Below are 72,089 nucleotides of genomic sequence, written 5' to 3' on the forward strand. Positions count from 1 at the left end.
CGGGGAAATAGGTGTGTAACTTAATTTCAATATAAATTTTCCTGAAATGGGCCAAGATTATTAAGCTGAAAGAGTTCACAGGCTATAAAAATGTTATGGCTTTTTCATATAGAATGAAAAGATGGCTAATAAAAGACATGCTTTGAGTACCTGACCATATATCATTGAAGAAGGTTTTACTCTACCAGTTAATATCTTTCTCAAAACAAAACCAAGATTGTTTATCTGCATCAACAGCATTAGCAATCTTTGCCTGACTAATCTTTACTTGACTTGCAATCGAAAGCTTCACAAAATTATAATAAAAGACTTGCAGTTTTGAGCACTACTTTGTGCTGGTCTTCAGCATAAGATCCCAGCAACACACACTCATGATAATGGTTGTACTGGGACAATCTGTGAAATGGTCCCACAGCAGGCAGATAAAAAGAGTTCAATCAAAAGCAGATTGGTTTCGTTTCCTTTCTCATAACCTCATAAACTAATGCTATAAAGATCTAAAATTGTACTTGTTAATATTTCATGTGCTTTGTTAGTTTTTTTTTTCTTTTTCTTTTTTTTTTGTTTTTTCCTCAAATGTTAGCACTATGGAGGAAGAATAACATCATAGTATAGCATAGTCTCTAAAGAGACTCTTCCACTTTCAGCAGCAGATCCGGGAGGTTCTGTAACTAGGAAATTAACTCGTATTTATCATTTTAAGACATGACTGGCAGCATTCTCCTTCCATCATCTTCTCCCTTCCTCTTCTACCAACTCCACACTTTGGAATCTTTAGTTTCCTTCCTTAGTAAAGATTCTACATGATGATGAAGGGAGGGGCTACCTGCCCCTCTCTCCAAGTTATTAAGTAATTTAATTCAGATCATTTGTAACAAATGAACATTTAATTTCAACATATTTTTCAACATATTTTTAATTTTTAACTTAATAAGCAATTAAATTAGGAAATCTAAAATTATGTCCTAAAATTATATTTTGCCTTTTATGCTGAATTGGATCACAAAACATTTTTACTGCTGCTTTATTTTACTTAATAAAGTCTAACATCTGGTTGGTTAACCTGCCAGTTATATATGATAAAGATAGATTCACTGACTTGATGCGCATAGCTCAATTTATACATGTATCTGTAATCATACATTTCTAAATGCACATTTATAAATGTATATTTCTAAATGTTTTACATTTATAAATAGACTTCTTGGGCCTTTTTAATATACTGAATTGTGGCACATTTGGCCACAATTCTAGTGGTTTAAAATCTTTCTTATTTATTCTACTGTTTGTCTTCTCTATTTAGATGTTTAGATTTTAGCTCCAGATATCATAGCTGAACTTTCCTTAAGCAGAGTGGCTCCACCGCAGGGTCTTCATTCTGAACACAGCCACTCAGATCCCGATTCTTGCTATGAGGACATGCCTGGTAAAAAATGTCAAACTAGAGAAATTTATGAAGCAGGACGGCCATTACCATTCACCACTCTCCAAATGTTTAAAACCAGAACTGTTCTAATTACAACTTCCATCTTATGGACATGTGCTGTCTGACAGAAACTGTTGAATCTGTCAGAGCAGAGGACACCGAGCTGAGATGTCCACAGTGGACTGACCCTAAAGTTGACTGAACTTGACATGGTTCTGTTTGTTCACAGTGATGAAGCAGCTGGCTGACCCAAGAGCGGAGGCACAATAAAATATAGGATCAGAAATAAATTAAAGGAGGCATGTTTTCTTCTGTGTGCTGCACACCAAGGATTTTATACTGTACTGGAGCAGCTTAATAGATTCCAAGTCAGAAGTTGTATCAGCTGACAGACCATTTTAAAAATGTTGCTGTAAATTCATCCTTATTCTTAGACTTTTATTCACATACAGGCCTATTTTGAAAAAAATATTAATAAATAAATACATAAAATCTAGATCATAATTTGTGGGCGACCTCTCTGCCCTGGGCCTTGAACAATTGTCCTGTTGATCCCGCTCTATTGGCCCTGACTTTACTGCCTTAAATGACCTCCTTTAATTTATTTCTGCTCTTATATTTTATTGTCTATTCATTTTCTAGTCTCTTAAATGAATAAAAATGGCCTTCTGGGGCTGGTATCTCGAGCAGAAAAAATGTTCTTACTCAGTTTTCATTCAAGACATTCCCTGCTGGATAGAATCTTTCAGAACATCTTTGCAATCATACGTTGCAGGATTCCGACTGCATGCTGAAGCAGCGTGGTCTGCGGGCCAATCCCTGCCGGTTTGTTATCAGATGCTCACAATCAATAATCCTGACAGGAAACCTGAATCACATTTGGATGTCAGTCATACACGGCCCGGATCAATCTTATCAGGAAGTGGAGGCACAAGAAAAAGCCTTGCACAACGGCAGAGCAGGTCAATAGATTCATCTGATCTCACAGTTTGGACTCTGCTTTAACCACCAGGGAATGAATCTACTCTTTGTGTTTTCTCCTAACTTTTCTCTGATTTCCACTCATACATGTGGATTTGTTGTCCTCAATCAGGTAAATCTGGAGCCTTTTAAGCTGATACTTTCTTTAAAAAGACATAATAATAACATATTCCCTTCAAAGTTTTCTTTTGTATTTCCCTCTGGATGGCTCTGCGTTGGACACATTTCAGCTCATAGACTGTGCAAATAATTTTGCAACAGCACGGGGATTCTCTGAGAGCTGTGAGGCGAGACTTGGCATATCTCGGCAAAGTGTGCCATGTAGCCTTAAAATAACTCAAGGGAGCTGGACACATGTAGGACAGAGGATCAAATGTCAGGAGAAAAACATAAATATCTACAGTTGATGAACTGTATAGAAATGCATGTGCTTAGGAAATAATGAGAAAATTCTGGCAAAGACCTGCCACAGGACCTGAACTGCATCATCCTTCAGGTGATTGCCAACCTTCTAGTTTTAGAATCCTTTTCTTAGAAATAAAATACTCCAAAATTTCTATGTCAAACACACATTATTTTCAAGTGACTATTTTCTACATTTCCTCCATCAGCCTCTCTCAGGGTAGACATTTGATTCACATAATTGTGTGTATTGTGTTTTTTTTGTGTGTAAAAATTCTGAAATGACACAGGGCTGCATGAGTGAATGATTGAAGCCGTAATGCTTTATGGTCCAGGGTTTACTGTAAATCTCAGTTTTCTGGGTTTATTAGTTCCAACTGTGGACAAGTTGCTTCTTTATTGTAGTTTCTTTCCACAGTTCAATCATTTGCATTAACTGGTCACTCTGGAGGTTCTTTTCCACAAACTGATTCTAGAGCTGGCCTGTTTGCACCACTGGGAACTGTGGTTTTGACAGTGGTGGGCACTGCTAACTAAAAAGTTTGTTGAGCTAACCCTAAAGCGCTAATCATAAACAGTTTCAAATTAGCACTTTAGTGCTTTTGAATTTAATCTATGAAAATTAAGGAAACTAAGTGCACTAAACATTTTCAAAGTTCAAAAACACTAAAGAAAACATTAGCTCTGCTATAGATCATAAAAAGTGTGCCTACCAATTGTTTTTAATTTGATTAGTTTAAAACAAAAACAGTCAGAATTTCAACATTTGAAATTTCCAGATTAGTGTCACTTAACATGAGCTCACCATCTCTTATCCTCCTGCAGGTTGTTGCCATGCTCTTTAAATGGTATTCATCTTCTTCAACTGTGTGAAAATGTATGAGCATAATTTATTACCTATTGAAAAAAAGTTGAGGCTAATGTTTAAAACTCCTAGTTTATACCCACTTCTAATCTGTCCAATTTAGGACAAAAACAATAAATGAATTTTTAATGCTAGAATTCACTGTCTCTCTGCTGTTTGTTCTAATATTGCTTTCTATGTAGAAAACGTAGGTCAGTGTACAGCCCAGAGCCGTGCTTCCATTTTCAGATGAATATATAAACTCAATTTATCACTGTGTTCATCAACTCTTCTTTGAATATCACAAGACAGTGTTTCTTTATTCTGCTTTAAACTTTCTCTTTCCCACTACTTCAAATAAATTCTGTTGGGTAAATTGTGTTACTAGTATTATCAAATATTCGTTGTATCATGTAGCCTTGTAGTTACATTTAGATGATGTTTACTTATATGCTTTTACTCTTTATTTTTAGTATAAGTAATGCTTCTGTGTGTTAAATAACTTTGATTCCTTCCTAAGGCTTCCCTGGGAAATAGAGGTGACAGCTACTCTCAGCAGCTGTTGCCCTGCAGGACTTCCTACAAGACAGAGGTGCTAGTTGCTCCCAGCAGAGTTTTACAAAGCCGTTGCTTTGAAGCTATACAACGTGTCCGATTCGACGCCGTGCCTGGAGCAAAAGGGATCTAGAGTGTAGATAACATGTGTCTAGATAGTATGTCATTTAGCGCTGCAACTATGTGATGAATTGTTTTCCCCGCCCTTTGAGAGTTGCAGCGCTCAGTGTGAGAGGGTTCCTAAGAGCAATAAAAGAGAGGAGCAGACAGATGTGTTTCAGAGCAGTTTGGAGATTTGTAACTGAAAGCACATCTCTGTCTGCTCTCCTCGCGAGAAACAAAGAATCTAACTCTCTTGTCTTTCCTGTGTTTGTTTAATAGGTATTTAGACCTGACAAATTCTAATTATAAATAGCAGTTGGAAGTGTAAAGAGTTATTACATTCAAAAAACAACAGCTTTCTAAAATGTCTGGTTAACGTGAACAAGGTTTCAGTGGTGATGTGTTTATTGTGTCCTTGTTGCTGCTGTGTTCTCAACATGCTGGTTTTGGCTGGTTAATTAGCTGAGTCAACCACCTTGTCCATGACTATGCAGCATGCTGCTAATTTCACCAACAGGGATACAAGTTAATTTGACTGTGGATAATGGCACCCTCTGACCGTCTTCAGTCAGCAATATCACAAACTCTTTGGTTTCGTTCCACTCATTTAGCTCCATCACATGTTGATGTGATGGAGCTTTCTGGTTTTGAAGCCTTTTTGATCTCTGTTTCCAGATAATCAGTCTCTGTTTTAACAATACATTATTTAAGATACATGCAGAAAACCTGTCCAGTTTCTAATCCCAGTAATGAAATTTTCTGTGGTGCCTGTTCTTTTTGAATCTATAAAAACGATTGCTCATGATGAAGAAAGACAAATTTATCTTTTTTTTCCCCTGAAAATGGGGCTGCTGTCACATCTCTGTCAGTCCCCGTTGTTAACATGACTTTTGTGGCCTAATCATTTAATCTCCCCCTCTCTTCCCTTCCCCGCCTCAGTCTCTTGTGTCTCTTTTTGCTGCACTCCTCTATAGATCAACCTTGTGGAGCCCTCAAGCCTTCCATACATATCAGTTTTGACTAGGGAATCAATAACTGAATTACTTTTATGAAACCACACTAGTAGAAGTGATGAGGGCTCTGCGTCAGCCTCAAGCCAACCACTTAACATTTTTAACTTTGAAGGTGGTTCTGTATGGATCAGCTGCTTTGGGAAGAACTGGAGGAAATGAGAAACCCGGATGTTTTTTAATTAGAAGCAGGAATCAAACAAGCAAAGTCAACTGGGCTACTTATCAACATTAGTCAGCAATAGTAGACAGGCATTAAGGTCAGTGCAGAATTGGAGATTTTGCGAGTCATTTGTAAAGACCAAAAAAAGGAAACATTTATCAATTAAGGACCAGGCTGACAAACACAAAATTGTTTGGCTGAAACAACCAACACTGATTTATGTTTCTATACAAACCATCATTGTTAATTTAAAAGATGTAACTTAGTTAAAATTAAAAAATACTTTATTAATCCCAAAGGGAAAAAAATGTTGAAACTCATTATCTATGTATCTTCAGAGTTGTTGTAAATGCTGATGGCCTTGGGCAGGAAGGACGTCCTGTAGCAGTCTGTATTACGGATAATCTAAAGAAACCTCTTACTGAAGGCACCATGTTCTATGACAGTGCCATGAAGAGGATGTCCAGGGTTGTACATTTCTTTTTATGAAGAATCCATCTTTGTTGTTTGACAGTCATCCCCAGCACAGAAAATGTGAATATTTGTAGATCAGTTCTCAGAGATTTGCTAATGACCTAATTATTCTATTTAGGTGTGGTGCAGCAGAGGCACATCTAAAAGTTGCAGGACTGGAGTTTGAGATCCCTGGTCTATCTGTTGCTTTGAAAATGCAGTTTAAGTCATCAAGAAAACAGTATTAGTTTTAATTCAAAAATTAAAGTGTAGAAGCTGATTTAACAAGAAGAGACAAGTGGTCTAAACATCATTTTTTAAGTTCATTAATTCACAGCATACAAGAGTCAAATTAATGTAACACATGTCCATCTCACTCACGGTGCAGCACAGGATTCAAAAACATGTCGCTAAGCACTCTGGGAAATAGTTCCCACTCCTATCTTTTTTGTCTTTCAGATTTTTTAAGTGCTAACCTAAAAACTCTGCTTTATTCAACTCTTGTAGGTTTGACAAAATTAATAAAAAGTTAACACAACTTACTCCTGTAAGTTTATCTTTCTCAAACTCACAGATTTATGTTCAAAATCTAAAACTCGTGTAGCGTAGCTGATCCTGCGTTGTGTCTTGTAGAAGAGTGACCACAGCCAGACCACAGCTGATTGGAAAGCACTTTTAATGATCCTGCATTCAAATGGCAGAAAATAGTAATCAAGAACAGGCTTTTCTTTTCACAGTGTTCCACAGCGCCTGTTTAATCATGAACAATACTATTTTCAGCACATGGATGAAGCAATGTTTCATGTATCAGAAGAGCAGCTAGATAACTGCTAACTGCAGGTTAAGTGCTTCAACACCCATTGTTTTACAAAAACAGTAATAAAACTAACACTTATTACACTTAAAATACACTTATTAAACACAGAAAGCAAAACTTCATACCTTCTCCCACGGAATCCAAACAGAAAGAGCGCGACGGAGAGCGTGGGAAAACCTTTCACAGATTATAATGGTATGACCCGATAACTGTTCTTTTTAAATTTCGAACTGATACTTTAAACAACAATCTATGAACTCAATATGTTAAACATTAAAGGTAATAATTCACAGTTTTATTCACAACATATTAAATTTGAATAAAGATAATAATTTTGGGACAGGAAGTTACCCACTGTTTTGAAATGGATTGGTCGTCTTTTCAAAATAAAATCTGTCAGTGCTCCTATAATTTCCTACCGGAATAGCTTCTCACTTTACAATCTAGTGTAATAACATCACACTGCTACACTCGCTAAATTTATTTGACTTAAAGAGTAGAAGCTACATGCAAATAATTGCAGCTCAAATGTTTAACAGTATATATGTAACAGTCACACTGGAACCAGGAGCTGCACCAGTTTCTTCCTATGTAAGACAAAGTGTGGGACACACTCAACCAGCGGGCACAACATGCATGGTCAGATCCCTGCAGCCAGCAGTGCAGTTAGGCAGCTCACTCAGATCTCTGTGAAAGCAAAAAAAAAAAAAAAAAAAAAACAAGAGTTGTTTTTTTGTATTTCCTGTGGGGAATTTATTATACTGTTCAACATTAAAAAAAAACAAACATTTAAAAACATATTTAGTTGTGATTAAAATGTCATCTATAATCAACCACTGAAAAGTATGTGGACTTTCTCCATTTCTTTCAAATATTGCTTTCCAAGTCTAGATGATTTCATCATAATGCTGCAGAATTAAACTAGGCCATGCAATGACAGTGCAATGAGATCAGTAGTTCTGTATGCTATTTCATGTAAGAAGTGGGAGAGCCAAAATGTTTATGTTTATGTTTATAGCTAAGTAGTTTCCTCACATGTGCATTTGGCTCAGAGGGGAGGAAGAGTTGGCTTCTATTGAAATGAAGGCAGCGTGTCTGGGGATTCACTGAATGCTTCACTGTTAGAACAAGAAAGAACAGCTACACTGACAGCTTCACACTTCAGTCATCACGCTTATGTAGAGCATTTTTCTCCCTATAAGAAAATGTTATGTATAAACATAATCACATTATGTTTATACATAATGTGTATAAACATAGTGTTTATACACATTATATACATAATGTGATTGAATTCAGGCCAGAGTTTGTATGTTCTCTCCAGGTACTCCAGCTTCCTCTCACAGTCCAAAAACATAACTAACTACGTTTTCATGATGCATTTTCTCAAATATTTCTGTAAATTCTGTTAATGTAAAAAAAACAAAAAAAACCCCACATAATTTTGCAATTGCACTGTTTCCATAAAATCAGAAATGAACCAAAAATCACACATGAATCAACTTGCTAAGTCATTAAAATCATGGTGGAGACATGAAAACATTCACATGCAATATATTCATATTTCAGCCATGTGGCTAGAGCTCATCATCTATTAGCAAATCAGAGAATACATCGGCATCTTATTCAGGCGTTGGAGTGACAAGCCCCGTCTATATGCGAGTGGCTATGTATGTAGAGCTTTGGGGAAATTGCAGTTAATGATTTTACAGAAGAACTATGGATTCATGACGTTGGAATGACACAGAACTTTGTATTAGCTGTGTGACACTGTGAGAGCTCTGCTTGGGCCAGAAAACGACAAATACAAAGCATCATCCTCCTACTGCTTCCTGTTATTTTCCTTGTTGTTTTTGCCAGTAGTAACATCATGTTGAGACGTGTGATGCTTAAAAAGTGTTTGATGTTTTTTCAGCCATATCAAAATAGATGTATTTTGCAAAACTGCATAGTGTGAAAACTTTTCATTGAAAAACATTGTTTTTTTTAAATTGGCTTTTTTAACTGCTTTCAAATTGATTATTGTCATTTCTATTTGTGCGGTTTTATGGTTAATGGAAACGGAGCAAATGCTCCACAAAAGACTGTCTCTATTACACTGAAAAAACTAACCTATAGAATTTACCTAATAAATCTGAGGTAACAATTTGTATCGACTCTTTTGGGGTAGATTCAATTCCATATATTGAGTATAAAATAACTGAACAAAAATATATAAAATACTTAAAGAAATTGGGTAAAATTTACCTCATACTTATGTACATATTCAACAGCTACTTACTCAGTTAAATTAGGTAAAACTATGTCTTGTTTGCTAGTAGGTAATACCTGATAATTACAAATCAAAGTTAATTAAAATCAGTTAATAACCATTACTTATTCAGAGAAGGTAAGATGTACCCCCAAAAAAGACATTCAGATCGTACACCTTCTCAATGTTTTTAATCCATAAAGTCATCAAAAACAAAAACACAAAATAAACTGCAGCACAACAGTGTCACACAACATTTCAAATAATGAACCTGCGTTATAACCTAACAACTTCAAATGTTGTTTCAGTAACGTTGGACAATAAAACATATCCCTGTTTTAGGACATCTAGACTGCTCAATAAGAAAGGAGTAGATCAGAGAAAAGGAGAAGTGAGGTGATCAGAGCAGGGGTGCAAGGGATGTCCAATCATATAAAGATTTTCTTGTATCTAAACTCTTACTTGTGTTTCTTCGGCCTCACACAACAGTGACTGAGCAAATCTGCAGGTGTATTTATACACAACAAATAACTGAAATGCCTTGTTTATATGCAGCAATAATACACTAAATTATCCAAAAAATGAATAAAGTGCAGTACACAGCTTCACACAACATTTCAATGAATAGACCCGTTTTATAACTCACTAAGCTAACGGCTTCAAATGTTCTCTTTATAATTAGTCAATGCAAACAACAGTTTCAGAGGCCCCTTATTCTATTTTAAAAGCCACAAAACCCACACACAAACTCTACAAGATAGCTTCTGTGTGTGTACAATATCAAACATCTGGATAAAGACAGTTCAGAAAATCAACATTCTTTAGTTTCTGTGCTTGCTCTCACTCTCAGAGATAGGATGAGAATAAAAGAAACAAACAAATGAGGAGGGAAAGAGGATGAGTTCAAAATTCTTCAGGATTCACTCAGTGGTATTGACCAGACTGGCCAGTTTCTATTGCTTTTCCATTTCTGTCAATGTGGAGAAATCAGAGAACAATGGAGTGGGCTGAGACAGGCTGCAACATACTTATGTATCCATCTGTACATATATTTCTGTGTCTGTGTGTGGAGCAGAGGAGGAAAGAGAACAAAAATATAAAACTATACTCCATTAAAACTCTCTGTCCAGACAAAAGATCCTCTTGGAACAAGAGAGGAAATGTATGTCTATTGCATGAGCTTGTTTTTGAGGCTGTGGATCTTCTTCAGTAGTTTTGCACCATCAAGTTCCAAAAAAAGTTTTTGAAAAGCTTCAAATGTGTTCTTGAGCTGCTTTGGATAGTCAAGGTTGAGGGCATATATCAATCCCATCAGCAGTACACATGCCTTTGTTCGGCTTCCACATCCTTCCATCACTTGGTTTCCCTCAATCACAATCGACACATCTGATGGATCCTCCTCAGCCATGATGTTGTGCATCATGATCACCTTCAATGTTTTGTGTCTGTAGTCCTCACATTCCTACATGTTAAAAAGAAAGAAACAAAAAAGATACACATTTTTAATTTTATTGAAGATGCTGTTTCAATACATTTCAACTTATCTAAAGGAGAGCAGATGTTCAGCAGGACCTGTGTTTCAGCAGGTCTAATCTTTTTGATGTTGTGAAGTTGCACAACTTGCATTTCCAGTTCATTTTCCCATAACTGAGGTGTTTGGTTAAGGTAACTACACCTTTAAGGTCAATGTTATTTATTTTATTTAGCAAACTTGCATACCTGTACAGAATACACTGGGTGTGGGGACGTGGGAGAGTGTGTCAGCCCCAGAAGCAGAGTGGTCTATCAGTGAGTCCCTGCTTGTGGAGGACAGACAAGAGGAACTGAAGAGAGGGCAAATACTGAGTGTCCACATACAAAGACTCTGGCTGCAACAGAAATAAGAGAAAAAGAAATAATCAGACATGTACCTGGGAGAAGAAATATATAAGGGCTAATGTATAGTTCAGAGGTTATTATCTTCATGTTAACCTCATGAACAACCTCATAAACAAGAGATTATGGGGCCCAGAATTGTGATGCCGCAGAGACGAGAGCTGTGACACCGAGTCCAAGGTTCTGATTATGCAGGTTTGGTTTTAAACCATGATGTGGAATTGAGCCTCCACTCTCCCTTTAACAACCAACAAGTTACAAGTCATTTATCTAACATCACAATTAGTCTGAGGCTCTTTAATGAAGGTAGAAACTAAACATAAGGTAAATATTTTGCATAGTTTCTCTGTGCTCCTCTGATCAGAGCGGTCTGTCTGTCTGACAAGGGTCTGTTGTGCAGAAATAACTGTACTTACCTCACTAAAATAAAGGCAATGCAATTGCATAGATTAATATTCATTCCTCATAGAATTAGCTTCATAAATCATATTCATAGATGTAATATGCTTCATAAACAATATTACAAGATTCTGAAAACATTTATTAAGCACTGATGTTTTAACAATACCCAATATAATATAAAATCAATTCTAAAATGTTTTACTTGAACACACAATTCCTTTAAAAAATTAGGTGCAGCAACAGTGGGTGTTTACACACATAAAGCTTGGATACAGTGGTACTTTGTTTTCATTTTACAACATGTTTACTTCCACTCTGGTCCACATCCAGCATGCTGGATGAGCGTCCTGTTTCCATGACGACTGACCGGAAAAGACGTGCGACACGTCATCTTTACATGAGTCTTCAGAGTCCCGATTGTAAAAATAAAACATTGAGAAGTAACGCTAAACTTTAACAACAGAGACACACGTACGCAGGCATGCAGGTAATCTGGAGATCGGATCATTTTGTTTTTAAACAGACCGCGGCGGAGACCGACTCTAGCAGCCATGTTAAGGGAGCTAACGGAGCTAACAGGCAAACAACAGAAAACACGTCAGTCATTTCATATATTGGCGACATGTTAGTATCAGTGTTGTATAGTAACGAAGTAAAAATACTTCACTACTTTACTTAAGTATATTTTGGAGTACTTCATACTTTCCTCGAGTATGAAAATTTTTGATGACTTTCACTTTTACTTCACTATATTTCCGAACTTAATTGCGTACTTTTACTCCGATACATTTTCAATGTGTGGTTTAGTTACTCGTTACAAAAAAGCGAGAGAGAGAAACGCAAGTGTTTTGACCCCACCTACTGATTAGCAAGTAGCAAGTAGGCTACCGAACAAAGTCCGTAGCCTACTTGCCTGGGCTTGTTCATCACCTCCAATAGGATACACCTGTTTCGCTTCTCCCATTAAACACAAAGCAAGTCTCGCAATCAGCAGCAGTCACATGGAGGAGGAGACGGAGACCACAACGACTGCAACTATGTCGGACACGGCTCCAGGGGAACCACCAGCTGGTGATGAGAGCCCATGGCCTTATTTAAACACAATATACTCTTTTGTGGGTGTTAAAGATTCATCGTACCGCATGCAGTGTATGTTATTCCTGCCCGAAAATGTGGAAATTCTATCTTACAAAAACTTCCCGTCCAACTTGAAGAAACACATCAAGGTAACGTCTTATGAAATGGTTATAATCCTCCTGTTTCAGTAACTATAGCTTGGTCACTAGACACTACTGTATTGTGAAACGTTGACCATAAATGAACTTTGTTTGGCATTGTTTCAGTTCCACACGTGGTGTATTTAGCTTAGGCTTAATGTTGACTGTAGCAGGCTACCTAGACTCCTCTGTTCAAGGGGGGACAGAAGCCATAGCGATAGCAATTTAGACTAAATTTAACGAATATAGGAAAGGCATGCAAGTTCATAACCAGGTTTACAGATGCCAATAAGCTGCATTTCCCTCCCAATTCTTTTTTTCTTTTGCATAATGACCAGTTGTGTGCACCACCTACTGACTGTAGCATTGACTGATTCACTGATTTGTGAAGTAGAGTAATCGTAACAGCTCTTTTTCTTCATGTTGGCCGCATTTTCTGTACTATTTATTTTTCTCATTTTCAGCACTGACCTTACTTGAAGGGAAAACTTAAGGCTTACAAAAACTTTGTATTTTCTGTCCTGGAGGGTATACTAAGAAGCTGGTTCAGTTGTAAAGCAGGTTAAGTTAACCTTGTGCTATAGGTAAAGCACCTAATTTTCTTAACTAAATGATGCCTGCAGGTATATCTATTAGCAGGTTTAATCTTGCCTGCACTTGGTTGGGTACATTATTTTAAGTGTATTTGACAAGTTTACCAAAATATAAAAAATGTCATTCAAACTGCATTTGCTTTGTTTTACTTTTTACTTGTACTTTTCATTATATTACTTGAGTACATCCATTTTTACAGTAATTTCCACACTTAAGTACAAGAAGTTTCAGATACTTTAAGACTTTAACTCAAGTAACATTTCAGTCAGTGACTTGGACTTTTACCAAAGTCATATTTTGGAGAGGTACCTATACTTTTACTTGACTCTGAGATTTCAGTACTTTATACAACACTGGTTAGTATAGTAGTATTTTAAGACGGGACTTCTCATGTGCGGCGAAAATACACAAATGAATTGTTCCTCATTGACAGCAGTGTATTTACTGCCTGTGTCTTGGTGCAGCGTGATGTGGGAGCAGAGACCTGCAGATATTTAATGACCATTATACCTTAACCACTCGGCAAAAGCTGAACTATCCCCTTTACAGTATATGTGTTGCCTAAACATCCGCCCATTCAATATATTAGAAAAAGCTGGCGTTGATTAGTTTCTAACCTTAAAACCAGCGGTCAGACACAGTCATGCATGCTGGCTAATCTTGTAAAAAGCACACCGCGAACACATTTCATTGCAACTTACCTGCAGTTGCCATGGTGGCGCCAGGGACAGATTCAAACTTTGATTTCAAGTAATGGCATGTTACACAGATGAACATCGAGATTACACTTCACTTATGTGAAGTGTAATATCTCATCATTTCAAATATTACAATTTGCCTTCGCGCTATTATTCACAGCACCCCTATGTAAATAGCTTACCTTCAGCTCACGGTTCGATGGCAGAGAGGATGCAGACATCCCAGTCCCGCTCATTCAAAAACGCGGTCTGACTCATGCACAACTTTGGAGCACGGACTTAAGATTTAGGGGTATATTTTACTGTATTTTCCTATGTAATGGTTTTTAATGTTAACGAGTGGGTAGCATGTGTATAATTTACCCATTATTTTATAATTCCTTGGCTGACTGAAAAAAATAAAAAAATTTTATATAATTTGTATAGATCATATTTACCACTCTCCAAAATCACCTTTTTTCAGTGTAGTTGTGCTTTCTTTGTTTCAGCTTATTTGTCTGTAGGCTGCACTGAAAAATAATTCTAAAACTGACCAATAAATGGCAGCCTTAATCATTCCATGAACAGCAGCGCAGGTGTAGGATGTCTACGTTCTTGTTCTTGTTCTGCACCATTCATAATTTTATTAGCAGTATAAGCAACCAAAAAATATTAGATTTCAGAAAAAAAAAAAAAAAAATGGAACTGAGCATCAAGACTTGATTTGTTAACATAGTAAGCTAAAATAGAAATGGTGAGCTATCTTTTAGCACAGTAAGCTGAGGGGAAAAAATAAAATAAATCCAAAATACAGAGAATGTTGCACTTTATAGTTCATTTCATTTGTTGTTTCTGTTGTTTTGTTTATTCATTTTGGATCTTTAAAATGTTTTCTAGTTGCAGAGTTAAATATTCATTAGAATTATTTGAGAATCTACTCTTGTGTTATCAAGCCATTACCATAACAATACTTGACAATGGTCTCAAAATAACTATATTATTTATTGTCGCAATAACTTTGTTGATCATTTATCATTATATATCATTATCTGGTAGTAGCAGCTTAGAGAAAAATTGTTCTTTTCTTTGCAACAATTTCTGCCTCTGGCATTGATACACTGATTCTTCCTCAGCACCACAGTGTTCTGGGCAAAAGGAAAGCTAATAAAAACACCATACTGTATGTTTACCACTTGTGTGAAAAACAGTCTGACTGGTGGGTGCTTTGTTCACACTGAGGACTCCAATTTATGCTACTGTGACGTTTGCGTATAACATTAATTGTAGAACAACCTTCATCAGTAGTGAAGCCTCTTCCTCCAAAATCTGTGTGGAGGAAGGGGCCAAAATCTCTCTGAAAACATCTTACAGGAAATGTGTAACGGCCAACTTATTTTTTTTTTACATTTTCTAAGGTTCCATCCACACAGGAGCATTTCTTATTCTGAAACCTGTAATCTGTTTCAAAAACTCTTCCAGACATGAAACACAGACAACATCCCCAAATGCTGCTTTTAACCCCAGACCTGAGTGGCGCTAAGCATGGAGTATGGGACAGGCACACCTGCAGTTAGCGGTAAACACAAAAAGAAAACAACAATGGTGACTAACAAAGCTCGAGTGGAGTTTCTTTGCCCATTGTTTTGTCTTAATGAGCTTCTGCAGCAGTTGTAGCTGTGCCACAAACATGTAATCTACCATTGTTGTTGTTTGGGGTTGGGTCACTGTCACAATCATATACGAGGGCTGCACTTTCCAAAAAAGCTAAAAGAAAACTGATCAAGATGTCTAAAAATGCAATTTCTAATTAAACATTAAAAACGTTGCCCCTTTTTAGAAAAAAAACCTTCCTATGTGGCCCAACTTCTGCTGAAAGATCAAATGCTTCTTTGAAAGACAAAGAAACTACATTTATTAACACAAATTACTACTTTTTGAACAGAAGCTCATGCCCTGGTTGTGTATAAACTCTGGTTTTAAATTTCAAACCGTTAACACTTTACCTCTCATGCAAACTACTTTCACACCTTTCCTGTGACATTCATTTGATGTTGGTGGCATTATTTTTCCCTGGTTCAAAACTGGTTCCATTATTTTCACTCAGGCACACAACTGAGAGAAAATAGTCCCGTTTCCAGTGCCAGCTCATTGCAGATAGTTCACAGCAGGGTTGTTCGCTACACCGTCAGGGTCTTTATATTTAGTGCTCTGGCTCTTCTTGTTGGATTGTTTTGTGGAGTAGTTATTTGGGGACAAGAATTCATAAAAGAACATTTACTCCCTTCTAGCTTAATAAACCATTTTTGTGGTATTGTTCATCTAATACCCCAATCTAATCAGATGTAGTAACATACATGATGAGATGCTGAGGTATGCAGCAACCTTAGTGGTACAGTGATAGTTGATTTATAAGATACACTTTGTTCGTTGCAGGTTGGACTGTATTGTAACTGCGTTAAATATTTATGACGTGACAGACAAATTATCATATCAGAAATAATAATTTCTGCATGTAATACTTTACTATTACCCTTTTATTTAGGCATTGTTTTCCAGACAGTTACTTTTACCCGTTTGTCTCAAAGACCAGGTACTGGAGAGTGTCCACAACAAAATAGGACATCAAGGGATTGAGAGTACTGTGAACCGGGAAGTGTTTTTGAGTAGGTTTATAGGCAGATACATTGACATTTATCAAGGTATCTGTGTTTTTTCTTTTAGCTACCCTTAACCTTGAACATGTTTTTGCAGCTGATTCCTTATGTACTGGAATGTCCTGTTACTTGTGAAACTGTGTGTGTGTGCAGAAGTTAGTTTCTGTTTTCCCCTCCCTGCTTTCAAGATAAAAACTTGCTTTTCCTTTTCTCCCACTCCCTTCCCTGCTAATAAAAGAAAAGCCCTAACTGAAGGTTTTCAGAACGCAAGGTGAGCAGCTCGTAGAAGCTGTTTGCTGTGTCTTCTCCTTTTGTAAAAGCTTGGTTGAAAACTAATAAACATTGTCTGTGGGTTACTTAGTAACGAGTTACTGAAGTCGGACCACTTTTTTCAGTAACACGTAATCTAACACGTTGCTTTTTCAAATCCAGTAGTCAGACTACAGTTACTTATTGAAATGACTTTGTTTTACTATTTTCTTTTGTAATATAATTTTATTTCCTCTTGGGGACTGGCCACCGTTTCTATGCCGTCCTTTCATCTTAAATCTGGTTGTTTCTCTGCTCTGACTCCCCGTGTCCTCCATGGTTTTTGTTGTAAGATTTTGTTATTCATTTTTTTCATTAAATCGACAAAAACTACTCAACACCCCACTGCATTTGGGTCTTTTGTCATTTAACATCATGACAGGCATCTTGTTTTGGTCATCTAATTGACAATTTAGAGTTTTGGAACTTCTTTCATGTACCTTTTACTCTGCTTTCAGAGTGAGCTTAATTGACAGACTTAGGCTGTCACCTGGGCAGTTTACGGAATGTTCTCTACTTCTACATAATTTTTCATAGTGGAATGCTTATGAGGAATTATGTCGAGACCTCTTTAAATCCTTATGAGATTCTTAAGCTGCTGCAGTTTTCTTTTTGATGGCCTCACACAGCTATTTGGATTTCACCATGGGGTTCACCCTTGTCTCAACTGTTGGAAAGCATACCTGAGAATGTCCATCAGGTGACATATATATACGGTAAGCAGATCAACATATGCACCATCCAGCATGTAGAATGATTCAGAAGTTTCTTGGCCAGTTTTACTTAACATTTCTTAAAACAAATTGATCGCATTTTTTTCAGCTCATCAGCTGAAGAAATTCCTCACGTTTAAGAAGGATATGAAGCAAAAATAAATAAACAACCCACTGTTATTAACATTAGGTCAATACATTTTGCTCAAGCGGAACTAAAAATTTGTCATTCAAAGAATTACTGTAGTAGCCAGGTTTCCCCCAGAAAACTTGCCAAGTCTGATGGTCGGGGCGTGGGGGCAGTCAACCGGCAGCCCCCTTTCTTTTTGAATTAAAAAATGTAAGTTGTCAGGAAATTAAAATATATAACTAGGTAATTGTGTTATTGGAAGACAATGTTGACAATACGGCTTAAGGCACCCTAGATCTTCAGCGGCCCCCAAAATGCTTAGAGAGTAAAGAAACCACTTTTTAGTTAGATTTGGGGGATTTATCCTAATTTATTCCTCACTAGAAATTCGATATTAATTGAATTTCATTAATATTTTCAAATCTTTAGTTTTGTTTACTCACAGTGTTTCAATTTCACAAAATTGTTCAAAATGATATTGAATATTCCTTTTATCAAATATGTTAGAAGAACCTGAAGGCTGTATTCACACCCGGCACATGTTCATGTTCCCCATTGGTCCAGACCTTTTCTGCAGGTGTGAACATTGCAGTTAAAGTGTGGACAAAACATCTGGACATCTTTTTTTTCTTTCAACAGCTCCTTCTTTCCTCTCCATCAGCATTTTCTTAAAAATGTGTTACAATTGCACACTTTCACATAGTTTTGACTGACTTGAGCTTTCCTTATAGTCCGAAGCTATCAAGGTTAAGTTAGTCTGAGTTTGTGGGTTTCTTTAGCCATTCTGGAGCTACAACGCTGCTGCAGGGCAGCAATTTGTTTCCTCAGCTCTACTAGTCTGGAGGAATCCTTAACCCCTTGGAGTCTGACAGGACGGCTGGACCTTCTTGCTGCAAGGCAACAGTGTTACCATTTGCAGCCCCTAAGCTACACATAATGGGCAACAAAAGAAGACAAAAATGGATGAAACGTGATCTAGGAGCAGGTAATAAAATATGGAGGACATTTACTTCTGAGTCTAACTTGGCTTCATACAAGGAGCAGAACCTCAAAATTAAGCACAAAAGGGGTAAGAGAAATGAAACAAAGCTTGAGAAAGCAGCTGTAAATCAATCTGAAGCAGTTCCCATGACATGTCTATAAAGCACATCCATTCTCCCTTCAGTATGCACTTCGGCAACAAACTGTGGAACATTAATGCCCCTGTTCAACTCTTCATTTTTTATTCTGTTTTATTTTGGCAAGTTCTGAAATGTAGACATGTTTATTCTCTGAGCAATTCCCTAAAAATATATTTTGTAGTGGATGGCATAGTGTTACGACTGGTTCAAGGTCATAAGAAAAACAGGAGACCACGCAGTGGTTAAAGTGCATAAAAAGGAATATTTATTAACTCAAACAATGGATTGTGGATGTCAGTATCAGTGGTGTAATGCAAATGCTTGGATGTGGTATATGAGTGCATATGGAAGTGTTGAAGTGCAAAAACAAAGCCAAACTCAAATGTGCAAAAGGAGGGGTGCTGAAGCCTGGCAACACACCACAAGCATCAAGCGGCAGAGTGGACGCTGAAGGCGACCCAGAAGGTGGAGACGGCCAGGTTTAAATGCTCTGTGCTCCAAATTAACAAATCAGCAGCACCTGTAAAGGGGAGGAGCACAAAGACAGACAACAAGACACCTACAAACCAGCCCATAAGGCCCAGGGCCGTAACACATAGTAAGGATCTTTATCAAAGCTGAGCCCACATTCTGATCAACATTAACTTGGATATCGAAAGTAGAAAAGAAGCTGGTATGCCTTAGCAAACTGAACTCTCTTTTTTGTTATTTGTGGAAAAGATTAAAAAAGATGTCAGAAACATTACTTAACGTTTCAACATAGTGTTCCAAACATTCCTCACAGGCTTTGTACCATGTTGACATCTTATCATTCAGTCAGTGCAGAATTGTAATCTGCACATCCATGAAGTGAATCTCCAATTGAATCACATTTCAAAGGAGTGCTCGTGGAAATCTAGTGACTGTGGAGGCCATTGAACTATAAAGTTGAGTGTCGTAGAGTTTGCAACATATGGTGCATCAGAGAAGCAGTCATTTAAACATTCATCCCTTTATTTAGTCATAAATGGATGGACATGGTCATTGATACTCAGTTTTTAAGGTTCTTAAAATTTGCAAATGAAGTAGTTACATTTTTATTTTAAATTTACAGCAAACGTGATCTTAAGGCACCTTACAAGAAAAAGTGGTTCAGTTTACTTCCAGTTGTACAGAAAATCAAATTAATACCAATACATATAAGTACTTGGTTAGGTGACAAATAATAATCTTTGATAATCATGAAATAATATATTGAGAATATCTCCTTTATTTCCCTTCTGAGTCTAAAATAGCTAAAATCATTCTTTTTTTCTTTGTGTTTGTACTATATATATATACTGTGTTCCAAATTATTATGCAAATTGGATTAAAGTGTCATAAAGATTTATTTTTTTGTTGTGCTATTAAATTTATAGATGGTATTGTGTGTCAGAGCTCTTTGAATCACTATAATTAATTTCAGAGAGCTGGGTTGATTAGTGAGGTCAATTAAAGGAAATCTACTTAAGAAGGATGTTCCACATTATTAAGCAGGCCACATGTTTCAAGCAATATGGGAAAGAGAAAGGATCTCTGCTGACAAAAATCATCAGATAGTGTAGTGCCGTATGACAAGGTATGAAAATATTAGATATTTAACAAAAACTGGAGCGTTATCATCGTACTGTGAAGAGATTTGTGGTTGATTTTGAGCAAAGATGGGTTTGTGCAGATACAGGAATAATGAGGAAGGTTTCTGTTAGACAAATTCATCAGATTAAGAGAGCAACTGTTAAATGCCCTTACAAAGCAGTAAACAGTTATTTGAAGCTGCTGGTGCTTCTGGAAGCTCAAGATGGAGGGTCATCTAGAGCAGTGGTCCCCAACCTTTTTCGCGCGGACCGGTCAGCCCTTTGCAATTTTGCTGCGGACGGGGGTGGGGGTGGGGGGAGGGGTGCGCGTCGTAAGTATCGAGCCGGGTGGGGGGTGCAGTACAGTGAACCCTCGTTTTTCGCGGGGATTACGTTCCAAGGCGATGTCCGTGAAGTAGGAACTTTTATTTTTTCCATAATACATTGAAACCAAAGAACAAAACCTTTTTACAGGCCCAAACATTTGTTTAACAAATAAAAAGTACTGTATAAACATTTTTTTTTTTTTTACAAATAACTACTGTACTGTAAACTAATAGTTTTAATATGAACTGAAGGCGGATTCCCGTGCCCGAATTGCGGAGATCAGCGCCGCCCCACCGCGACCTGAGTTATTGGACTAGAACGGGAGAAAATAAAAAATGATTATGAAAAAAAACAAAAAACAAAGTACAGTAGGACAAATAGTGACTGAGGTGTATTTCACTGCTCTTCTGACTGAGCCGCTGAATCCTGACTCCGCTCTGTAGCGGGTTTTTTTTCTTCTAATGCCCACGGTGCAGGTGTGTTTTTTTGAGAGAAGAACATAGTTATTGGTAGTTGTTGTCGCTTTTTTTTCTTCAAAAAAAGATTCCCTTCTCACCCACCGCGACATTCACAGTTGTGTCCAAACCTTTGGTCTGTACTGTATATATATATATATATATATCCGTGGCTTTTATCTACAGATACCTACGGAGGAAGTTTGAGGTGCCAGAGATACCATCATGGGAGGACAAGCCCCTACATGGGATGTACCACCAGCAAATAACCCAAGTGGCTGATATCAGTAAATCCTACCAATGGCTGGAAAAAGCTGGACTCAAGGACAGCACAGAGGCCCTCATCCTGGCCGCCCAGGAACAGGCCCTAAACACCAGAGCAATAGAGGCCCAGATATACCACACCAGACAAGACCCAAGGTGTAGGTTGTGCAAGGAGGCCCCTGAGACAGTCCAGCACATAACAGCAGGGTGCAAGATACTGGCAGGGAAAGCGTACATGGAACGACATAACCAAGTTGCAGGCATAGTATACAGAAACATCTGTGCAGAATATGGACTGGAAACCCCGAGATCAAAGTGGGAAACACCCCCAAAGGTGGCGGAGAACGCTAGAGCTAAGATCCTGTGGGACTTCCAGATCCAGACAGACAAAATGGTAATGGCGAACTAACCAGACATTGTCGTAGTGGATAAACAACAGAGGAAAGCCGTTGTGGTAGATGTAGCAATACCAAGCGACTGCAACATCAGGAAAAAGGAGCACGAGAAACTAGAGAAATACCAGGGCCTCAGGGAGGAACTGGAGAGGGCCTGGAAGGTGAAGACCACAGTGGTGCCTGTGGTCATCGGGGCCCTCGGGGCAGTCACCCCCAAACTGGACCAATGATTACAACAGATCCCAGGAACAACATCAGACATCTCAGTCCAAAAATGTGCAGTCCTTGGCACAGCCAAGATACTGCGCAGAACCCTCAAGCTCCCAGGCCTCTGGTAGAGGACCCGAGCTCAGAGGATAAGAACCACCTGCGGTGGGTGAGAAGGGAATTTTATATATATATACTCAACTCAATCTCAACTCAAACTCAGCAGAGATTGAGTTGAGCTGAAAGCCTATTGGAACCTGAGAAGAAAGGTTGTGTGCCCCCTTAAGTGACTGATAAATAAGACTTCTCAGGATTCATGGGCGCCTAAAGCCATCTATGTTAAGACAGCCCAGTCAGCAGCCATTTAGTCTACTGATGGTCAAAAATGTTGTCTCCTTCACAATGCTAAATTTCAATAATAGTAGTAACAGCTAAGTGTTTCACAACCCCTTTTTTTTCTTTTTACTGCCGTTGATGTCGGAGCTAGTAAATGTTAGCATTAAGTGATTAAATATATAAGTGAGCATGGAGAAATTATTCACAGAGAGGAAGGTAGGGAGATATTAACTTGAGCGATATAGGTCAAACTGAAACAGAAGGGCATTTTAAGAAACGGATGGACTGAGCAAGTGGCTGTTCAAGGGCTGAAATTAGTGGCCTTTTGTACCCTGCAATTACACACTCCATCACACACACTTAGTTCCCCTTGATTCATCACCCAAACGCATGGAGCTGCACATGAACATGAACTCTGTGCTGTCACAGGTGAAGGAAGAATTGGAAATCATGTGGCATGTGAGGGTGTGATGCATCTTTCAGCCAATCTGAGATCCTCAGGTGGCTTCTCCTTCAATCCAGAGCCCAGAAGGGAGCTTGACAAGCCAGATTGACCTTGTCTGTTGAAACAGGTAGAGTAGAAAAAACGACAGAACGGTGAACATTGCTCTTTAAGGCAGTGGCAGATTAGGAGTGATGATTTCCCCACTCCCCACCCAGGAAAAGAACCCCACACAGAAGAAAGTCTTCCTGCTTGCTTTTCTCTGTTTTAAAGCTTAGAATCTGTTAAATTCTTATTTAGGCAAGTCAGACTTCTCTTGGTTGTGCTTTCACCTGCAGGATCATACATCAAAAACTCAGCTCATCTGTCTTGCTAAGGCATGAGGCCAACGGCAATGCAGTAGATGTACCACAGGGATGGGAGAATTGGATATGTAAGGAGAAGTGGAAAATTGGACAAAAGGAAACTGAAAGTAAGTTGTTTTTTCTTTATTTTTAACATTCTAAAACAAGGAACTCAGCAGAAACTGAATTCTTTCTGACAGCTCTAGTTTTTTTACTTATGTTCTAAAGCTTTCACCAGTAGGGACAAGTGAATGTGCAAGAGTCAGACTTTTCAGTATATGGAGCTCGACCAGAGATCTACAGAAAGTTTCCTTTGACGAATCTAAATTTCTTGGACCAAAATCGTTCATTGTGAAGGAAAGTCTTTTGTCTTGAGGTTGAATTACTGTTCTGTTACTGTACTGGTCTTTTCATTCAGTCCAGCTAATGCACCACCAACCGACTCATGGGTCCTTAGGTAAAAGATAGCCCAGGTTAAATCTTTAATTGCTTTACATAAATTACTTTCACACCACACTTGTACAGTGTCACATTCAAATTCTGTGCAATGTACGGCATTTTTGCTCCTGCACAGCTTATTGAAATGGTCCAACTACTTCTTCAGCATGTCAATGTTCTGCAGAGGCCTGCTAACCCTCATTTGATTCAGGTGTGCTACACAAAGGAAGGATCTGTTACATGGAGAATACTGGCTCTTAAGGACTGACTTTGAACACCACTGATCACACCATTACCCAAAATCAAGTACCCTTCTCATTGCAAACAACACAGAGATGGACAAACAGGACACAGTTGTAACCACAGACTATTGAAGCTCTAATGATCTTAACTTTAGTTAACTATTTAGATTGTAGCAGATAAACCAACAGTACAAGTTCATAAGCAGACATTTGTATTAACTTCAGTGCTATTTCATAATATTCTCTACCCGACCAATGGATGGCTTAAGACTTGGCATATAAGGTACACAAACATGATTGACAGCACTAGGACCCTCCTCCTGGCTCGCTGATTGGTTGTTTCTTACTGGCAGTAGCTAATTTCTACAGATGGCAATAGGACCATAGCGAAAAAGAGCTTGTTTTTTTTTTTAAACCAATTATCTGTCTCATACTGTGTGACAGTTTTAGCAAATATGTGAAAAACATATATAAGTTACATACTGCAGCTTTAAGTTAAGTCTAAAACCCATACTAGTTTAGAGCTGGACTGGAGCAGTGAATAATATATTGGATGATTATTATTCTTGATTATTTATATTATATTTGGCAAAATGCAAGGTGTGTTGTTTGTTTCATTATGTTTTTTATCGTGTGAAACTGAACTTATCTGAAATGTGCTATGTAATAAAATATACAAATACAGTTGATTAAAGTAACAGAAGAAAATCATAATACACAAAGTAAATGTATGTAATTACTTTTAAAAAATCATATCTCCCATTACTCTGGAAATTAATCTGAAAATGTCTTATAATCCTAAATGAGCTAAAACAGCAAAGGTTTAGTCTGATTTACTGTAAGACAGAACAAAAAAAATCCTTTTAGATAGGGTATGTAATTATCTGGCTTCAACTGCATGTTTTGCTCAGAGGCTGGCAGAAACATTAATTAGCAAATCATTGTCTTTTCAATTCAATCAATATGAGCTAAATATCTGCTTTTGCTCTTCTTTTTGTTCTTCAGAGCTTCCTGTGAAGAATGCTGAGTGAATTGTGTCAAATGAGCTTACCACAGCCCTTTTATAGGCAAAGAAAAAACAAAAAGAACTGTCATCTGCATTACTTCTGTCAGACTCAAATGAAGAGCAACAGCCTCACAAGTTGCTAATGTACTTTAACTCATACTCCAAACAATCATAAAACTGACAGGCAGCATGGAGGCCAGCCTTTATCACTCTCTGGGAACTCAGCCTCTAATAAACTGAGCGAATTTAAATTAGAGAGATACAATTAGACCAAGCGCAAGAGTGGATAAAGATGTATTATCCTCCGGTCGGTGGGGGAGCTGCTCGGGATAATGATGTAAAAATATAATAGTAATTACAAATTAAGGAATCAGGATGAAAATGAATCAATCAAGCTGTCCTTGTTGTACACACTGGTGTGTATTGGGGTGTGTTTAGGACCAGACTCCTGTAGGACACATCCATCAATCCAGACACCATCTAACCTGCAATGATGGTAAACAAAGCACCGCATAGCACTCAGAGACATCATGAAAAACAAACTGATCAGCAGAGGAAGCAGAAGAGAAGGTTTATGCAGACGATACACAGCATCAGACAGTTAGATAACTCCTGAAATGTTTCAGCAAAGTTTCTTTAAAGTCATTATAGACCTCAAGCGAATTATAGAGTGTGAAACCAACTGAATTCAAAACATAGTAAGCACATAAAATAGCATAAGCTATAAAAAGTATTCCACCCTTTGATGTTTTATCCTTTTTATTGCTTTTATAAATCAATCATGACAACAAAATTTGACTTCTCTGACAAAAACAAATATACAATAGAATCCATTAACATAAAACTAAAGCTACACAGAGATGATTTGAAGACAACAAGGTGGATGTCCTTAAGTGTCCCAGTCAAAGCCCAGACCTGTTTACAGCTTATCCCCCAGCAACCTGACAGAGCTGGAAGAGCTTAGCAGGAAAACTGTGCAAAACACGACATTAACTAAGCACGCCTACAAATGAAGAAAACAATAACTTTAACAAAATGGAAGACATAGATCCGAGTGGGAAACCTGAGACATTGCTGGATGATTGGATGATTCAACTTTTGGCTATAGAACTGGAAAATATTTTATGTTTAGTGCTGTTGTTGAAAATTTTAAACAACTTCTAAACTTATATACTTTTGGTAGCTGCAAACATTGCTACCAAAAGTATTACTTATTTATGTTTGTGATACAAAATTAAAAAACATAATTTAATGGATATGAGTTAATGCTTTTACACATTTATGTACAGTAAGTGACAGCACCTTAAAATTGTTTGCAATCTGCCATAATAGAAAAGAAGAAGAACATAGCCATTGTTAAGGAAATATGGATATTGCTGAATGTTTAATATGGCTAATCTCATGCCATGTGCGTATAAGAGATAAACATTCCTATTTGGACAAATGTTAAGCAGAGATAAACATTCTCCTGGCAGGGCTGTAACTTAGAGCAGCCACAAAACACTATTCTCTTGAAAGGCGTTAAATTAGTAGGCCATAAATAATATCTTCCCCTGCCTAGAGGTCGGAGGTTGGGGGTTTCCCAGGGGCTCTGAGCTGCGTCTGGAGTTGATCACAGACTTCGAATCTTGGAAACATTTATGTTTAATTTCTGATACACCTTTTAAATATTGTTCGTGATAAGGCAAAGATTCAAATCTTGGGAGATGCTGAGTCCAAAGGAGTAAAATAGGTTTTGTGAAATTAACTTATAACTTTAACAACTAAAATGACTCTTGAGTTTTGTCATTAAAACTTAGGGGAAGGTTTACGTTTTTCCAAGGTGGCTCTCGGTTGGTCAACAGGAGGAACGCCTTCTTTGCATATATTAAAGTGAGGAAACGCCTACTCAGTATAAAACTACATGTAGCGCTAATATAGAGAGAGTTTTTTTCCATTTTTCTCCACGTGGGCGCCTTTGTCTGTCTCTGTGTTTGTGTGTGTCTGTCTCTCCTTGTGTGTTTGTTATTTTGTGATAAAATGCATATCTCTGTACCTCTGCAGCTTTGTTAACTGATTCATGCGTTGCTTTGTATGAATTAAACTCTGTGAGCTGTGACGTCAACACGCCTTGTTGTTTAGTTTCGTTTTACAGCTGTGCCCGCTGCTTGCCGAGAGGATCCGGCTGTTAAAGGAAGATACGAGCCAAACGTTTTGTTCAAAGTTTTAATAAATAATTCTTCCTTTACACCATCCAAGAATATTTTGAGTTGAAGCTCAGCTTTGATCTTTTTCACAGACTGGGTAAAATAGCACTGTGACCGTCTGCTTGTCTCAACATGTTAATCATTTTTCAGGACCCAGACATTATCTCCAGCCTGAGTGAGCCGATCATCTCCCACGTAGGAAATACAGCATCAATTAAGGACCAAATAGGTAAATAAGATGACTTAGTCATTTTTGTTTTATATGTTTAAGGCTGCACTTTGCACATTGTGCAAAGACCCCAATGATGAAGGAAAACCTTGGACTTGGTGTTCCCTCGCCCGGACGCGGGTCACCGGGGCCCCACTCTGGAGCCAGGCCTGGAGTGGGGGCACGATGGCGAGCGTCTGGTGGCCGGGCTTTTACCCATGGAGCCCGGCCGGGCTCAGCCCGAAGAGGAAACATGGGCCCCCCCTCCCATGGGCCCACCACCCGTGGGAAGGGCCAAAGGGGTCGGGTGCACTGTGTGATGGGTGGCGGCCAAGGGAGGGGACCCTGGCGGTCCGATCCTCGGTTGCAGAAACTGGCTCTTGGGACGTGGAATGTCACCTCTCTGGTGGGGAAGGAGCCGGAGCTAGTGCGTGAGGTCGAGAGGTTCCGGCTAGAAATAGTCGGTCTCACCTCGACGCATGGCTCTGGTTCTGGAACCAGTCTCCTTGAGAGGGGCTGGACATACTTCCACTCTGGAGTTGCCCAGGGAGAGAGACGTCGGGCAGGAGTGGGCATACTTGTTGCTCCCCATCTCGGCGCCTGTACGTTGGGGTTTACCCCGGTGAACGAGAGGGTAGCATCCCTCCGCCTACGGGTGGGGGGACGGGTTCTGACTGTCGTTTGTGCTTACGGGCCGAACGACAGTTCAGATTACCCACCCTTTTTGGAGTCCTTAGAGGGGGTACTGGAGAGTGCTCCTCCTGGGGACTCCCTTGTTCTGCTGGGGGACTTCAACGCTCACGTGGGCAACGACAGTGAGACCTGGAGAGGCGTGGTTGGGAGGAACGGCCCACCCGACCTGAACTCGAGCGGTGTTCTGTTGCTGGACTTCTGTGCTCGCCATGGATTGTCCATAACGAACACCATGTTCAAGCATAAGGGTGTCCATATGTGCACTTGGCACCAGGACACCCTAGGCCGCAGTTCGATGATCGACTTTGTCATCGTTTCATCGGATCCGCGGCCGTATGTCTTGGACACTCGGGTGAAGAGAGGTGCGGAGCTGTCCACTGACCACTACCTGGTGGTGAGTTGGCTCCGGTGGTGGGGGCGAAAGCCGGTCAGACCTGGCAGGCCCAAACGTGTTGTGAGGGTCTGCTGGGAACGTCTGGCGGAATCCCCTGTGAGACGGAGCTTTAACTCCCATCTCCGGCAAAGCTTCGAACACGTCCCGGGGGAGGTGGGGGACATGGAGTCTGAGTGGACCGTGTTCCGTGCCTCCATTGTCGAGGCGGCCGATCGGAGCTGTGGCCGCAAGGTTGTCGGTGCCTGTCGCGGCGGCAACCCTCGAACCCGTTGGTGGACACCTTCGGTGAGGGATGCTGTCAGGCTGAAGAAGGAGTCCTATTGGGCCTTTTTGGCCTGTGGGACTCCGGAAGCAGCTGATGGGTACCGGCGGGCGAAGCGGCATGCGGCTCGGGCGGTTGCTGAGGCAAAAACTCGGGCGTGGGAGGAGTTTGGAGAGGCCATGGAGAAAGACTTCCGCACGGCTTCGAGGCGATTCTGGTCCACCATCCTGCAGCCCTTGATATTGCTCTTTTTGCTGCTGCCATCCGGATCACAGCCACGGGGGGCATCTGCCTGCGCCTGCTCACCAGCAAGTTTCTGGAGGTCCAAATGGCGTCTTTTATGGTGGCTAGGGTGAGCCACATCTCAGCAAAGTCCTTTTTCTTTATTTTCTGCTGGCTCACCCCGTACAGCACTAACTGCCCATGGAGGACCTCCCTTGCTGGCAAGTGTGGGAATTGCAAGGAGCCGGCCTTCGCCCACAGGTCCACAGCAGCGCTGCACTCCCACAGCAGGTGCCTCACCGACTCCGGCGCGCCACAACCGGGTCGGGGGCAGGTGGACGTTGCAGCCATGCCGCGGGAGTGCATAACGGCTCTGACCGGCAGGATCCCATGAGCCACCACCTATGACAGGTCCTGGAGTCTGTTTGGAAGGACGGGATGGCTCACGTTGCACCAAACGGTGGAGGCGTCTCCATACAGGAGATCGCGCACTGGAGTCACTGGTTCCCGGTCCTGCACAACAGAAATAATAAAACGATGATTTGTTAAAATCTTGCTCTCCTCTCCTTCCAGTTTAAAATGTTCTAAAAATTTCCGTATAAAAACATATGCAGGTGGGAGGTTAAAAGCTACTGGAGTTCTAAAATCACTTTTTATCATTTTTAATTTTCTAAGATAGGACCCGCACCAGAATCTGGTTATCTTGTTTGTTTTGTTATTGCTGGAAAGATTCATTGCTTGTTTCAGGTGGGTGCTCGTATAGTGGCTACCTAAAAACAAGTGAAGGTCTGGGACTCCTTTTCCTCCTTTTTCTTTGGGTTTGTACATGATTTCTCTTTTTATCCTTTCCCATTTGGAGTTCCATATGAAATGAAAAATGGCTCGTTGTAATTCTAAAAACACTCTCCTAGGAGGGATAAAAACAGCACTGGTGAGTAAAAACACTGGTAAAATCACAGCTTTAACTATTAAAATCTTTCCTTCTATTGTGAGGTTCCTCATCCCCCAGAATCCCAGTCGCTGTTTTACTCTTCTTGTTATTTCTATCCAGTTTGTCTTTCCTTCTCCATGTTTGTCAAATTTTACTCCCAGTATTTTTTGTTCTTCTTCCGTTACTTGAAACTGACATCCTAATTTTTCATTCTCTTTCCATGGTCCATAAAATTGTGCTTTTGTTTTATCTTTGTTTAATTTTGACCCTGATGCTTTCCCAAACCAATCGGTTAATTGAAAAATCCTATCTATTGATAAAAGATCTGTACATAAAATGTTAAAATTATCCATGTATAAAAGACATTTGGCTACCTGCCCTCCACTTCCCGGTATCGTTACACCTAAAATCTGTGGGTCCCTTCTCAAGATCTGCGCCAGCGGCTCGACGCAGGCCACATAGAGAAGGGCGGATAACGGACAACCCTGACGGACACGGCAGTTCACTTTCACTGCTTTTGTCAGAAACCCGTTAACCATAAATCTGCTGGAGATGTCTCGGTACAGCAGTCCCACCCACGCTACGAACCTCCCAGGAAAACCCATTTTTTGCAGTACCTGGAAGAGGTACTGGTGCAGGTACCGATCAAACGCTTTCTCGAAATCTAGATTTAGGACTATCAGCCGAATGTTTCTGTCTCTCGCAAAACAGATGGTGTCTCGGATCAGTACCAGGCTGTCCGTGATCCTCCTTCCCGGGACGGCGCAGGCTTGGTCCGGGTGGATTAGATCCCCCAACACTGTGCGCATCCTGGCTGCTAAAAGTCTACTAAAAATCTTACAATCAACGTTTAAAAGAGTGATGGGTCTCCAGTTTTTAAGGTCTGTCTTGTCTTTGTCTTTATATAAAAGTGTAACAATTCCTGTTCTAAAACTATCAGGGAGTGTGCCTTGCTTGCTAAAATCAGTAAAAACAGTAAGTAAGTCCGGTGCTAAAATATCGTAAAAGGTTAAATAAAATTCTACAGGGAGACCGTCTGAGCCTGGAGATTTTCCTCTTTTAAAACTCCTCAAAGACTGTAAAAGCTCTAAAAGAGTAAAATCCTGCTCTAAAAAACTACTGTCTTCTATACTTTTCTCAAGGAAATTCAAAGTTTCTTTTATATTTTCTTCTTTTACCATTTTTTCTGAGTATAAGTCACTATAGTACTTTTCAATTGCTTTTTTCTTTTCTTCTATGTTAGAAACAATGTTTCCATTTTCTGACTTTAAATCAGAAATAAAACTTGGATTGTTTATAATTTTCTTAAAAAAGTATCTGTTACATTTTTCTCCTTCTTCTATTTCTTTTTCTCTGCTTCTTAAAATCACTCCCTTACTCTTTATTTCTGCTAAAATGCTCATTTCTTTTTTTATTTCTCTTATTTCTTTATTAAAATCCATTCCCTTTTGGTTTAAAAAGTAATATCTTTGTAATCTTTTTTGCAGCCCCATCATGCATCTCTGTTCTTTCTCCTTTTTCTGTTTCCCTGCTTGTCGAAAGAAAGTCTGGGTCCTACCTTTCACCATCTCCCACCACTGTGCTCGTGTTTCGTACAGGTCTTGGAGGGTCTGCCACTCACGGTACCGCTCCCGATACTGGCCGACCAGAACCTGGTCTTCCAGCAGGGAGCGGTTGAGTTTCCACAGACCTCTCCCGGTCGTCGCACCTGAAGGAAGTGAAAGCGTACAGGACAGAAGGAGGTGATCAGAAAAGAAAACCGGTGACAATCTAGCATCAGTTAGGGCGCAATCCCTGATGAAGAAATAATCAATACGAGAGGCCATAGAGCCATCACCACTGAACCAGGTGTGGCCCTCCTCTCCAGGATGCATAGTTCTAAAACAGTCCACTAGTTTAAAATCCCTAGCGATTCTCTGTAATAAAAGTGATGTTTTGTCTACCTTAAAATCCTGTCTTTTTCTTTTCCTATCTTTTCTAGATAAAATACAATTAAAATCCCCCCCAATTATTAAAGGTTTTGTTCCCAGCATGTGGGGCTGCAGTTCCTCTAAAAAGTCATACCTGTCGTGTTTGTCATTAAAGCCATAAATATTTAGGAGGTTAAAATCCTGTCCGTTAAAAGTCAGATTTGCTAAAAGTACTCGTCCCTCTCTCACCACGGTGCTCCCCTTCACCAAGATGTGCGGGTTGTTTATTAAAATGGCCACGCCGTCATTTTTATTTTTGTTGGAGCCGCTCCATATAGACGGCCGTGGCCACAAGTCCTGCCACCGGGTGTAATTCTTTAAAAACGGGAGTGAACATTCTTGTAATAGAAACACATCCGACTGTACGGAGCTTAAAAAGGATAAAACACTCTGGGCTCTAACTCGTGACTTCACACTTCTAACATTGATGGTTGAGAAGGTGAGAGTCATGAGTATGATGGCTAAAATCAAGTACGACATTTTAAAAGTTTAAAACAAGATAATACTAAGTTAAAACCATGTTAAAAAAACGGGCGGTCGTTAAAACAAAGCGGGTTCAGAGACTGTCCTGTGAATAGAGCTCCTCCTTCCCACATGGTGGTGCAGGTCGGGTTGGAGCTCCATTCCCCCTTCGGACTCTCGGTGTCGGCCGTCTTTCTAAAGCCGTTACCTTATTTGGGTCCTTCGGGGTTGATTGGTGAGCAAAGTCTAGGAACGAGGCCTCATTGGATGAGCCAGCGAGGAAGGCTCTGGATTCCTCTCCGAAGGAACCGAAGAGTTCCTCGAGCCTTCCTCTCTTCCCTACCTTGGGAGTAAGGTCGGGAGGTGACTCAGATGCCAGCCTCTTAGCCAGCTGGGCGTCGGGGAGGGGGGCATCATCGCTGCTGTCCGTCTGTTCTTCCTCAGATGCCGAACTAGCTCCGCCTTCGGTTAGCATCTCCCCCCCCTCACTGGATGTTTCGGTCTGGGGGGGGGGCTTCCTTCCCCTCCCCGCTTCCCGCCATCTCCTCTCCTCCAATCAGAGGACCTGGCGGGAGATTTGAATTTTCCGGCCCAGCTGCGTCCACTTGCTCATTAGCCGTTTCCGTTAGCGTTGCTTTTCCTTTTTTCAGTTTATTAGCAAACGATTTTGGACAGTCTCTGAACAAATGATCCTGTCCTCCACACAAATTACATTTCCGCCCGTTCGTACACTCATCAAACGTGTGTCCCACTTCTCTACATTTACCACAGAAAACTTTCTCACAAGTTTCGGCCAGATGACCATGCTCGCCGCACTTCCGGCACAGTTTGGGTTGGCCTTGATAGTGAATGTAGCCTCTGTTCTCCCCCAGGACTATCATTGAGGGGAGATGCTTCAGGCCCTGGAAGCCTTGGGGGTCTTCCCATTGTTTAATGGGGACCCGCCAAGCACAGTTCCAGATGCCGTCCACATCCCGCACCTTCATAGCCTGGCCTCTCACAGTGCAGTATCTACCCAGCCACATACAGATATCCTCAGCACTGACAGTCTCATTGAACATCCTGACAATCACCGTTTTCAGGGAGTTGTCAGTCAGTTTCTCGACGTCAAATGCTGAAAACTGGGTCTTAGCATTTTCAAACCGTGTCCAAAATTCTTTGAGAAGTGCGGCAGAGCAAAAACTTACGTCATATCCCTTACTGAAAGGCAGGGTAAGAATACAATTCAGGTCATCTGGCCGAAACTTCAGCACCTGTTGAATCAGCTTTCTGGAAAAGTCCAATCTCGTTATTCTATTTTCTTCTTCTTTTTCCTTAAATAAAAATCGAACACTGTGGTGCCTCCGCATGCCGGCATGGCTAGCCGCCATGGTGGAGGCACCACCAGTTAAAGGTTTAAAACCTTTACTAAAACCAATAAATAGTTAAAAACCACCAATAAATATAACATAAAAGGTAAAAAGATATTTTCCACTACTTAGTGGTCAATATCTCAACCGGGGACAAGATTTACTGAACCTCTAAATCAGTGGTAACAGCCAAGTCACAAAGACTACCGCTATCACCACCCAAAGGAGGGGACCGCTGTCTTAGCCAAAAGGCCGAGAAGCGATCTGTAAATTTGGACTATTTTATTTAATTTCTCAGACTTAATAAGCTTGCCAGAATTTCTTCTCACTTGTAGTTTCAAATTCATTCCTTCACCAGGTTTGACTCATGGTTATTGATGAAAATCTTGAAGTTTTTGTAACATTTTGAAGCGTTTATAATTGACGTAGGAATGTACATGAGAAGAAATTTAAGCCAAATTATTGATGGCACAGAAACAGAAGTTTATTCACCAGTCCATTGGTCCAATGTTTGCTTCTTGCTGAGAATGTGCTTACCAAACTATCCTTTACTTTGACACATATTCAACAATTTCCTCAGTTTGCATTCTCTTTAAGCCAGGGGTCTCAAACTCGTTATGTTATGTTTAAGGGAGGAGAGGAGGCGGCAGATTCGTCAGGACGGTCAAAAACTCACAACCACACTGGTACTGGGAATTCCACAGTGTTGTCCTTTAATAAATACGGTCTTCACCAACCTTACAAAGCCTGGTTGAACGGCTGCTATATTATCAGATATGAAAATTGAGCAGCGTCCAAACAACCCGTAACATTACTAAAAAGTTAGGGAGCTAACATGTCCGTCTAGCACGTTTCTCCCACGCTCTCTACAGAGAAGCCGTGGCGCATACTTCTGACATCATTAGCAATACTAGAGTATCTTAAAGAGACACTACACAATTACGGCTGTTACAGGCTGTGACTACGGCCAAATATGGTAATAGGCAATCAGAAAGGTTCGGCTGAGGAGACCGTGTGTGTGAATGAGGCCCAGCCTCACCCAGACTCTACCTCCAGCAGCCCCTGGGTAAATTGAGTTTGAAACCCCTGCTGTAAGCCCTACAATAAGCCAGCACTTGGATAGAGTCATACAATGCTTTCATGCTTTAGTTCCTGGGGAAAAAGGGAGGGAATATAAAAGTCATTTCATGAGGGCACTTATAATAGCAATATGTGACTCACTGTGCCTCACTGTGCCTCATGATGCCATTAGTAAATTCAAAATCTGTGTGGCTTCACCAGCAGCTTGGAAACATCCTAGCCAAGGTCAAAGTGAATGTAAAAAGGAGCAAACAAATGTTGGATTAGAAAGTGTGATAAGAATGACACTATGTCTACGTGGATATTAGCTTTGAAATGTGGCTTTGCTTTACTCAGATGGTTTCAGTCTCTACAAATGCATTTGAATTGGTTTCCCATCACTTTTCTGACCCAGTTTAAATGATGTGTGGAGAAGAGTGAGTGGGGAGCATTTAAATGCAAGAGATGACAACATGTTCGCCCCCGCATGTGTAGACTATGTGACTTCTCTCGCTCGCTTTCACACCATGGCTCCTTCCCTCTCTTCCTCACACTGATTTTTTTTCTGTTCTTTTCTCACTCTCTCTCTCTCTTTCTCTCTTTTCCACCCTATTTTTTTTCTGGTAGTTACATTAGCATAATGCAAGCCTTGCCTGCCAGTGTAGAGGAGCAAATCTAGCCCACACTTCCCTCAGCTTCACAGAGGCATCCATGGCGACTCTGTTAAGGCACCCGCCAACGGGAGTATCCCTCGCTTCTCAAATTTGGGACGTCGCTGACAGGATTATAATTAATGGAAAAACAGGGGACCCACAGTGAACTCGCAATAAGTTAACTTTGCAGTGCTGCATTTAGAGGCAAGTCTGGTGAAGGCCAGGGACTCTGGTAAAAGAGCTTAATTTGCATAAACTCTCAGTCTGCTAGCTTGCATGTTATAGTAATACTAACTGGGAATGCCAGGCACATAAACACAACACACTGACATGCTGTCAACTTCAAATTATATTAGACTCTTTTCCCTGCACTGTCCTTTAAGCCAAGCAGGGAGATGAATATAGATAACTTCAGTCAGAAAGATGAAAATATTTTAGAAGGAAGGTTACATTATGGAATGCATTACGTAGTTGGTTTGTGGTGTGAAAATACAATTATTATGGTCGGAATATACAGTTCCACCATCCAATTTAATCATCAGCACAATCACTGTATACTTCTCCCGATGTTTAGTTAATTATAATTAATTGCAGTGTTTAACTATTTTGAATTTGCTTCTAAAATCTGATTCTTGTTGGTGCAAATTTAGCTTCATCTTTACAAAATAATTTAGTTGGATTTGTTTTGTTAGCTACATAAATATAAACTGTTGTGTAATATGTAATAATTAACTGTATGCCGGGTGTGCGCATGTGTGCGTGACAGTGATTAAGTCTGTACTTATGCTTGTGTATTGTGATTAGAAATGAACTTGTAGTGTTATATTTTCTGTTGTATTTCATTATTGTAATGTATATCCATTTGTATAACCTGTCTGTTGTCAAACCAGTCTGCCCGTTTTCTTCTCCCATCAACAAGGTATTTCGGCTCACATAATATTTTCTTGTTTGCTGACTGATTTCTCACCTGACACTAACCATAAAGGAACTTCTTCTCCATTATGCTGCTGACTGAGAACTTCAACCAGTCATCTTTACCACACCTGGACAGATAAATGTATTGAGTTGCTGCCATGTGATTGGCTATGAAACTGAAAACATGTACCTAATAAAAGTGGCTACTTATTAAGACACAGTAAACCCTCCACAATGAAAGATAACAAAAATACATTCAGCGTTAAAATAAATTGTATTTGTTTGAATATTTTCATTCTTTTTGAATTTTTTTTAATCATAAAACAGACTTTAAATGTAACAATTACCTCCTGGATGCTTGTCATATTTCTTAAAAAGACATTAAAGTGATCCATGGGCCATATTTCAGAGTGTAATGTTTAACATTTTGAGAGCTAATTCAAAAAACACACTGCAGCAACAGTTACAAGCAGAACAAGGTACCAGAAAAAAAAAAATGTGCACAAAGATGCTTGGTCTCTGCAGCAACACACTGAGAAAAATGGCCCCACAATTGAAAAAAGACAACGCCCTCCTTGCAAGCTGTTAAATCAATGCAGCATTTGTTTTGTGAAGAAGGACATTTTCTGCCTGGCCAAGGTGGAAATAGCCTGAGATTTAACATGTTTTCCAGTCTTGAGAGAGGATCTTTAGCCAGGAGGTCAGCGTGGCTAACAGGATTATCATGCATGACTTGAGTTGCATCTGAGCAGTAATATTGTTGTGACATCCTGCATAATAGACCTGACCACAATTTCACAAAAGTCAAGGTCGACTGTCCAAACAAGGCCTAAAAGGTCATTTAAAGGGATAAAAAACATTTGCATAAAATCATGCAACCGAAGTCCATATCTGTGACTTGAACACCATAGTATGCAGCTTGATTCAGAACAAAGTTTTATCACTATTAATGACAAAAAAGTAAAATAAAATCTATTTTATAGAGGCTGCAAGGAGTACAATATATGAATCTATTCATCTGAAGATCATTCCACAGCAGCTCTATAACAACCTCTAAGTTTATGAATGCAGCATTTTGGAGAATTCTTGCAGGGTTTGCTTTGACCTCAGTGAGAACATACAAATGCCACTGAAGGACAAATTCAACAGAAAACTTGCAAATAAAAAAAATAAATTATGAAAAGGAATAAAATAAGTTTTACTGTGAGGCAACAAGTGGTACAGAATAAAATGTATAATCTACCTCTGATCATTTCAGCTGTAGACTAAACTGAAGGTCATTCTAAAGATTTTAACAATTGAATGTCAATGACTGGTTGTTCAACTTTCAAGCTTTACAATCTCAACATTGGATACAATTCCCAGCAAAAGTATTCAAACATTATGAACTTTTAATAAATTCTACTGTGATTTTCTGAGATGGACCAACATAGTGAGTGGTTGTGAAGCTGAATTAAACTGATACATTTTTAAAGATTTTTACTAACAAAGATCTAAAATGAGGTCTATTCATTTTTAACCAACTCACTTTACTCCAATACCTTTAGAAAAATTGAATAGACCAATTCCTACAAGAGTCCATTAGGTATCACAAAAAATATATAGTAAACTATTTTTTTACTTGCTTAACATAATAATATTGTAAGTATCCAAATAGTTAAAATTTAATGTACAAAAGAGATGTGCAAATCATTGAATATCCAAAACTTAAAATGATTTTTGCACAAAAAGTGAAATGATTTGACTTGGCCAAAATCTGCTTCTTAGTAAAAGTGACTGGATGAATGAGTTCTACTTTACAATGAAATCAAAGAGAATGCTAAAGGTTATGGTAGGAGCACAGAGAAAATGGAAGGTTAATGTCAAGTCTAATGAGAGTTAAGCTAAAAGATATTTTTTAAGAATCAGATCCAAGTTAACACATTAAAATAAAAGTGGTTTTCAATGTTTTTCTACAGCTGAACCTCAGATATGGCTTACACTTGTACACCAAACGCATTGACCTATACAATACTGGGATGTACATTTATGCCAGCAGGGAAATCCAGGAGCATGCAGAGGACAGCTGTGGGTCCAATCCTATAGAGGAATTTAAAGGTGCCCAAACTTATAGAGTATATAAGTAAAGGTTAAATAAGACTCGGAACTCCATCTGCTCATAGTCAAAACGAGAAGAGATTTTAATGCACATCTGCGGAACTCAACATCACATACACATCGTTACAGTAGTCCCAAAATCTCTTGACTTCTACTTCTGGTATCAGTTTTTTATAGGATCCGAGCTCTGCTGGTGTGTATTGGAAAGCCCTGAACAATGGCGTTGCTTTCCTCCATTTACGTAGTTCATTTGGCTCCGTCTTACACTGGATCACGCACCGATCACATCATTCTTGTAGGCCTACTCACACACACTTTCATACCTCTCTTCCCCAGGTATTTAGGACATATTGTAAGTGTCATGGTAATCTAGTTAATTCCCTAATTTATCTTTATCTTATTTATCTTAATTTATCTTATCGCTTACTTATCGACACTAGTTATTATTATTTTTCTTGCCAGAACAAATAATTTTCACTTCTGCAGATCATTATTTCTCCAAGTTTCCTTATTTTACTAATTCAGACATCTCAGAATTTATTGCAGTTAAGGCCATTTTATTGTTATGTGCGTCTCTCCTTTCCTTACGTTCTTACTCAGAGAACTAGTTAATGTAACTTCAATTAATTAGTGTATTTATTTATAAAATATGGTTGGTTAGTGATCTGATTCTTTCAGGGAAAAACTACCTTTTAGTCCTCGTCCGCCACAGCCACCACTAATAACGTCTGTTTTTTTTTTTTTGTTTGTTTTTTTATATTGCTTGAATCTAAATTTTTTTTGGCTATTAAAATTAAACTAGCAAAGAGCTCAACTGAATAGTGACTGCTTCCAATTCTTTAATTCTTTAATTTGGCACCAATGTAATATAATCATGGATCTACTGTGAATCAAATCATAAGGAATGAGTTGATTAATTTAGTTAGTTGCGCTCGCTATATCCGCTCCTTGTAGTATTGCTTGCTTATTATTGCTTAATATTGCTAAATATGTTATATATTCTTCAATAGATATAGCAGTTAAGTGAGTTTTCCTACAGTTTTCAACTCTATTTACAGTAAATTATACATTTAAAAGATGTTCAACATAGTTCAGTGTCACAGAACAATGATTATTTAGATGAAAGTCTGTTTTATTTGAGTTAATTTGAGGCTATATGCTTTAAACCTCTTTGTTTTGAACAAATAATAGTGAAAAAGGAAAAGCTACGCTGCACTTCTCTTCAGTTGGTGAGCAAGGGTGGGCTAGTTAGCCATAATAGGAAGTTGGCTGTCTTAGATACTGTGGACTACAAGTTGGGTGTGTTCAAGGAATGGTCTCAAATCACGAAAGATCCGGGACCCGTGACGTGTGTTGAAACAGAGGAGGGAGAGACAGAAAAATAGAAAGGGTGGGAGGGGGCAAGAGAGAGAGAGAGAGAGAGAGAGAGGGGTTGAAAGGTTGGAAGGGAATGTTCGTGTGTCTATCCTTTGGCAATCCGCCACAAACGCCTTTCTTTTCTCTCAGTGTAACTTAGGCTGTAGATATGGCTATATTTTCCTATCTTTAGTACCTAAGTTACGAGCAGTATAGAACAATTGCAGACAAATTAAAGGCCAACTTTTAACTCTTAAGCAGAGCACAGTTTCAACGCTTCAACGCCACTTTGAAGCAATCAGTCATTTAATAAGCCAAAATATGCACATTACAAGTTTACAATATATACAGAGCATGCCGTTGAATACTTGCACAGCAGACACATACGCATTCATTCCCAATTATTCAGCATTCGTCTTAGCACATTCATTCCATTTATTTTCTCCCAAATATTGCTCTTTTCTCCACTTCCTGTGAAATTCCCTCTCCCTGGGGATTCTAATATATATATAACTTATTGACTATTATATTTATAAAAATATTAATTTAAATGGCTACTGATTTAACTAGCCATTGGTCAATTTTAATGTGTGCACACAATAGAATATTCTTATGTTAGGACCACAATTATTCAGCCAAGGCACAATTTAACTCCAAGTCCTCTTACAAAGATTTTAGACAAAGAAAATAAGGAAACACATACTGCAGTTTAATTCACATAAATATTCTTTTAAAAAACTAAATTTTCTAAACTTTGAGACTTCTCAGTATATGTCTCAGACTCGTTTTAGGCCCCTTATTTCTAACTGAAAGATTTCTTATCTAATGTTAAGGAAATATGGCTATTTTTGAAATCAGCCGAAATGAAGGAATCAATCCTCGCTCAGCCCAGTCGAAATCGAAGATTTGTGACCTTAAACTTTATTCTTAGCGCTTTACATCAACTTATATACGGAGATCTCAATCTTTACTTTTTCCTTTATTCATATATCTCAGGCCTCACCAAGAAATCTGATATTTCTTTTGGAGGTGTTCCTCGCTTTCTCTGGGGAAGGTTGGAATCACCTCCTGGCCTTTTTCTAGAAATCGCAATCTCTCTTCGCAGATTCAGCTGGCTTAATATTAAACTCATGGCCTCTTGCCATTCTCCTAACCCACGGCCTCACGCCGTATTTTAACAAATCGTGATATGTTTTAATTAATCAACTCGCGAAGGCGCTTGCTCAGAAGAGCTTCACCCAGCTCGCTGAAATGTGGTAACTTATAACGCGGAATGGAAATTCCTAGAGTGTTACACATCGCCAAAAGGGCGTAAAGCCAGACTGACAAAGGTGCTTGTTTTAAGGTTGCGTATATTTCCAGAATGTAAAAGGTAACTATGAGCCTTTGATTGGGCAACCCCCCTTAGCGCTAAGGGTTCGCTTGATGATGAGCAGAAAAGAACCTTATCACTTTTTAGCTCTTCAGACTGCCACCAGACAAGAATCCTTTCTATATTTAATAAGTAAGAGATAAAAATCTTACCTCTTTTTCTGTGTCTGGCCCGGATCCCTGCCTTGCAGCCAGTCTTGAGAGAGACACCTTTTCGTCCCCCTTAACTAGAATGGCTGGAGTTAGGCCATTTGGACATATACCTATTCAGGCTAGAGATAGTCCAACTGGCCTGAAGCCCGTTGCACTGAAGCCCTTTTGGTCAGTAAATAGGGCCATTACCTAGGGCCATTACCTTAGAAGTACCCTGGTAATGGCCTCAACGCATCTCACAGTTGCACAATTGTTCCTTAGACTTCGACTTCGACTTAGACTGACTTTGTTGTCATTTTCAATGCACAGGGTGTATACAGAACGAAATTTCGTTGCATACGGCTCAGGATAATGTTTGAGGTTCCAATGTTGTGAGTAAAATAAAATACAGTATAAAATATGAATATAAATCTAAATATAAAATATAAAGTGCAGGACTGACAGTAAAATAGAAGTTATTTAGCTATGTACATGTGCAAGGTACCTAGTTCTTGTGAACTAAATAGGTGAAGCAGTCACCTATTTATCCTCCACAGCACAAAAGGCTGCATGCAAATTTGCATGTGCAAAGTCTCCCAGATTTCTTTTGCTTACACTTTTTGCATGATTTTTTTGAGGTGGATCAACACAATTGTCATGAAGCGGTGTGTTGAAAGGTGGTGAGGCAGATGCAGCGGACCCAGGTATGATGAATGATGAAGATTTAATGAAGAAAACCAGTCAAAACAACGAACAGCAGGCACATGGAAACACTGACGACGAAGAAGCTAACATTGACGTAACAACGACGAGGACCCGACGACGAACAAAGAACACAGGTGGAGTTAAATACATGGGAGGGTAATCATAGAAACGAGACACACCTGGGAACAGTCAAGGGGAGGACAGGACAACGAAGAGACTTAAGGACACAGAAAACTCTAAATAAACACAGAAAAACACAGATCATGACAACAATTAATTTGGTTAGTTTATTTCTAAACTGTCATTTTATACCCTCTTAGCTTTATTTCAAAGAAAAACATTACTAATTTCTTTTAGAAAAACCTTTGCATATTTCTTGAAACAGATTGTATGTTTTGCAAACTCTATGTACATTTGGCAAAATGACCTGGATAATGCAGCACAACATCATGGATCAGCTGCAAAAGGTCACATCTCTCCAAAAACACTTCATGACGAGTTGTAGGTATCATAGATACCCACCCCCAACATGGACTATTCACATTCCTACATTCTGGCCTGACGGTCAATGGCCACATTTACAATTGAAGAAGAATGCTAATTTGAGCCATCAGAGTCGTCAGGGTGGACTCAGGGCCTTTTGGCCCTGTTCAGCCATTCTGGGGAGAAATCGAAAACCCAGCCATTCTAGTGTTCATCACAGGATAAATGTATCCAAGCTTTTAGGCATGGCCAGGATGGAAACAAGCAACAATGAGCTGTTGGCAGTCTACCACAACTACTAGTGAGGATTTGGTTTGTAGGGGCTTCTGCATCAGTTAAACTATTTCCAAGTTCCAGCTTTGCATCCACCTATCCCTGATGCTTGCAGCAACACAGCTCTGGTAAGCTTACCTCTTCTTACCCCACACCAACACATTGCCTTATTTCTACTATGCTTTCAGTCTTCAGCTTTAACCAATGCTGACTCTAGTAATATCTCCTAAGGAGATTTATCAGACTTCACACAGCTGCCCCTGGAGACACTAAAAGCTTTATGTGCACCATTTCTCCACAGCACACAGGCTTTGAAAGTTAAGTTTTGTCTGCAACACTGTAACTTTTTCTCAGAAAGAGAGGGCTAATGACAATTTATTACGATTGGAGGCTTAACCTGGTGGTTCTGACCTTCCATCCTTTCAGCTATGATAACAGTGTTCCCATCAAAATAATTGCTGAGATCTGGAAACAAGATTAAATCACTACAACAAAGACAGATAGGACACAAAGGGTTGGTTTATTCATATTATCTAAACCAATTTAGTTGGAGGTCAAGCTGGAAGTGAGGGCAACTGAATGCTTACAACACCTCATTGCACAGAAAAAAAAATGTGTGAATGTGCACCTTTCAAAAGTAGGTGAAAGTTGTGCAGAAAGGGGAGCAATAATGTTTGACAAATGAATAGCTTAAGCACATGCCATGTAGTGTTGCTCACTTTTCATATAAAATATGTTTGAACAAAATAATTTGTTGACATCTTACCTGATCATATTACTACTTTTTGGTGTTCCATGATACAATATAAATATCACTTTAAAGGTGTCTTGCAAAAATACTTGTCCCCAGTAAACTTTATTGCATTTTCACATTAAAATTTTAATAAATCAAATTTTCTTTGGATTTTGAAGGACAAATGTACACAAAGCACTGGATAATTCTGAAGTTGCAAGAAAAGAACGCATGGATTTTTGGACATTTTTATCAGTACAAATCTAAAACGTGTGGCATAGTCATGTATTCAGCACACTTTATGGAATAATTTATGGAATGTTGTGGTTTATACAGCTAAGGATTCAAATTCTTTTTCAGTTAAAAATTTTGGATGTTCAGTAGCTGTGTGTTTAGGGTAGTTGCTCTGTTTGAAGGTGAAATGTTGCTCCACTGTTTTGCAATCTCTGTTAGGTTTTCTTAGAGGGTTTCCTCTAACCATTTATCTTTTCATCCACACCGGTCAGCTTTTGGGTCAATCCCAAAGAAGAACATCCCCAGTTAGAGATGGGCCACCTGAAGCCAGGCTTCGAGGCAAGGGGGCGTGTCGATGCTTGTGACTGGCAACAAACGTTACCTCGCATTGCACGGGTCACGTGACCTCGCATTGCACGGGTCACGTGACAGCTTCATTTTGCGTGTCGGTCTTCAAAATAAAAGCTTGATGAGCCGTCCTGCTTCATTGGTTATTGTATTTGATCGCGTATCAGAGGAGTATTTGTCTTCAGCAGTGGTCGAAATAAAAGGAACCTTGACCAACATAGTTCATGTGTAATTACTTTGATGATATCACTCATCAAAATGTAATGTTTGTTCCAGGTTTTCTCAATTATTGATTATGGTATATTTTATGACTTTATATTTGTGTTTTTATTATGTAAAGCACTTTGAAACTGCATTGCTGCTGAAATGTGCTACACAAATAAACTTGATGGAAATGGAGCCAGCAAGAAGAAAAAAATATGACATCTGGGAAGACTTTGAGATGATCACTCAAGATTCTTAAATAAAAAAGTAATTAATCCCTTCACCTCCAAAATTCTCACATTCTTGAAATTTCCACTATTTCTTTGTCTGCAAAGATATATCAGTCTTGCACAGCAGAAACAGACTTAAAGCGGTTGGAAGAGTAAAATTCTGGCCTGATGAGTAAAAATATAAGTTACAAAAGAAAACAGCCACTGACAGTCAACATATACCAGGATTGACAACAAATAATTTTAATGATAAAAAAAAAAATAGTTAAATAGGATTTAATCGACTCTCCTGTTATTAAACATGAGTTTGACAACAACCTTGTGACAATGTTGCTTTTACATTTTTTTTTTAAGTAGATCTAAGTGACAAGGCTGCCTTTATGGCAAGCCGTTTTAACATAAATTCGGTTTTACCGCCCTTACATTCCAGATATCTCAAATTGTTTTATGACTAGACGTTTTAGCGATTTAAGATATCTCTAATTATATTTTGACTAGTCGAAATGATGTCAGATTTACTGTATGGAGACTTCAATTCAAGATATCTACAATGAATTACTGACTATCTGAAATACACATTTCAGATATCTACAATTAAATTATGACTAGTCATAAAGTAAATTCAAGATATCTCAATTTTAGTTTTGACTAGTCATAATTCTAACTAAAGATATCTCGAATGACAACATAATTCAAGATATCTTACATTTATCTTTGGATAGGAGATATGTAGTTTTGACTAGTGAAAACTAAATTATAGATATCTTAAAAGCAAATAATGACTAGACAAAACTAAATTAAAGATATCTTGAATTGTAATTTTGACTAGTCAAAATTCCTTTTAAGATATCTCTAAATGAGTTAGCGATATCTTTAATTACACAGCTTTTCTATTTAAGATATCCTAAATTAACATTCTGACTAGTCAGAATGACATTACTGATATCTTGAATATGTATTCTGTCTAGCCAAAAAGTCCCTGACTTAAGTGGCAATTTGAAAGTTTAATAAAACAATAAAAAATAGAAAAAACAAAAAAAGATGTTTGAAAATGCACAACTTTCATGTTAAAAATGCTTTTAGCTTTTCAAAGCTGTTTTTAAGTGCATCCGGTTAATCGGAAATGAATGAACAGGGTTTGTTTTTTGCAGAGTTGAGAAGCAGTCTTATAGTTGATGAAGTTTTGTGTTCCCCGCATATTCAACATTGCAGAGCTCATTCTACGTCCGAGCAATTCTTAATACAGATATGTAAATTTGTAATTTTGATTAGTCATAATTAAGTTCAAGATATCTTAAATTCTTAAATTGTAATTAGAGATGTGTCCTGTCAATTGACGGATCCAGTGTTGTAATTTAAGATATCTTGAAAGGAATTTTGACTCGTCAAAATGTAAATGTTGAATTATTATTCTTACTTGTCAGAATGTAAATGCAGATATCTTGAATTACCATTCCAGATAGTCAAAATGTAGTTCTGTCTAGTTAAGATCCATTTTTAGATATCTAGAATGTAATTAAGGATAGTCAGACGAAACCGAATTTATGTTAAAATGGCTTGCCATACTGACACAGTTTCAACAGCGGATGTCGCTAGAGAGAAATGACACTAGAGAGTAGTGACCCTTTGGGCTAAGCAATAGGCTGGGAAGTTTCATTTGGCCATCACTATCCCCAGTGAATGACAATTCCATGTTTTAATGGGCATGGTGGATTCAGAATGATGTGTAGTGTGAGTTTTTTTTCTGTTGCACATAGTATTTTGCATGTAGGCCAGAAAATTAGATTTTGGTCTCATCTGACCACATCACTTTCTTTGCTGCATCTACCAATTAGCTTATGGCAAAATGGATTTGACATATTTTATGACTGTGCTCTGTGAGATATTTAAAACTTAGGTAGTAGAGGAAAAGAGGCTGAGTACAAATGCACTTAATGCTTTTTAAAGCTGTATTTGAAAAAAAGTGTTTCCATTTCTAACCAAGAACTGAGACTACATGTGTCATGACATCCTGTACAAAGGTTGGTAACCCAAGATCTAATGGGTTGAAGGGTTGAAGTTCAACAAAAATGTACCACTTACCACCAGGAAAACAAAGCATACCCAAAAGTAGCATTACAACCAAGTTTGGGACTCACAACATTCAAGCAACACTATGTGCTTCTAACAAAACAAAATGGAAGATTTGAAGCAGAAACACATTTTTTATGAAGAAATTTTGGATCCTCTAAATTTATTCTGTCAGCCCGGGAAACAGATGGCAGAAAAGATGACAGTTTATGTTTAAAATTTCCATTTCACAGATAGAATTGCAGGCTATTTTTTGCGCTCTACAGTTAAATCTTGAATGGAAAGATAGCTAATATTTTCACTAGTCAGATAATATAACTTTTTGAATTATATTTTGTGATTATTTTCAAGCATAGTAACACTTGTCTGATGCTATTTGTTTCTTTTATGCCAGATTGAAGCAGAATAAAAACCAGATCTGTGTTGATGTGGATGTTGTAGCAACCCCCCAGCTCAACCAACATTCAGCGCAGCCTCGACGAGTGATTTTTATTTTTCTTTTGATCCAGATCACCATGATCACCGTGAAAACTTGCTGCTTTTACTGAGAGAAGGCAATGCATTTGTCTTAGTTTATACAGACATTTGAATCTCGCTGACAATGGGCTCTTTGCACCTGCTGCGCTGACGTCACAACCACATGCGCAAATGTGGCTCTCTTTTTTCCCCTTTGAGTTACCATGACAGCTAGAAAAGACAAAGTCGTATTTCAGATGCAAATAAAGCAATACTATGCACTTTGTTGTCTTCCTAATTGTCAAGTTCTGTTAGGTTTAATTTACTGTGCCATCCCCACTTGAAAAGGATAGGTCTCTACTGTGAAACCTAACTGGATTTCACTCAAGGAGTCTTCATTTTGGTTAGTCCATCTTTATTTTCATAATTTTTTGTAGTCCAACCACATAGCCAACCACATAGGTGAAAAACCTCAAAACAAACAAACAGAAACACATCTATTACAATCTGAAATTAACAAGATAAATGCATTGTGAAATTAACAAGATACATTTCCACCCCTTTAAACCATTTAATCTTAAAGTATAATAAATAGCAAATGTTTTATAATAAAATTCAACACCAATAAATATATTAGCATATTTAACATTTAATTTCATAGTTAAACATCCTAACTAAAAATTTTTTTTCACTTTCCTACTTCAACCAATAAACAGCAAGTGTATTGTTTTTTTTTTTTTCTTTTCAATAATATTAACTCTCAAACAATCAATCCAAGTCCATGTTTATGAGCAACAGTATTGCAAGCTTACCGGCTGTCCTTCACAGTTTTTTAGAAACTTTTGCACAGTTTCAATTTATGTGCTACCAGGATTGTTTGCTTTCATGTTGTGGCACTTCAAAACCAGGAGTGACAGGTCAGTCATCCCTTAAGTACCTACACTCTGATTGGTAGGAGATTGAATCCTCCTGGTTCTCATCACTCCAGCAGAGAAGAAAGATACAGTAGAGGGGTTTGGCAGAGGGGAGTGGCTTGCTGGCAGTGTGTCAGAACACTTATATAATGGGCTTTTAAGTTTTCATGGATTTCCAAGCGGTCCTGAATTAAGAAGACAGTGGCTTGTAAATATTCGTCGCTATCAGTTAAAGCTAACGCCGCACAGCAAAGTTTACAGCCTTCACTTCACTCCGGATCAACTTCTTCAGCCTAAAACAGAAGGTAAAGTAGCCGCCCAGTGTTATTTCCATGGAATCACTTCTGTATTCAGCCTGAAAGAGCGAGTGTATGGGAACGAGAGAGCAGACCAGAGCCAGACAGCCGAGCAACTGATCCGCCTGTACACACTGCTGTAAACACCATCCTCCTTCACAAGAAGCACGCAAAACTAATAAAGCGAAATAACACGGAGACCTTAAGGAACACGGCCATATTTTTCTAAAAGTAACATCAGAGCTGCTCTACTGTTAAGCTATGGGGTTGCTGTGCTTCCTCATGCTTCAGAAGCAAAAGCTCTGACACCAACGACAATAAACGCATGTAATATACTTGAAAATAAGGAAAAAACATTGTCCGTTAGAATGGATAAAAAATGTTTAGATACTTAATAACACATTTTTACAAGACAAATGTCAGAGAATATTGCCTACTAGCATAAGCTAAAGCTAAGTTTAAAGAAAGTAAAACTCACCTTTGTATCTATTTCCGTATAACAAGGCATACATCTTAAAACCTTTCTCCAGCTTACTTGTTGGGGTGTTCAAGCCCTGCAAACACCCACTGTAAAGTGCCATTTTCAATAGATAGGAAACGATTGAGCCGCTTTTCCCCGAACGCGGAAGCTGACGTGCAAAGAGCCCATTGTTTTGCAGCCATCCAGAGTACAACTGATAACTGCCACCTTTGATAAGACCTGCTCTTATTGGCTACAACATCAGATGAGGTACAAGAAAAAAATAGAAAACTACAGTACATATACCATTGAATCAAATGAAATATAAACATCCAACAGTGTTAAAACAGACAAAAATCTGTAAACAATTTGCAGCATTTGGAAATTTATTTCAAATAATTTATAAAATTCACTTTCAATCATTTATAATTTTAAATGATTCACACAATTTATTTTAAATATTTTACTATCTGTTACAGATTTTCTTTTGTTTTGTTAACCTGCATTTGTTTTGCAGTGCTACTTTCATTCATCCAGTTTTCATGAATTTCCTTTTCTATTGGAACTATACTCTGGAGCAGAGTGCAGCTTTTTGGCCACCAATCAGTCAATCAGTTCCTTTTCTGAATGTATTTTGATGCTTAAGGTGAAAAACTTATATGAATTGGATGCATCTTTATTAAGCAAGCTTTTAGCAGGGATAAGTGACTGGTAGATTAATTATCAATGATTACAAACTAAGAATAAAAATTAAAATTAATTTAAAAAAACACCTTCATCCTTTCCTAACTTCTTTCCCTAAACTGTGTCACTAATTTGCTGAGCGAGGCTTTGGGGTGCAGTTCAACTCATACACATCTCGGCAATAGAAAACTTCGATGTCCTTGGTAAGAGTCTTTGTCTTTGTAGGGCAAAATCCTCTTCTGAATAGAAGCAAAGCAGAACTGGTTGTTGTCTTCCGAACACTCAGATCTTCATCACACAGTGACCTTTGTCTTTCCACCAAGTCCAAAGTCCATTGCAAGAACCTTGAGATCTTTGGGTTGAGTGCAGACCAGGCATTCGAATCAGGAACCAGGGTTGAAGGTCGATGGGTCTTGTCCCTTTTAGTAGTGCTGAGTCTTCACTTCTCCGTGGTTCCAGGGTGCGGTCCTCCGCTGGTCTTCTGTCTGCATCCTTTTGTTGGCTTGACTTCGGCACAGGGCACTAAGAACACTTTATTCCTCTTTTCATGGGTTTTTATACTCTCTCATCCCATAGTTGTGTATGGCGTGATGGCTTACGTGACTTTTCGAACGTTCAATGGCTTCGTGGAAAATACCAAACCTTCTCATAGCAGTCAACGCCTTGTTCACATCTTCTTTTTTGTTGTTCGTCCACTGACCATCTGGATTTACTCCTCTAATCTAGTTTCGAAGAAAACACTAACACTCTAGTTCCTCTTTTAGGCCTCCTGCCTTTCCGCTCAGCTCTGGCACTTACTTCTGCTCTGACTTCTACTCTATAACACAGTCTGAGAACAAGTCATTATGCTTCACACAATGTATTATTACTTCAGTTACAATTCTGTATGCTGTATGATCATCATAAATCATTAAACATAATCATCTTTCTGATTTAATTCAAACATAACTTCTTATAATAATCATCTGAGTTTAATTCTATTCACAATTTATTCATTTCTTGATCTGCTTTTCATTACATCAACTCTTTGTATAATCATCAATAAATCAAAATACAAAAATCCTTATTTTAATAATCATTGATAAATCAAAATACAAGAGTGCGTATTTTATAATCAATCAGTAAATCAAAATGCAAGATTATTTATGTCTCCCAGGCCTTTATGATCTGTTTTCTGCGTTTACCTGGAAAGATCTCACCACTCTATATCAGTTTTCACGACAATGTGTGACTAATAAAGTGGCATATAAGTAACTCTGTTCAGCTTCAGGTAGACATGTTTCTGAACTTACTTTGAAGAGAGATAAACTAGAATCTTTGTGTTTGGATGGGTTGATTGCAGAGTGAGTAGAATCTGGCCCTGACTAGAGAGCTGGTGTGTTCCTTTTTGGACCAGTGAGCTGAAGGTTTCTTTGTGCTCACTGTTATATTCCTACTGTAAAACTCTAAGTAGCCACATTTTGTCTTTGACAGCTTTAGAGTTCTGTTTTAAGTAGAGCGATGACTCCTCACAACATGGTCATGAAAGTGACAGGTAGAAATAGACTCTGGGTAGTCTTCTTATCTGATCTATTTGGCAGGTTTCCACCCTGCTCGTCCCTTCTTGCTGAACAAGTCAGCAGCAAAAGTTCCAGTGCCTCAGTATGAGGGAGAGAACCTTCAATCGTAATACTTTACTGCTCAAAATAAAACTGCAAATAGAGGTGTGGAAAATCCAGAAAGAATACAAATGAGCGAATTTTGAAAAAAGCCAACCTTATTAAGGCAAGATTGGCTTGCCTTAATAAGTCTAAGTCTAAGTGGTTTTTCACAAAAATGATAACATAAAGCTGAAAAAAGGACAAACAAAAATTGAAGAATATATGTTATATTTACATAATGCCAAAAACACTTTATAGAGTGTAATTGATGATATTTCAGTCATCAATGAGTTTAAACCTCTGTGCAGCTCATACTTTAGTATTCTAAAGTATGAGCTGTAGTTTAAATCATAAACTAAAAAGGCAGAATAAGGAAAAGTCTGTGTTTTTGGTTAAGTCATATTTATGGATTCCATACCACATTGCAGTGACAGAACCGATCTTATCTTGGGGATGCAAATGGTTATATAGAAGGACAGGGATTTTAACTTGTTCATTTTAATTAATTTTTATAACACAACTAATTGCATTTCTTTTTAACATGTAAAACATTCGAGGAGAATCTTTATATTCATCTTTATATTAATCTTTATACTCACATGTTTCTGGTATGCCTGTAAACCGTCCATCCGCAAACGATGGTTGGCAAAACTGCTTCTATTTGTCCACTGGGAGTTCATCTTTATTTCAGCTTCCCAAGGATCCACTGCACGGGCATATGGCTTAGTCTGTTACTTTTTCATACAGTCAAAACATGATTGAATAATTCCAGATATGGAACAAAACAAATTTCATTGTAAATGCATTACAAAGTCATGTCCCAAGAAATCTTGTGATGATAAAAAGTTATATTTTTCATCAACATAGACTCCTAGAGTAGTTCATACAGAACATGAGAAAGATTAACTTCTGTCTGGCCAACGTGAACATGTGGTTCAAAGGTCAGAGATAAAAATATGTTTTTCCATGTCTTTGAAAGCTGATCGGGGTTGATCAGTTGAACTAAACAAGAATGTCTCAATGTCTTTGTTCAGGCAAACTTGGCCTAGAGATGAGTTTAGGTAAACTAAACTTTGCCTAAACTCATCTCTAGGCCAGAACTTACAGGTCTAGTTTCAAACATCGTTTTCAAAGCTACCCCCCCACCAAAGTTTTAGTAGTCACAAAAAATACCTCCGAGGATGTGTCTAGTTCGGAGGGAAGGCTGTCTCTATGAAGAGCATTTTTTCTGTCAGAATGACTTAGCTTTATGAAATTGGTGCTGGTGGACCATTTTATATCCTGAGTGGAACTGTTGAACAGTGACAGAGTGACAGACCAGACAAGAATGATTGTTAGTAGTGTAAGATATTTTTGCCATACGCTGCAGCTAGCATGAGCACCATGCAAAGGAACCTACTAGCGTTCAAGGTGGTCTGTGATTCAAAGCTTTGCATTCTCCATTGAGCATTAGAGGAACAATGCTTCCAGGGGCAATGGTCAATGATTTGGTTTTCTCATGGTTCAGTTGAATTAAGTTCTTTGTTGCCCAATTTATAATTTCTTTCACACACTCCATCAATTCAGACTGTTTGAAGAACTAAGAAGTTTAACGGAACAGTACAGATAATCAGCATAAAAATGATGGGAGATATTGTGAAATATTTTCAAGATCGCTGATTGAATAATGTACATATTCTCATATGAATATACGTTATGGTACTGAGGTAGAAAAAAATCTTTGTCTTCATTAAATATAATCAATCCTTAGAAAGGAAAATATTTCCCATTAGACTGAAAACTAGTAAGAATAATTAATAATGTTACAGAACATATAGTGCTGCACCAATATTTTACCTTACACCTCCTTTGCAGATCTCATCTATAACAGGACAAAGGCTGTAGATCAGGGGTCTCAAACTCGCGGGCCAACTGCGGCCCTCGGACAATAGTTTGTGGCCCCTGCCTTAATATGAAAGTTTAATGTTAGTGCGGCCCGTGAGTTTGATATAATTGGCACTTTTCAGTGTTGTGTGCAGAGCTGAACGAACTTACCAATCACGGTGGAGTATATTGCTCTCAGGGGCGGGACATCGGCTGGGCCTATTTGCATTTTCTATTTGTCATTATTTGCATGCGGTACATGCGCAATTTCTGCGGCCGCTCCCACTTCCCGTGCTTCAGCATCCAGTCTAGACCCGGAAGTTGCTGATCAGTGTTGGGCTCTTTGCACCTCAGCTTCAGAGTTCGGGGAAAAGCGGCTCAATCTTTTCCGATCTATTGCAAAAGGCTCTTTACACTCGGTATTTGCAGGGCTTGTCCAAGGTAACAATTAATGATGTACATCGATCCGAAGCCCTGACAAGTAAGCTGGAGAAAGGTTTTAACATGTTCGCCTCGTCATACACAGATACGAAGGTGAGTTTTACTTTCTTTAAACTTTGTGGCTAACATTAGCTTTAGCTTATGCTATACATTTTTCTTGTAAAAATGTGCTATTTAAGTATCTAAACATTTTTCATCATTCATTAATGGACAATGTTTTTACCTTGTTTTTAAGTATATTACGTGCGTTTATTGTCGTTAGTGTCAGAGACCAAGTAACTGGGGATTTTAGGGTTCAGGCTTTTTGCTTCTGAAGCCTGAGGAACAACAAGCCCATAGCTTAACAGTAGAGCAGCTCTGGTGTCAGAGTTCTAGTTCAGCTGACGGTTCAGGTTCAGAGTTGTTGCTTTTAGAAAAATATGGCCGTGTTCCTTAAGATCTCCGTGTTATTTCGCTTTATTAGTTTTGCATGCTTCTTGTGAAGCAGCACGGTGTTTACAGCAGTGTGTACAGGCAGATCACTAGCTCGGCTGTCTGGCTCTGGTCTGCTCTCTCGTTCCTTCAGGCTGAATACAGAAGTGATTCCATGGAAATAACACAGGATGCTCCTTTACCTTCTTCTCTAGGCTCAAGAAGTTGATCCGGAGTGAAGTGAAGGCTGTAAACTTTGCTTTGCGGCGTTAGCTTTAACTGGTAGCGACGAATATTTACAAGCCACCGTCTTCTTAATTCAGGACCGCTTGGAAATCCATGAAACCTTAAAATCCCATTATATTAGGAAGACAGCAATGTTCATAGTATTGTTTTATTTGCGTCTGAAATAAGACTTTGTCTTTTCGAGCTGTCATGGTAACTCAAAGCGAAAAAAAGAGATGCGCATGCGGTTGTGACGTCAGCGCGGCAGGTGCAAAGAGCCCATTAAGGTTAGGCGCTGTAATGCTTGGGTTGTGTTTAAGGGAGGAGAGGAGGCGGCAGATTCGTCAGGACGGTCAAAAACTCACAACCACACTGGTACTGGGAATTCCACAGTGTTGTCCTTTAATAAATACGGTCTTCACCAACCTTACAAAGCCCGGTTGAACGGCTGCTATATTATCAGACATGAAAATTGAGCAGCGTCCAAAGAACCCGTAACATTACTAAAAAGTTAGGGAGCTAACATGTCCGTCTAGCACGTTTCTCCCATGCTCTCTACAGAGAAGTCATGGCGCATACTTCTGACATCATTAGCAATACTTGAGTATCTTAAAGAGACACTAAAGTCATGGCCAAATGTTTTGAGAATGATTCAAATGTTAATATTTACAAAGTCTACTTCTTCAGTTTTTATAACAGCAATTTGCATATACTCCAGAATGTTATAAAGAGTGATCAGCGTAACAGCAAAAAATTACAAAGTCAATATTTGCCTAGAAAATGAACTTTATCCCCAAAACACATTTCAACTTCATTGCAGCCCTGCCTTAAAAGGACCAGCTAACATTGTTTCAGTGATTGCTCCATTAACACAGGTGTGGGTGGTGATGAGGACAGGGCTGGAGAAAAATCTGTCATGATTAAGTAAGAATGACACCACTGGACACTTTAAAAAGAGGCTGGTGCTTGTGTTGAGGAAAAATGATTGTTTTTAGTGCTTAATACTGTTAATCTTGCGGCATGTGTAAAAGGTATATTGAACATTCTTATTTTGAACAAATTTCTTAATTTTGAACAGGTTTGTATTAAGGATTTAAAACTAAACCAGATGGGCAAGTATTCAAAGTATCTCTCAATGGGCCTCCTGCTGTGTTGTCAGAGGGCAGGAGGCCATAAAATTAGCATCTACTGCAGGGCAATATCACTTGAGCCTGGAGGAGATAACGGGAGAGACTTCGGATTTCACAGGCATCTGTGAAATCTTATCTCATGTTTTTCTTTGCCCAAAAGACCGTAGAACCCAGGAGGCCAGGACGCAGCTGTTGGCTCTTTTGTTTTACCAGAGAGCAAATGGCCTTTGATCTTTGGCGTAAATTAGGGGGAGTTTCTAAGTTTCTCTGAGTGTCCAAGGTAGCTTCCAGTTGGTCAGCCGGAGGTATGCCTTAATTGAATATATTAAAAAGGAAAGACACACCTTCAGTATAAGACTTCGTGTACAGGAGTAAAAATTCAGAGAGCTGCCACTATTTTGCTTTTTTTGCATTGCTCTCTCCAAAGTTTTTTGTTTGTCTTTGTCTTTGTTGGTCTGTCTTGTCTGTCTTTGTCTGTATAAGGTGAAGAATGCATATCTCTGTTCCTCTGCAGCTTTGTTGTTGATTCATACGTTGCTTTGTATGGGATTAAACTCTGTGATTCTGTGACATCCACACGCATTGTTGTTTTCCTTGTGGCTGCACGTCGCCCGCTGAGAGGGCCTGGGATCAGAGGAAGAGAGAGCCAAACTTTGTTCCAAAGTTAATTTATAAATTATTCTTCCTTAACACTTGGCATCATTGTTTCTCTTCTGTGAACCATGATTATCTCGAAAGAAACATCTGCAGTCATCATTGCACTGCACAAAAATGGCCTAACAGGAAAGAGAAAGAGAAGAGATTGCACCTCAGTCAACAATCTATCGCATCATCAAGAACTTCAAGGAGAGGTTCCATTGTTGCCAAAAAGGCTCCAGGGAGCCCAAGAAAGACCAGCAAGCGCCAGGACCGTCTCTTAAAAGTGTTTCAGCTGCAGGATCGGGCTACCAGCAGTGCAGATCTTGCTCGGGAATGGCAGCAGGCAGGTGTGAGTGCATCTGCACGTACTGTGAGGCGGAGACTCTTGGAGCAAGGCCTGGTCTCAAGGAGGGCAGCGAAGAAGCCACTTCTCTCCAGGAAAAACATCAGGGACAGACTGATATTCTGCAAAAGGTACAGGGAGTGGACTGCTGAGGACTGGGGTAAAGTCATTTTCGCTGATGAATCCCCTTTCCGATTGTTTGGGACATCTGGAAAACAGCTTGTTCGGAGAAGACGAGGTGAGCGCTACCACCAGTCTTGTCTCATGCCAACTGTAAAGCATCCTGAAACCATTCATGTGTGGGGTTGCTTCTCAGCCAAGGGAGTCGGCTTTCTCATAGTCTTACCTAAAAACACAGCCATGAATAAAGAATGGCACCAGAATGTCCTCCGAGAGCAACTTCTCCCAACCGTCCAAGAGCAGTTTGGTGATGAACAATGCCTTTTCCAGCAGGATGGAGCACCTTGCCATAAAGCAAAGGTGATATCTAACTGGCTCAGGGAACAACACATAGAGATTTTGGGTCCATGGCCTGGAAACTCCCCTGATCTTAATCCCATTGAAAACTTGTGGTCAATCATCAAGAGACAGGTGGACAAACGAAAACCTAGGAATTCTGACAAAATGCAAGCATTGATTGTGCAAGAATGGACTGCTATCAGTCAGGATTTGGTCCAGAAATTGATTGTGAGCACGCCAGGGAGAATTGCAGAGGTCCTGAAGAAGAGGGGTCAACACTGCAAATATTGACTTGCTGCATTAACTAATTCTAACTGTCATTAAAAGCTCTTGTTACTCATAATATGATTGCAATTGTATTTCTGTATGTGATGACAACATCTGACATACACACATGAAAACCAGAGGGCAGAAGATCATGTGAAAATATAATATTTGTGTCATTCTCAATACTTTTGGCCATGACTGTACACAATTACGGCTGTTACAGCGCCTGACTATAGCCAAATATGGTAATAGGCAATCAGAAAGTTTCGGCTGAGGAGACTGTGTGTGTGAATGCGGCCCGGCTGACGGTTCAGACTCTACCTCCAGCGGCCCGGGTAAATTGAGTTTGAGACCCCTGCTGTAGATAGATAGAAAGATAGCTCAGATAGATCTTTGATGAAATGATCTGATTAAATTCTGTTATGACTGTGAAATGGCATTAACTATATAACCTAAAAACACCCTGTTAGAAAAATTATCTAAGTTCTCGTTCGGGATTCCCAACATACCCGCCGCTGACGGAAGGAGTAAGACATGCTGAAATCTGCCGGCAGTGTTCTGAAAAGTCCTGGGGGGTAACTTCCTCGCTGGGCCAGCGTTTTAGGTCACCTCCTTCTGCCAGCGGCAGATTGATGGAACTCAAAACCGAGACAGAGCAGGATTCAACCAAGTAAGTGAATGGTATGGGCGGTTTCAAGTCCCCCGTTTGACGTCAAGTAAAAAAAAAAAAAAAAAAGAGAAGGTATAAAAACACACACACGTAGGGGAAAGGCAATAAATGTGATACCTAAAAAACAGTGGGAAAAGAAAGTGGTGGACTTGTTGGGGATGATTATCAAGAATTCTCCACTCACTCAAATCACCTATTGAATTGAGTCGAAGCGCGAATTACCACAACAAGAACTTGGCCACCACCCCACTCTTCCTATCCCCTGTTCCGTAGAGTCCACCCTAGGTGTGTAAAGAAGGGGACAAAAACACTGTCAAATATGGGTTTTTCACATGGGAAGGAGAAGTTAATGTGTCAGATGGAGCCAGGAAACGTGATGTACCAGACTAAATGGAAAAAGAAGTACGGTGTAGATGGCGTGTTGAAAGTATTACAAAGAAAAAAACGTGGTGTTTAGGTTTAAAAACAAGGGCTAAGTAAAAAACTGGTACCAGAAAACAGGAAATTATTGGTTGTTGTTAGATTCTAACATAAGTTTGAGATATCTCTTTTTAAATGTGCACGTTATTTAAAACAGGTTCCTGAAGACTAGAGTCTAAAATTAATTAAATTAAAACATGAAAAATGTTAACAAAACATTGGAAAATTCCTGAAGCTTCAGTAAAATTCGATAAACAATTGGAGTAAAGAAAATGATGAGGACAGACTGAAAATTGGTGACTGATGAAATTTTGACTGACTACAAATCTGACCAGTTGTTTTGTGTTTTTGTTTGTGTTACAATTCATGTTGGTGTGAAAGAGTGTGTGTGATTGGAGATAAAATACCACTTGGTATTTTATGTCATATACATACAACGAGAATCTAAACAGCACCTCTGTAAGTTGATGCCATAGGCAATAATTTCTCACTTGGAACACCAAGTAGAAGCAGAAATTACCCTGCAGAGCATTTTTTAGTGCTGTCTCGTGGTTTAAAATGTCCAGTTTTTAGAACACCCTATGTGTTAAACTGAACTAAATTATTCAAATTAAGCAATAACAGCAGTAAGTGTGACCTGCAGTGTAAAGATTGGAAGGTTATTGAAAGATAGAATCCTGATCAAATAAAACATATGAACAAATTGAAAGAAAAATTATGGGTTCTAAGGTTAAATAAATTGATAGAACTACAGGATGAAATAAAAAAATAAATAAAGAATAAGCCAAGAAAATGAGGTCACAGAGGATTGTGGAAATGATGTATTGGCAAATTAATAGATGACTAAATGGAAAATAAATTAAATAAATAAATAGATAAATAAATAAATGATCGGGTAGAGAAATAAATAAAATAAAAAATGTATATACAATTGAGAACTAAAATATTAGATAAAAATGTTAATTATTCCTTCTAGGCTGAGAAGATAGTAGTAAAAATAGAATAAAATACAATGAGTTACAATAGGAACTTTTTATTGAGTTGCGGATAAAAATAGAATAAAATACAATGAGTTACAATAGGAACTTTTTATTGAGTTGCGGATAAAGAAAAAACAGAAAAGATCTTTAGAGAAACAGGCCCTAACTGTAAGAGGAATTGCCCAGATAACAACAAACTGCAGTATGCAGCTGATTCTAGATATTTTCATAATCAGCATTTTTAAACTGACCAAAACTTTAAGATAGATAAATATTATTAAATCTACAGGACTTATTGATAATTAAGACAGGATGGATTAGAAGTAACTCTTGTTAAATAGAAATTGATTAAATACAGAAAAGTTTGCTAAAATTTACAAGATTTGCTGTTGAAGGATAACATTAAGTTTGAAATAACTTATTGGTTAATGAAAAAAGATCATGTGGAACTATTGTAGAGAATCAATATTAAACTGTAATAAGAGATGATTAAAAAGTGCCTATAGAAAGAAGAGAGGGCTGCAAAGAAAATAAGAAAAAAAAAATAAAAAGAACAAAACAGGAAAAAGCAACAAGTATGTTTATTTAGACATGAGAATAATGAAGCCCAGGGAGGAGTTGCAACCCCCACTCACAGCAGCTCAGCATGGGAGAACAGGCAACAGCTGTGCTGTAACTTCTACCCCCACTAGATTAAACTAACCACTATGTGAACCTTTGCAAAACACTAGTATATGTTTTTTTAAAGAGTATAAAGCAACAGAAGACCCCAAATTTTAAAATTAGATTAAACTAAAACATATCTCATGATACAAGTGCCAAATCCTAATAAAACAGTAGAAGAATTAGGAGTTCCTCCTGAAATCCTTATCGGCTCTCTTTCCTGCCATAAAATCATCCCCTCCAAGAGGTGAAGGAAAGTTCATATGGTGGGGTTAAAGATTTGTCTTGTGATCTGACAATGGAGATTACTCAGACTAGTGTAGTGACCTTAAAACATAAATTGTGAAATCTAAAAAATACAAAGGATTCAATTAACCTTTTTTCCTATGGAACATAGAGATTGGCTGTTTAAATCTTACGGTTTTGTTTGGCACCGTAGATTATAGGAAGTTGTAGAGAGTGATTACCATCACATAAGACAGGATTTTGATGTAATTTTAGTTTCCTAAAATTCAGAGAACCATTTTCTCTTTAGAGCAGATTAAGTTATATACTAATCAGTAGAAGTACTCAGGTGGGTCCGAGATGCGGGATTATAATGCTTTTTCTAAACTTGATTTTTGTTTTGATTTACAATGACTTTGAATGAAACTTTAAATTCTACTACCAGTAAAAGGCCTAGATAAAAAATTGGTGTATCTTGAAAATGTCTGGATTTGTTAAGTTATACATTGACATTTTAATTACTCCAGGTCTAACTCTTTTGAATCTTTGTTTAAGGAAAGCATGTAGAATGTTTTAGACAAACAACCAGTAAGATCTAGTTTGTTCTATAAAAGTAATTTAGACTGGACCGTTATTTTTTCAAGATGGCGGCGCGTAGACACAGCGGCTTTGTGCACACCGACTCGAAGTTTGTCTTTTCCACTTTGCGCGGTTAAAAACACCTACAACCGACACAATTTACTGGCCATTGGTCAAGCAATCGGGGGAAGTCTGTCACAGGAGCTTTTCCGTGTCCACAACAACATTCCGGTCGATATTGCACAGACACCGGGCTCTCCCTGGATTACAATCCCAGTATCTACGACAGGGCGACGGCACAGAGATCGTAAACAAAAGAGGGGGTGTCGCAGCGGCGTGTTAGCGAGGCTCAGGATGTGGTTAAATCCAACCATACCGGACCCGGAGATCGAGCTAGCAGGCTACACAGCACATCAACAGGACCGATCAGCGAGCTCCGGTAAGAAAAGAGGAGGTGGACTATGTGTTTATGTAAATAACAGCTGGTATATGAACTCCACAGTAGTTATTAGCCACTGTTTTCCAGGCGTGGAGTTCATCACAATTAAATGCAGACCCCGATAGCTCCCACGTGAGTTTAACACTGCGGTTTACATAGCACCGGATGCTAACGCTAGCTCAGCCGTGGGACTCCTGCATGATACTATCAGCAACAACCAGAACAAGTACACCGAGGCTGTTCACATCGTCTCTGGGGACTTTAATCATGCTGATCTGAAATCAGTCTTCCCCAAATTCCATCAACACGTAAAGTGCACAACCAGGGGTGATAAAACTCTGGACAAGCTGTACACAAACATCAGACAAGAATACAGGGCTAAACCCTTAGCACACCTTGGCCAGTCTGATCACGTGTCCCTGCTACTGATCCCTGCTTACACCCCCCTGCGGAAACGTGTCCCCAGTACAACCCGGACTGTCACCATCTGGCCTGAGGATGCCTCTCACCAACTACAGGACTGCTTCCAGAGAACTGACTGGGAGGTTTTTGCACATCAGGACCTGGAAAACTACACCTCAGCAGTCTTGGACTACATCAGGTTCTGCACGGACAATGTCACCAGGAACAGACTCATGAGGATCTATCCGAATAGGAAACCCTGGATGACTAAGGAGGTCCGGGGCCTCTTGAAAGCCAGGAACGCTGCTTTCAGGTCTGGGGACAAAGCACTCTACAGTTCTGCCAGAGCCAACCTGAGAAGAGGCATCTGCCAAGCTAAGGCATCATACAGAGGGAGAATAGAGAAACAGCTCAGGAGCAACAACACCAGGCAGGTGTGGCAGGGTGTTCAGCACATTACAAACTACAGATCCAGCAACCAGCCATGCACGGAGGGAACCACTTCCCTGGCAGAGGAGATGAATATCTTCTTTGCCCGCTTTGAGGCGACACCTACCACAGCTCCATCACAGCTGCCTGTCCACTGCAGTTCTGCTCTCACAGTAGAGGAGTGTGAGGTGAGGCAGATGATGAGGAAGGTGAACCCAAGGAAGGCTGCGGGACCTGATGGTGTGTCGGGACGGGTGCTTAAAGACGGTGCAGACCAACTGGCTGGAATCTTCACAAAGATTTTTAACCAGTCCATGTCTCAAGCCACTGTCCCTCCCTGCCTAAAGTCCTCTACCATTGTCCCCCTGCCGAAAAGAACCAACATCAACACCCTGAATGACTACCGTCCAGTGGCACTCACACAGATCATCATGAAGTGCTTCGAGAGACTGGTGTGGAGTCACATCCTCGCTGGCCTGCCTGCTGAGCTGGACCCTCTCCAATTTGCCTACAAAGCAAAGAGGTCCACAGAGGACGCTGTATCCACAGCACTTCATGCTGCCCTGACCCACTTAGAGAAGCAGGGGAGCTACGTCAGAATGCTCTTTGTGGACTTCAGCTCAGCATTTAATACTATACTTCCCCAACGTCTGGTGTCCAAGCTAGCAAACCTTGGGCTCCCATCAGCCACCTGCAGTTGGATCCTGGACTTCCTAACAGGTCGCTCCCAGAGGGTCAGACTGGGCACCCACATCTCCACTGCTCTGAGCCTGAACACCGGATCGCCACAGGGTTGCGTGCTCAGCCCACTTCTCTACACCCTCTACACTCATGACTGTGTCTCCAACTACCTCAGCAACAAGATCATAAAGTTTGCAGATGACACGACTGTTGTTGGTCTCATCTCAGGTGGGAAGGGGGAGCTGGAGTACAGGGATGAGGTGAAGCGGCTGTCAGAGTGGTGCAAAGTCAATAACCTGCTCCTCAACACCTCCAAAACAAAGGAGCTGGTAATCGACTTCAGGAGGAACAAAACGGACATCCAGCCTCTCACCATCAGTGGGACCTGTGTGGAGAGGGTCCCAGTGTTCAGGTTTCTGGGCATGGAGTTGGAGGGCAAGCTAACCTGGAGCACCAACACCAAGGAGCTGTTGAAGAAGGCACAGCAGAGACTGTACTTTCTGAGAATACTGAAGAAGAACCGTCTCCCCTCAGACCTGCTGCAGGCCTTCTACCACTGCTCCATAGAGAGTGTGCTCACGTACAGTCTGTGTGTCTGGTACGGCAGTAGCACATCTGCGGACAAGAAGGCGCTCCAGAGGGTTGTCAGGGCAGCAGAGAGAACCATAGGCTGCCCCCTCCCCACTATGGAACAGATTTACACTTCCAGGCTCCACAAGAAAGTTTTGGACATTTTAAATGACTCTTCGCACCCTGGCCATGATCTCTTCCAGCTGCTGCCATCAGGCAAGAGATACAGAGCAATAAAAACCAGGACAAATCGCCTAAAAAACAGTTTTTACCCGATGGCAATCATAGCACTAAATTCAAAGGCATAAGAACTTCTGCTCTTGACACCACTTTGTTAAAAATGTAAATTCTGTTGCGACACCTCCAGGCGCTGCAACCATCTTCTGATGTCTATTTATTTCTCATTTTGTGCTATTTATTTCTTTATCTTTGTATATTATGTATATACACATAACCTGCATCTTAACTCGAGTCGAGCAAATCTCAATCTCGTTGTAATCTGTTGATGACAATGACAATAAATCTTATCTTATCTAATTCACACTGATATTCATTGTTCTGATGGTAAATGTAAGATATACGACTACATCTTTAAGCTTTTGTTATTGTTTTGTTTTTGTTCAGTGTTATATTACAAGATTAGTTTAAAATGAAGATCTGCATATGCTTAACATTCAGGGAAAACATTAATTTAGAACCTTGTCTTTTGAAGCAGGTGATTACAGGGTTTCTGTGTTTTTCCATTTGCTGGAGGTGTAGTATATAATAATAGAAACGTAAATTGAATGGATTACATCCACCATTTAATGAGCAGAACTTAGTAAAACTGGACAAGCAGGAGATAAGGCTTTGCATGATGAGTTGCTCATGGCTTTCTACACACAGACTGGCCAAAAAGCTGTTGTCTATAAAGTAGAGTGCGACTGCTTGGAGAAGCGGTTTCACATTTATTACGATACGATAGCAGCCACAGTTGGAGATGAGCGGTGGAGAATTCACTCGGACACAGAGTGAATTGAAGATATTTGTGTTGGAAACACAATGATGCCTTTGGAAAATCTGATCTCTGTTTTGTCATTGCAGTTTTGCAGCTGTTTTTCTGGTGTCCTGTGGATGTGGTCTCATTCAAAGTCTGCGTTCTTTGATAAAAGATTAAAGTAATTTTCCTGATAGACTTAGACTTAGACTTGTACTTTATTGATCCCTTGTGAAGACTCCCTCAGGAAATTGAAGTTACCAGCAGCTCCCAGGCAAAAAACAAAGATAACACACAGTAAGCAAGAGTGCAAAAGAATACAAAAATACAAATTATGTATGATGATGATGGAAAATAACAAAGCCAAATTTACCCTTTTAAGTTAAGCCATTGTTTGATTATGCTGACACTGATGAAGATGACACTAGAGAATGCTGTACTTATGTTTCTGATGCTAATGAAACTCATGTTGATGAAGCAATGTCTGCCTTGAAAAACCTGCAACAGGCCATGTCACAGGATGCAGTTCCCTCACGAGGAGATTTTTTCTCGGCTTATATCTGGACCATGGTGGCATCTGCTATTGTAATTAATGATGCCTCTTATTCTTTTCTTGTTTTGTATTTTTACTGCCTGCATAATTCCATGTTTAAAATCAATGATAGCCAAAACTGTTGGAAATGTTATGTATCAGTATCAACTTGTTGCCTCCATCTCTGAGGGAAACTCACGATGTCTAACGTTGTGACGGATACATTGAAAATGTGCCAGCAAGAAATGTATTTCTGATGTCTGTGTTAGACTTCATAAATAATAATATGAAAAACAGGAGGAAATGTTAGAAAAATGATCTAAGTTCCTTTACTTGTGAGTTTATTTGAAAGGTTATGTTTTCATATTATTATTTTGTGTGTTGTTTACTTGACTCCCTTTCTTCTGTGATACACTATTAACCATTTTTAGGATGTTTGGCTGGAGGCTAGAGACATTTGTACATTCCTGTGTTGTCAGCTTTCTGTGGGGCTGATTGGTTGCGATCAGCCTCATGCCCTTGTAAGGGCATGTCCACAAAAGGTTCCAGAACATCCTGTAGTAAAGGTCATTGGTCAAATTCTTTGTGTGACTATGTGAAAAAGCCCAACCTCCTTTTTCTATACATAATAAAGAGCAATGCAGAGAAAGAGCTGGCAGAGTTGATCACAGACAGTGTTTGACGGCGGTTCTCCACGTCTGTTTTCAGCTCTCCTCTTCTGCAGAAAAGTATTTTGTGTCTCTGGTTGATTCTTTGCAGGTTAGGACCTAAAATAAACCTAACACACCCTTTTCTAATAGTATGTAATAATGCAATATCAGACATACAGTATGTTATTCCAGCTGTGAAACACTCATGCCATACACAATACTCTGCCATCATTTTTTCTTCCAGAAGAAATCTCAACAGCTCAACATTTCAGGCAGTTTCAGCAACTTCTGTCTTCAGTAAACTGCTGATAATGCAAGTTTAACACTTCCAGCTGATTCTCCTCATTAAAAGTTCAATGCTCTAATTGTTGACCTGGATTAACTGGGTAAGCTGTCAGATTATATTGACTGCATTTAACAGTCAATATGAGATGCTATGAGATGCTCTGTTTTTGCTGAGGATTTGTTTTGCCACCCTCCCCACTGACACTATGGCTGATAACTTTCTTGCGCTGCTCCATATCTTGTTGTCAAACACGAGCCCCTCTGTGTGTGGAATACTTAATGTGAATATTAACAGCCCCTGAACCAGCTCTGCCTTTGAACATGGCCTTGATCTTCAGTCTGAGATGAGCCTGTCACTCAGCTCTTAATATGGAGAGTTTTATCTCTGATCAGAAATACATTCTGTTTGATTTGGCTCTTCTATCTGCAGCTCAGAGGCTTATTTAATGATCAGTATGCCTCCGATTTGTCTTTCATTTTCATCTGGTCTCTCTCCCTCTCTGTCTGTTGATCTTTTATGTGCTTTAACAAATTGTGAGTGTCTGCTCTGAGCTTTGGTCCAAGTTGAAACCACAAACACCACGGAACTTGTTACCTCACTGAAATGAAGATGATTGCTGTCTGTAATGAGAGCGTGTCAGGTCACAGGCTGAATTGAGACATTTTGTCCAAGAGACTGTGAATACAATACTACTATCATTCACTTCAGATGTGGAGAGTAAATCGCAGGATTCTTATAATTGTCTAGAAAAATCTGTGATCTTTAGATGTACTGTATATTACAGGTCTGGAGAAATATGACAAAAATTGTCTAGACTTTCAGTTTGTTTCTTTCATGTGTTTGTTCACCTGTCCAATTTTCCATCAGGCCACCAGTCCATCTGGTTGTGAATCAGGTCATCCATCCATCCATTCATCTGTCCATCAGTCTTTCTCTAAATTCACCGTGAACATCAAGAAAGTCTGATATTTATGGGTTTATTCACTGTCTACATTTTGTGTGTATGTTAGAAATGGCTCCTTACTGATTTGCTTAGCCAGTTTTAATAAACCGGTATAATCATTTCACTAAAAGGCACATAGTGTTTGTGGTTATTTTTGGGACTTGTGGCCTTTTATTGACAATTACCAGACGGGACACGCTCTACCTCTATACCACGTATTGCCTGTAGTCATTATTACTTTCAAAGTCAATTAGGAGGTAAAAAAAGATTAGCACATTTTCTATTCTAAGTAGCTTTTAGTGTAGTATGTTTTTTGAACGCTCTCACATCGTGAAAACGTGAAAACTGCACCTTAACATTTTATTTAGTTTTTCTGCAACAACCATCTGAGATGGCAGGCCATTGTTGAAGTCACACAAACACAGTCATACATTCTGGGCCAAACTTCAGACACACCAGGGCTAAACACTCAGATCTTTGTAAATTTGAGCCTGAAAAAGTATGGCATTTCAACAAAGTATGTGCAGGTACAGTTCATGGACACCAAAGTAGTTTTATTTGCCCATTCAGGCTGGCAGAATAGCAAAACAGTTGAAATAAAGTCATCCATCCTCTGTGCCATCAATTATTATAACAGAGCTCTGGGCTTTATTAGTGAGGACTATGTTCCCAGTGAGACCAGATGTCTCGTATGAAAGGTCAAACCTATTGAGTGGACCTGCGTGACACATGTGAGGCGCCAGCTAGCTTGCTGGAATAACCGTTCAATTTGAAGATAAATTAATGACCAGATGGATTTATGGATTACATACTTGGTCATCAGCTAGAAAATGAGAACTTCATCCGAATGCCCTGAGCAGAGACTGTACTGCTGTTTGGCACTGTAAAGGAAAATGATTTTTTAAGTGCTAAAATACTTACAACATGTGTAAAGGAATATTAAGCATTTTTATTGGAAAAACAGGCTTTGTGTGACCCTTTGAGATGGCCCAAGGAGACAAGCAGACGCCTTCCACTGTCTGCTGAAAGAGCACACAAAGGGCCATAAATTAGCATCTCCATGGAAACGGCAGCTGGAATGGGGGAGGTCAAAACTCCAGGGGAGTCTGCGAGATTTATCTCAGGACTTCGGTGCCGGGGACAGTCGTACCCAGTACCTCTGAGATTAAGTGTTCTTCCCCTTCTGGCTTGACGGAGACCAGACGCCCGTTCGAGTTTGGGTGTAAAGGGGAAGACGTCTCAGGTTTCTCTGGGGCCGAAAACAGGTCTCTGATTGGTTGAACAACGGAACGCCTTCGTTGCATAGATTAAAATACGGAAACACCCCTTTTGTTTAAAACGAAGTGTAAAGAGAGAGAGAGAGAGAGTTTTTGCCATCTTTTTTCTCTCCACGTTGGGCGCCTTTGTCTGTCTGTGTGTTTCGTGTTTGTTTTTTGTCTCTCCTTGTGTGTTGTTATTTTATGAGAAATGCATATCTCTGTATCTCTGCAGCTTTGTTGTTCATTGCTTTGTATGAATTAAACTCTGTGATCTGTGACGTCAACACGCCTTGTTAGTTTCGTTTTACAGCTGGCCGCCGCTCGCCGAGAAGAACCCGGCTGTGTTGAGGAAGAGACGAGCCAAACGTTTTGTTCAAAGTTTTAAATACATTCTTCCTCAATAGCACTGTTACATCATTGATCCCTGCTGCTCTCAGACACCATCAATCTGCTGTTTGAAGGTTTGCGTTGATCTTCTGTTCAAATCCTGAACCAATATCTTAGATTACAGGGAGAATTAAATAGTTCCCCCAACTGCATGACTTCAGGGTTAGTGAGATACCTGCTTTTGTCTCTTTGCAATTTCCCACTGTAGGTAATCATGAATAACAAAAGCTCTTCAGTATATATATTCAGACTTCACATCTTGGTGTTTTACCTAAAGTGATTCGAATTTGGCTTTCAGACGAGTTACATTAAACTGACTGAAACATACTTAATAAATATAGTATAGTCCAATCAAATGTGTTTTTTCTAAGGGGCAGTTTTTTCATTAACATCAGTAAACTGTCACCATGACTTTCTAAATATCAGCCAATGGCATGTCTAATTTCTCAACCATGTAGTTTTAATATGTGAGTTTTTGTAATATCAGAAGCTAATTAGCACAAGTGACAATGCATGTTGCAAAATTATTACACAAGGTGTCAGATGGAATGCATTATTGTCTTTTGTTCAACAGTCACATTCCTCCTGCCAACCCTCATTACATCCAACTATATTGGGGAAAAACCTTGAATATTTCAGTGTTTTACATATTGGACCTCAAATGTACATTCCACTCCAGAAATGTCTCTAGGTAGTGATGATACTCGCTCTGTCTTCCGATCCAAAAACATGGTTTTGGTTGGAATAGAACATCTGATCTATACTCCAATCTAGAAGGTGGCAGTAATGTACCTCTAGTTGTTTGCAAACCACTATAAAAATACTAGTAGAAGACTAAGACGAAGTCAGAGTTTTGAAAGCCCAAGAGTGAGTGTTGGGAAAATTATTATCTAAGTTCATTTAAATAATGAGTTTATCTGAAAGGTTATGTATTTTCATATTATTATTCTTTTGTGTTTTTCGCTAGGCTCCTTTTCTTTCTGTGGCTGATGATTAACTGTTCCAGGAAATGGGGACAGAGGCGACCAGAAGCTTGTGACTCGCTGAGATGATATCCGCAGAGAGACACAGGAAACAAGGCCATGTCAATGTCACACTCAGACGTAAAGAAAAGAGCTTGTATTTAAATGCTGTGTAATCAATTAGGACACGTTGCAGATGTTTAGAGCTACAATGTTCATGTGATTAGGTCATACTATGTTTCAATAAAAGGTAGTTGAGGACTGAGAACCGGCGGAGTTGATCCCAGACAGTTATCTAAGACAGCGGCTCTCCGTGTCTGGCTTCTCTCCCCTCTTCTGCAGAAAAGCAACTTGTGTTCTTGGTTGATTCCTTGCAGGTAGGAAGGAATCTGCAAGGATCATTCCTTCTTTGCCTGATCACAATCACAACCACGTTTTTGTCTTTCAGATTTCCCTGTCTTAGCTTGCCCACGTTGGATATCCCACTGGTTTTTGTTATCTGGACAACAACTCTGTTTCTGCCCCTCGACTTCTGCTTCCTGCCTCATCCCTGGGCCTGTCCGCCTGAGACTAACCCCATGTGCCTGACCTTTGTATGTCTCCAGATTCTCACCTGACCCTCGGATAAGTTTGCCTAATTCTGCTTCCCTGGTTCTGACTGCTTTGACTCCCTGACCTCCGAGTTCTGTTGGTTCCCTGTGATTAGCCCGCAGTGTGTCACCAGTGTTATTGCTGTGGACCAGTTTCTGCCACTCTGCAGAGTCCAGGTCACAGCAACTAGGACCCAGGCACAGCCCCTCGCTACCCTTTGCTCACCATAGTCTCACAGAGGAACAAAGACTCTGTGCTGCCTGCTCCCTAAAGATTTTGAGGTTAGTGGTTTTCCTTTAGAGCTCATGACTACATCAAGAGTATTCAAGACACTAACCAGTTTACTTGTCCTTAGTGGTTCCTAGTCCCACTGTTGATGATCTCATTCAAATTCTCAATAAACCATTCAATGCTTTAAATTTGTGTTTCAGCTGAAATTTCAGGTCCTGCCTTGTTGAAGTTTTGACTGTCATAAAGATGTCAAAACTGATGAACACTTCATCATAATTTTCTCTCCAACAGATTTGTATTTTTTGGTTAAATTATACAGAATATGTAATATTATAGATGGAAAATATCTTAAACATAGGTCTATTTTCAGGAAGCTGGAGTACTTACAAACATGTGAATGACTCATTCAGACTGGGTTAATCTGCTCTCTGCAATCAGGCTGCCATGTGCAAAAAAAGTAGCAAATATCTTTTCCACAGTGCTCCTGACATCGTAATCCATTAAGACATGCTGCCGACTTCTCTTCCCAGTTCATCATGCTGCTGTTTAATTCTACCCTCAACACCCACACTTCCCATTTTCTCTGAACAATTGTGTATTAATGGACGTGGAAATTAATCTAGATTTTGCTCCTTCTCACTGCAGGAAAAACTGCTGCTCTCAAAGTGTAACAACTCAGTTCCTGCCTTGAAAGAACTAGCCAAAATGAAGTCAGGCTACACACAACAGATTTCCAAATGACATGTAAAAGTAAAAAAAATACAGAACATTATCCAGCACAACTCACTACTTTAAGTTCATAAAGAAGGTTGATATTTAAGTGTACAAAAATGCAGTTCTTGACACATTTTACTATTTAAAATCTTGTTAATGGAAACTTATTGTTTTGTTAAGGTCGTAATTTCTCTGTCCTCAGAGTTTTTGTTTTTATCTTTCCTTTGAATGTGGCACTCAGTGTGGCATAGGGTTAGGGTTAGCTCTATGGTATACTAAATAAAAACTAAAAACTTTTGTAAAGTTTAAATGTGACATTTATATGAGTATTCACTATTAATAACCCTAAGCCTCTTAACTTTTCACAAATGCAACTTCTGAGTCATTGAGTCATGTCTCTTTTCCCTTCAGTGTTTGAAGCCGATCATACCTTGTTGGTTTCAAAGGTTATCTTCCTGTATACAGATCCAAGACTTCAATGTTATGACCTTTGAATCACTTTGTTACTTCTGCGACATGGAGCTCCATCATGCTGGAAATGACACAGATTATCAACAGAATGAGTCCGGATATTTGGATGAAGTTCTCTTAGGGCATGACTGAATCCCACTTCTGATTGAATCCCGCTCTTAATTCATGAATGTTTTTGGGCTGAATATGATGATAAGCAACCCACAAATGCATTGTATCAGGGTAGTTCCCTGGTGGAATGTTTATCCAGCCTGGGATTGCCTTTCTACTCAGTGCTCCATCAGTGATTTCTCCTATTAAGCTAAATTTCTTAGGCAAAGTATGTTATACTTGAACATTATAATAATTTCCCCATTGGGATGAAAAGACAGGTTATGAATTAAACAAAAAAAACAACTGAAAATGTCAAAATTAGCTAATAAGTGTATTTGTTCTCACCTTGTCTTTGACATTAATATTATTAATCAATAATTTAGACTGGACATTTCAGGATGAAGGCACAGTTGCTCTGGTTGCTGATGTGGATGAAGCTCTTTCTGGAGCTGCTTTCTCACTACACTGTATTTACACCCTCTCCATCCATACCAAACTTATGCATTTGATTTGCCTTATCATAATTGGTTTGAGTTCTATTATGTGACTCTAATCACATAGTTCGAGTTACAAAATTTAAATCAATTGGTACCGTCAATTTTCCTAAATGATTTGAGTTAACTTGTTGGGTTTTACAATCAGGTCTGAGTTCAGAAATTTGAAAAGATGAAGCTACAGCGGCTTTTGGACAAGGATGCTCTTTGTATGAGGCTTTTGACTCAGTATAATAAGATTATGTGTCGACAATGTCTCTATTTTTATGGTCCTCCACCACTTTGAGGTAAAGTGTGAGAGTATTACTTTTTTCTTGTGGTACTCTAAGAATTTCAAATTCCTAGATATCCAAATATTTGTGATATTAGGCTCTGCATCAAAGAGATACTTGGTTTGTGGAACTGATTTCCTTTAGTTTTGTGAAAGAGCAAAAGGAGATGAAACACATGACTACTGGTCAAACATGCATTACACCACACAAGTACAACACCATAAATTGTGAAATAAATTAGCATGTTCTTTTTAGAATGACTACTTGAATGTTTTCTGACAGCAGGCAGCTGCTGCCTGCAGACTCCATAAAGGTAAGGAACATTAGGATATTTGCAGTGTAAGGGAATACATCCTGCATAGTCACTTTCCTTCTATATTTTTCTTGTATTTTAACTCACCCTGACGCTAAAATATGACATTAAAGTTGACAATGACATTTTGTGACATTTCATGTAATAAAAGTTCCTTCTAGTTGAAATGTGCATGCTTCAGCTATTAAAAATTTGAAGGAGTTTTAAACTCTACAATTGAAACTCTCCAGGCTGATCATATTTGCTAAGATCAGCATCATTAAATGCATTAAATTACCATTCTATTGCACCAAAGTCAAGAATATATTTTGCCATTGCTTTACATTTACAATGCATTGTAAAAAA

The 72,089-nt window shown here is 39.2% G+C and overlaps 1 protein-coding gene and 2 long non-coding RNA genes across 3 annotated transcripts; all 3 read right to left on the bottom strand.

Annotated features, from left to right (window-relative positions):
• Window positions 1–6,595: 6,595 nt before the first annotated feature.
• LOC114136915 (uncharacterized) lies at window positions 6,596–7,221 on the bottom strand. The gene is made up of 2 exons (XR_003593887.1): window positions 6,879–7,221; window positions 6,596–6,686 (listed from the first exon to the last, which is right to left on the bottom strand). It is a non-coding gene; the product is annotated as an uncharacterized LOC114136915 (long non-coding RNA).
• Window positions 7,222–9,178: 1,957 nt separating this feature from the next.
• Window positions 9,179–11,535, bottom strand: LOC114137149 (uncharacterized). The gene is made up of 2 exons (XR_003593951.1): window positions 10,724–11,535; window positions 9,179–10,466 (listed from the first exon to the last, which is right to left on the bottom strand). It is a non-coding gene; the product is annotated as an uncharacterized LOC114137149 (long non-coding RNA).
• A 17,206-nt stretch (window positions 11,536–28,741) lies between these two features.
• LOC114137147 (uncharacterized) lies at window positions 28,742–31,541 on the bottom strand. Its single transcript, XM_028005719.1, has 2 exons — window positions 31,199–31,541; window positions 28,742–29,222 (listed from the first exon to the last, which is right to left on the bottom strand). Exons 1-2 carry the CDS (start codon window positions 31,512–31,514, stop codon window positions 28,852–28,854), a joined length of 687 nt encoding a protein of 228 aa, XP_027861520.1. The 5' UTR covers window positions 31,515–31,541; the 3' UTR covers window positions 28,742–28,851.
• Window positions 31,542–72,089: the final 40,548 nt, after the last annotated feature.

The sequence above is a fragment of the Xiphophorus couchianus genome, chromosome 21 (genome assembly GCF_001444195.1).
Source record: "Xiphophorus couchianus chromosome 21, X_couchianus-1.0, whole genome shotgun sequence".
Taxonomy (NCBI): domain Eukaryota; kingdom Metazoa; phylum Chordata; class Actinopteri; order Cyprinodontiformes; family Poeciliidae; genus Xiphophorus; species Xiphophorus couchianus.

What these genes read in the sequence shown, in the direction of transcription:
- LOC114137147 (XM_028005719.1), bottom strand. Translation starts at nt 31,514, where the DNA reads ATGCATCCTGGAGAGGAGGGCCACACCTGGTTCAGTGGTGATGGCTCT. An exon ending in GTGGTGGGAGATGGTGAAAG is followed by an intron (nt 29,223 to 31,198) that starts GTAGGACCCAGA and finishes TCTGTTGTGCAG; the next exon opens with GACCGGGAACCAGTGACTCC.